Source organism: Dermacentor andersoni, chromosome 10 (assembly GCF_023375885.2).
Source record: "Dermacentor andersoni chromosome 10, qqDerAnde1_hic_scaffold, whole genome shotgun sequence".
NCBI lineage: Eukaryota > Metazoa > Arthropoda > Arachnida > Ixodida > Ixodidae > Dermacentor > Dermacentor andersoni.
The window spans coordinates 26,778,359-26,850,447 of record NC_092823.1 but is presented as its reverse complement, the minus strand read 5'-3'; the positions used below and the strand labels follow the sequence as shown (position 1 = coordinate 26,850,447).

The 72,089-nt window shown below is 46.2% G+C and overlaps 2 long non-coding RNA genes across 2 annotated transcripts; both read left to right on the top strand.

Annotated features, from left to right (window-relative positions):
* Positions 1-35,775: 35,775 nt before the first annotated feature.
* Positions 35,776-56,423, top strand: LOC129381995 (uncharacterized). The gene is made up of 3 exons (XR_008610078.1): positions 35,776-35,876; positions 36,258-38,229; positions 56,333-56,423. It is a non-coding gene; the product is annotated as an uncharacterized lncRNA (long non-coding RNA).
* A 2,881-nt stretch (positions 56,424-59,304) lies between these two features.
* Positions 59,305-60,213, top strand: LOC129381983 (uncharacterized). Its single transcript, XR_008610065.1, has 2 exons — positions 59,305-59,416; positions 59,822-60,213. It is a non-coding gene; the product is annotated as an uncharacterized lncRNA (long non-coding RNA).
* The last annotated feature ends 11,876 nt before the right edge of the window (positions 60,214-72,089 follow it).

Here is a 72,089-nt window from a genome sequence, read left to right as displayed (position 1 = left end):
CGAAGATCAAGTCGGTGGCGCCACCCACGATGGGACCGGGAGATGAAGTTCCGCCGCAATGTCGTGGGCCCTCTGGACAGCCTGGAGTTGCATGTGGAGATTGCTGCTCTTGAGCGATTCCTGCCATTGTTCTTTCGTGATGGGTGGAGAGGCGTTAAGGGCTGGGCACAGCCAGAGCATGTGTTCAAAAGAGCATGAGTCACGACCACATTTGGGGCACGACAGTGAAAGGGCAGGATCTGTCCTGTTAAGAGACCGAGGAGAGGGATACGAACGGGTTTGCAGAAGTCTGAGTGTGCTAGCCTGAGGTTTGTTGAATTTAGGGTGAGGGGGTGGAAATGTCCTCCTGCCCAGTCGATAATGGGAAACAATTTCATGGAAAGTACAAAATGGATCTTTGTGGATGTTGACCTCGTTACGAGCCTGGCTACCCGCGACAGCGCGGTACGTGGAATCACGTGCTCTCCATGGTGGGCCTGCTCGTTAGGATTACATCCAAGCGGGTTACCTGAGCTATCTAGATGGGCTGGGAACCACGAGATGTGGTATCCTTCGCTGCTCGCCCTAGTCTTTTGAAGTGCTTTAAGCAAAATACTGTTCGCCTGTTCAGATACGAGAGCGGACGAGAAGGATCTAACCGCCGTGCGCGAGTCCGAGAAGATGATAGCGGGAACTTCTGAGCTGTGAAAAGCCAGAGCGATTGCCGCTTCCTCCTCCACATGCGCAAACTTCGTATAAACAGAGGCTGCATTTACCAGGTTGCCTGCCGCGTCTAACACCGAGACAGCGAACTTATCCCCACTGTCATATCTGGCAGCATCGACAAAGAGGGCATCGAGTTTCTTCTGATTTATCTTTTTAAGGATGGACTTGGCTCTCGCCAATCTCCTACCCTCGTTATGCATAGGGTGGATGTTTCGCGGAACGGACTCAACCATGATGCGATTTCTGGTTTCCCGGATCAAGCTAACTTTGGTCGCCGGTTCATGTCTTGGTTGGATTCCCGCTTCTTCTAAGATCTTGATCCCTGGCTTAGTGGATGAAAGTCTCATTATTTGACCCGCTGTGTGAGCTTCTATTAGCTCATCGATGGTGTTATGGAGTCCTAGCTCCAGCAGCTTCTCAGTGCTTGTGGACTGCGAAAGGCCGAGCACGCGCTTGAGGCCGGTTCTGATTAGGAAGTCGAGCTTGGCCTTTTCCGCTTTACCCCAATTAAGGTACGGTGGGATGTAGATAACATGACTCAGGAAGAATGCTTGATAGGCTCAGAGCAAATTGTCCTCTTTGAGACCGCCTCTTCGATTTGAGACGCGGGCTACAAGTCTTAGGACATTACTAGCCTGTCCAGTGAGCCTGTTGAGGGCCGTCGAGTTACAGCCCTTGGCATTAATGAGGAGACCTAGAATTTTCACCGCGTCCATCCTCGGTATAGGATGCCCATTTTTAGCTCGAATTTCTGTCAGAAGAGTTTCCAGAGGTGCAAGGTTTCTGACCCCTGTCTGCACTGGCGGTATAACAATAGCTCTGATTTAGCGGGGGAGAGTTCAAGGCCCGTGTTTGAAAGAAAGTCTTCAGTAGCCTCCAACGCGCTCTGTAACAAGTGTTCGAGCATGGCTAGCGATCCGCCCGGTGCCCAGATCGTGATACCATCTGCATAAATGACGTGACCAACGTTTGGGATTGCAGCGAGGCGAGTGGAGAGCTTGTGCATGGCTATATTAAATAAGAGTGGGTACAGGACCGACCCCTGCGGGGTGCCGCAGGTGCCTAGTTCGTAGGGTCCTCCTGTGACCATGCCTAATCGGAGGTGTGCCTTGCGATCCGCGAGGAAAGATCTGGTGTTATCATGAAACCGCTGGCCCAGGATGAGAAACGAAATCTCGGTCAGTATGTGTTTATGCGTGACCCTGTCGAAGGCCTTGGAGAGGTCCAGTGCGAGGATCCCTCTCACGTCGCGAGTAGGGTTATCAAAGATTGCTTTCTTAAGCAAAAGCATAGCGTCCTGTGTGGACAACGCCTGTCTAAAGCCAATTAGGTTGCGTCTAAAGAGCTCCTTGTTTTCAATATGTTCGGTTATCCTGTTATGTATCGCGTGCTCCGCAACCTTGGCGATGCATGATGTAAGGGAAATAGGCCGCAGATTATTTATATGGGGGGATTTTCCTGGTTTGGGTATGAGCACCACTTTTGCGGTACGCCATTCTATCGGGATCTGTCCACTTTTTCATACCTCATTTATTTTGGCCGTGACTATCTCGATTGCCCTATCATCTAAGTTCCTGAGAAGCTTGTTCGTGATTCCATCAGGTCCCGGGGCTGACCTGCCGTTTAGATTGAAGAGAACGTGTCTGATCTCTGACACGGTGAAAGGTTCGTCTAGATCAGGTGCCGAGAATCCCATGTAGTTCACACGCTCTACCGGGCGATCCGCGTCTTTAGCGAGGGGCAGATAAGTATGAGCTAAGCTGTTGGCTAATTCGATGTCGGTGAGACCGATTGCAATTTGCTTCTTAATGAGCCTATCCGTTGCAAGGTTAAGGGTGTCCTTAGACTGTTTATCGTTGAGAAGACTTTTCAATAAGCTCCATTTGCTACCTCTTCGCATACGCCCGTCCGTTTCGGTACACGTCGCATACCATTGCTGCCGGGTGAGTTGGGCCGAATAGGTTTCAATCTCCTTGTTAAGAAGCGCGATTTTGGATCTTAGTCTACGATTAAGCTTTTGGGTCTTCCACCTTGCTGAGAGGGCGTGTTTGGCCTCCAGAAGGTGAGTGAGTCTCGAGTCCATTTTAGGAACTTCAAGATCCGTAATGATTTCTTTGGTTGCTCCTTTAACTGCGAAGTTCAGATTCTCTAGCAGATCTGCATACGTCTCGTCTGGCGGGACTGTGTCATTTCTGATTTTTCGAAAGAGGTCCCAGTCCCCATACTCATATCTCGCGGGTGGTCTGGGTTGGACACGCAACAGAATTTCAAGTATGTAATGGTCACTGCCTAGCCCCTCCTGGAGGTTGTCCCACGTGCCTTCGATACCTCGGAGGAAGGTGAGATCGGGGGTCGTATCTCGACTGACCGAATTACCGGATCTGGTAAGCCTTGGGTCTGTGACGAGTATTAAGCCGAGCTCTGCAGCGTTGAAGGCTAAGTTCGTTCCTTTTGCACTTTTGTATCCTTTTGCACTTTTGTAACCATACCCCCATTCCGTATTGGGTGCGTTAAAGTCACCCGCGACAACGAGAGGCGCGCTTCTCGCCGCCCTAGACGTGGTGCCTAATAATGTTTTGAAGTCTCTTTTCCTGTCCGATGGTGCGCTGTACACGCTGAGAATGAAAATGTTAGAATTGATTGTTCTGTTGGGTACGATTTCTATTAACTGGGCTTCGAGGCCCGCTTTGTACGCGCGGACCTCGTGCTCAACAAACGAGATGTTCTTTCTGATTAGGGTAGCGATACCTCTGCCCTTTTCACTCCTGTATGCTATGGTGCGGTATCCTGAGAGTGAAATTTCTGCTGTACGTAGCGTTTCTTGTAACAATATAACTTGCGGCTCGTCCGCAATAGATCTGATAAGCTGTCCCAATGGGGCCTTGCGCCTCTGGAAACTTGCGCAGTTCCACTGCCAAATTTTCAGGTTGTTGCTATTTGTGTTCGCCATTTTGTCTACTGAGAATGATAAATTAGCTCTTTAGCCCTACTTTCGGGGTTCGGGTTCGCCTGATTCTGCACTGTCGACACCGTAAGCCTGCCTTTGGCTTGGACCTTGGGCCTCTCTAGTTGAGTTAATCTCGTCTCCATCCCGGAGAGCGTTTCCATCATGCGTCCTAGGGTCTTTTCTATGGCAGCTAGCTTGCCTCTGTTGTTTATTTTGGCCGGAGGATCGGCGGCGGTAGCTGTGGCTTCGCTCGGCTCGGCCATCTCATCCTCCTCTTCTGTCTCGCTCACCGGTTGTGGGTTGGGAACTTTACGCTTGGATTTGCCAGCAAGCGGGCCGAGAGCTTTAATTTTATCCTCGTCGCGGTTCGAGATTTGCCCTCTAATGCTATTTAAGGCCTCCTTAAGTTCTGCAAGTTCGCGCCTCAGCAGTTGATTTTCCACCTCAAGTGATTGGATTCGGGGATCATTCACTTGCTCTGACTGTGCCTCACCACTTGCTCCTTTGGCCCGCTTGGCGGGCTGGGAGCGAGACCGGGACCGGGATCTCGATCTGGATGCGCTGGAATTCCCGCCTTTCCCTGAGCCGGTTCGCCTCCTGGAGCGAGAGCGCCCCCTCGATTGTGAGCGGGCTCGCAGGGTGGAGCCACCATGTGCTGCCGCAGGTGTCGCCAAGCTCTGTGCGTAGGAGATCATGATGTCTTCGCCGCTGTCCATCTCTATTCTTCGCTCCATTTGTCGTCACCTTCGACGCCGACGCCTAACGATATATGGGATCTGGTAGCGTTGTTTGCATGTCCTATCCCCGGTGATATGGGGGCCGCCGCATGCTTCACATTTGGGTGTGCATTGGTGTTCCTTCTCTTGCGACTCTGAAGACTTCATTTTCCCACAGCCACGGCACTTGTTCTTTTCCTCTTCGCTACTGGGGCACACGTCGGCTCTGTGACCCACGTGACCACACGCGTAGCATACATCCACCTGCCGTTTGTACAGAAAGCATGGAACGAGGGCGGCTCCACACATGACCGTGTTGGGCACTCGCATGCCTTCAAAGAGTATAACAACTACTTGCGTGTTCTTAATTCTTCTGACTTCTAATGCCGTAGGGTTTCTTGGGTTCAGAATCATCCTCCTAAGGGCTGCTTCGTCAAATGAAGGGTCGATGTTTCTTATTACACCTTTGCACGTGTCATCAGGGGCAGAAATGTAGGCTGACACCTCAAAGGCGCCGAGTTTAGTATGTATCTTGCTGACTTTTGCATATGCCCTGGCGTTTTGATCGGCAGGGGTAGAGATAACCAAAATGTTCTGCATCTTGTTTGGGTAAACGGTGTCCTGGCAGTCTGCTGTTCCGTCAGGGCCGCCCCCATGGCTAGGGCTTGGGCGAGGAGTATGATATCCGTTTTGGAAACGTCGAGGCCTCCCTTGGGGCGCACGATGATCTTGATTTGGTCCTTCGGTAATTTAGGTAGCCTCGAGGCTGCCGTTACCTGCTTCATGAACCTTTTGGCCGGGGAGTTGGCCGTGCGGCTGCCAGCCGGCATATTCTTGGTGACACGTTGCCCGCTATATGACGGCGCACTCGTTGGTTGTTTTCGCTTGCTGCCGAGGGCGGTGGTCCATCCCGCTTCGTCGAGCTCCTCCGGGGCGATTTCCATCCCCTCGACAACTATGGTCCCTGGCATGGTTTCTGTTGCTCAGTAGTTCGTTTGGAACGCCGGTCGTCCGCGCTGGCAACCGGGTTAGGCCTACGCCTTCTCGCGTTGCCGCGCCGTAAGTAGGCGTAGCCCGTTAGGGTTGGCGCTCTCGCGGCGTGGTCGGATATTCAAAATGTCATAAAATGGTGAAAAGTCCACCCACCGATAAGAGTCTACTATCTGCGCATTCCTCGGAACTTGCCGCTTCATAAAAGCTACAGTTTCCGTGGGTCGGCTTCGCAAAACAGCAGAAAACCTTGAAAAACGGGAGCCGATGTGGGAACGTCCGCACTACTCCGCGCCTTCTTCTTCCTTCTCCTTGGACCACAATCTGCCAATTTTTGTCAATAAACATAAAGATACTGCTGGTTTTAGTCGAAAACAACGGCGAACATACTTTGTGCACATGTATTCCGCATTTCTTCATATGTCGTTTATGAAAACTTCGGTGTTATTCTGTACTTGATTTGATGCTGTACTTGATTGCTGTACTTGATTTGATTTGATGACTACTTCTGTATTGCTATTGCCATTTCGTTCTGTCTGCTGCTGCCATGTAATGGTTTCCTGGGCCTTTGTCAAGCTGTTGGTACAGCTTTTAGCCCAGGTGACCATCCAGATACTTGCTGGAGAATAAAATATGATTTGATTTGATTGATTTGATTTGATTTGCTCTAAAATTGTAGAAGCCTGTAAACAAAGGCTAGAAATGCCGCTAAGAAATATTCTCATTGAATACGTGGCTGAAAGGGCTTCACCACGTTATACTGCAACGTAAAAATTTTTATGACACACAAATAAATCCTTTTTCACCGGTATGTACGAGTGGCCACTGCTAGAGCGATTGGCTGGAAGCCATGATCTATTCCTTTGGGAACGCGGTAGCCTCCAGCTATTCTGACAAAAATTAAGTTTCGGTAGTAGTCCTACTTCTTTTTGAAAGCGTGGACGTCACTTTGACGCGGTGAAATTTAGAGGTTTGATGAGGTTACGTGACACACAGGCGAAGTGGGCGCAGCCTGAAAGTTGGCCAAGAGCGGTGGAGTATGGCGGAAGCGGCATAGAATCGGAAATAATTATTTTTATTGTGTTCTTTGTAATAACATAACCAATGTGTAACGTCATATGAGATACGGAGTTCTCGCTGTTTTGGTGACGTGGTGTCACACACCGGCGAAGTGGGATTGGGACAGAAAATATTTGAGCAATCATGGAGCGCTTAGTGCAGAAATGCAATAGAAACAGTTTGGTCAAGGTTTCCGTTATGGTGCCGTTGGTATGTAACACTGGATATGTGCCGCTTGTCAATCAACCTGTTTGGTACAAACTGGGGTCACAAGTATTGTGCCACTTCGTATATTCCGCTCCGGAAACGCTCTATTTCATGCCAACTTTTGCAACTAAGTGTGTGCTGCTTGGCATGTACCGCTCTTCAATGAACCTCTACCGTACCAACTTAGATCACTTTGCACCTTTACTGGGCATTTGCCGCTCTTCAATGATGGCACACTGTTTTCAGTGGGAAGCTCGAGAGAAGAACTCGGCAGCATACGCGCTTCATACATGCCGCGTTTGGGTGGTAGTGATACGCCGTGTCGCTGAGTTGTTTCAATGCAAATAGCATTAACGCCGACGGCCATTTTGATGTAGATTCTGTAGGTATTTTTATTGGAATATTGACACGGAGTGTCATTTGTATTTTGTAGCTGAAGAAGAGATGGAAAATGTACGCCACACAAATAAACATTTTATTGCGTTAGCATTCTTAGGCTACTTGACGCACTTTCCGGGACTGACTGACTATCTATCTATCTATCTATCTATCTATCTATCTATCTATCTATCTATCTATCTATCTATCTATCTATCTATCTATCTATCTATCTATCTATCTATCTATCTATCTATCTATCTATCTATCTATCTATCTGTCTGTCTGTCTGTATCATTTTTTTTTTCATTTGTTTACCCTAAAAGCTCAGCTTGGGCATTGCATGGTGGTGGAGAATAACAACTGATATACAAAGGTATAAGATAACGTGTATGTAAGTCGAATATCCTTGTATGAAGTGGTACATGACCCGCCGTGGTTGCTCAGTGGCTATGGTGTTAGGCTGCTGAGCACGAGGTCGCGGGATCGAATCCTGGCCACGGCGGCCGCATTTCGATGGGGGCGAAATGCGAAAACACCCGTGTACTTAGATTTAGGCGCACGTTAAAGAACCCCAGGTGGTCGAAATTTCCGGAGTCCTCCACTACGGCGTGCCTCATAATCAGAAAGTGGTTTTGGCACGTAACACCCCATCATTTAATTTTTTTAAGTGGTACATGCTATGCAACCTCTACATCTATTCTCGTTGGACAACACCATAAGCCAATAATTCTTACAATATGCAAACAATAATCTTAAATCCTCTGACATCTGAAGAAATGTTAATGTTTCTAATTTCCGAATACTTCATTAAGTGTTTGAATATAATATGGTCAGTTATTTTGGTTATATTATTTCGGAGGATTCCATTCCGAAATGGCTAAGTGCAGACCTGAAAACTGCAATATTATAGTACGTACGAATGGTTGTTCGACCTTAAATTCGCGATCAATTCGTAGGCATTTCCTTTTATCTGGTAATATGTGTGCCTGTGGGAAGATGTTTTGGTGATGGAAGAAAGTTAACCGAGATATCTTTCTTCTAGTCTGCAATGGGGGGGGGGGGGGGGGAATAAGTCCTAGGTTATGTTTTATTTTCGTGATGCTTGAACGTTACGAATAGTTACATGTAATAAATCGCACTGCCTTCTTCTGAAAAGATTCTAATCTTGTAAAGAGGTGCCACAAAAAGGTTCCATATATCTTTGTATCTTACCTATTTCCCGCTTACACGGGTCACTGAGTAGTCCGCCGTGGAAGGGTCAGCAAATCGGGCTGGTTTTCTCCGAGACAGAAGGCTGCAGATTATGCCGAAGCTGATGAAGAAGAGGTAGACGCTACTCCTCGCCATCTTGGCTGCAGTTATGGCGGTGCTATTCGCTTTACTTGTAAATATTTGTCAATACACGTTTTTTATGCAACCCTTCAGCTTGTGGCGCTGGGTAAATTGCGTACTAATTACGTACCGAAGCGCGTACGGTACTTGCGTACTTCGCGTGCTTTACAAGCTCGGCACGTATTCATCACGTACCGAGCACAGAGCCGGTCGCCGCGTTGTTCCCTCCGCGATGGTTACCGAAGCACACGCCGAGCTGGAACCTACCGCGCAGCAGCCGTCACCGTCTTATGTGACGTTGTCGCTTCCAAAGAACCAGGCATCTTCTGTGGCACAGATGACGTCGAAATCGATCAATTCAATCTCATGGTGTGAGCGTGTCAGGAAACAGAACAGGTGGGTCAATACGCCTTTACTGGTGAATATGGTGTTTTACCTGAAAGGAACCACGCGCGTCTGGTACGAGACAATTGAGCACAACGCGACCAGCTAGGACCTGTGCAAAACAAAACAGAATGATTTGTCCGGACAACTTAGGGTGATCAACTAACGAAACTGTGATGTCACACCGACGTGCCGGGATTAAGCGTCGAGTCTAAATGTCGAAGCACAAGAAAGTTCGGCGTTCATTTCATCTGATAGTACTAAAACACTATCCGCCAAAATAGAAAAATCACGAATTTAAAGAAGGCATAAGTGATTTACTCTTTCTTATTATTATTTCTGGAAATTAAGGCCACGCCACGTTCTCAATGGATGTAAAAGACTTGATTCGTTTCATTGAACGTATAAGCAAGTGTTAGGCTTTACGTGTTTTAGGCTTTGCGCGCGGACGTGGCCGGGGCGGCCACGTCCCACACGCTAGCAAAAGGGTTTGAGGACGTAAATGGTAGAACATCCGTGCGTAGGCTGGGTCTCAAAGATGGAATCCTCCGCCGCTGTTTCTTGATACTGTTGGTCTGTCTCAGCTTTTCATGATTTCTGATGATAGTCGTTGCGTTTGGCCAAGCACGACACTTCAATGACCGATATGTATTTGCGGAGTCCCTCTTGTTACCATTTACAGCTTGGAAGGCAAGGATCATGTTTTCCTTCTGTTTATTAAAGAAAGACATGTGAACTGGTGCGAAACAAAACGCACCTTTAAACATTAGCACTGACTTTGTCAATTCGCTTTCGTGGTGACATGTTTTGTCGCACAAAACAACAAAACACATCCTTGCACTTTATCTAGGCTAGGAACCACAGCTATCAAAGCTTGTTTCCAACTAGCATCAAACACGTCGTGTTAAACGCGACGTGTTAGCAACGCTGAACAGGGAAACCTGCGTTAGAATATAGTCGGCGTAAGTAACCAGTTGTCTCTAAATATTCAAACAAGTTTGTAAATGGCACTTGCGGGGCATCTGCCAGTAATGGGGCAGGGTTTAGAGGTATATGTAAATTATGCAGGTCTTCCGTCTCTATGTTTTCATGTCTGAATATATCATAAAGATGTGTATCACTGTAAAAGGTTCATGACATTTCTCACAAGTTAGATGGTTTTTTCTTTCGAAGGATAAAATTCTGTTTCAGATGTGTGTGTCTAGTCGGAAGTCGACACAATACCACTTCGTAGAACCTCTGCTAGTGACTGCATGACTTCCACTCGCCAATTACGGGTTTAGTAAGACGTAGCTTGTTGCTTATGAATCGGCCCATTCGTGTTGCCACATTGACCTCAAGGCCTTATAAATCGCATTGATAGTAGCTTTATATGGAAGTGTTGTGTTTGTTTTGTCTTTGTACGCTGCCATTGATGCGCTTCTATACACTGCTTCATTACCCGTTATCGCAAGATGACTTGGTACCCAGCAAAACATGATTGATCTGCCGTATTCGTTTGACGTTACCGCGTTTGAAATATCCCTAACAGGGGTTCAAATTCGGATTTCATATGTAGATCCTTCAGTGTACGGTGTCTGATGACTGTGTCTTCGTGTTTGTAAGCCATGGTCTTTTGAACTAGAGTCCATATTGCGTAGACCTTGGCTGTGCAGGCACAGGCATGCTGTGGCAATCGAATGCTTGTTTCCCAGTTTTTTTTGTCATAACCCCCCCACCCACGTATTCTCTTCATTTAGAGCCATCAGTGTAACTTTTTATGTAATTTTGATATTTGTCCTCAACAGCTCTGAATTCTTTTATGATGTGTTCAAGTGGGGTATCGTTTTTCTTTAGAGGTAACAATGTCCCGTCACGTAACAAGTAGAAATTCCAACCATGGGGCTAATCGTTGCGGCCTTTTAGCAACCTGAAGGAGCTCAATGGGAATGTCATGATCACGACAGTATCATCATATCGTAGAAGAAGAGGTGTAGTCATATCCTGTTAATTTGTATAGTGTAATCGTAAGCTGCACTGTGTGACGATTTTGTAGCATGTGTGTTGTGGCGGGGACTAGATTCTGAGTATGCAGGAAAAGTTAGTAGCGCTCTGCGCTGCTGTTAAGGAGGCTCATAGCCGTCAACGTACTAACTGCGGACAGCTGATGTTGTGTAAGCGCCACTTGCCATTCGTAGTCCAAGCTTATAAACTAGATCAAGTCCTCGGATCTAAGACCGTCTGGCTGAACCATATATGATGCTACAATATTCTAATATGGTTCGTACTCAGTGCTCAGTGGTACGTAATATGCGCAGCGTGGTAGATGTATAGCAAGCATTTACGGTTAGAGCCCCATCGCTTCCGGGACGAGCCTTTGAGGATGTTACGTACATTGTTCGCTTTAATTTCAAGACTATCAATGTGTGCGATAAAGTTCAATTTTTTATCAGACAGAACACCCAGAAACATGTGTCCTTGTTTTACCGGTGGTGTGGTTTCTGTAGCTTAAGGATGGTATCTGGTTGTAGGCCCCATTTTTGTGAAAAGACAAGACTGATAGTTTTTGTTTAGTTGAGAAGCGAAAAAGTTTTCAGATGCTCATAGCAAGAGATTGTTGAATGCAATTTGAATTTGTCCTTTGCTGGTTGCCAAATTCGGTGCATGACGCGAGATCTGTAGACCATCCGTCTATAATGAGTGCGTTACAGAGGATGGAGTTACATTATTGAGTGAGTTCATTTTCACCACAAACAGTATTGTGCTTAATAGGCATCCCTGTGACATACCATTTTCCTCAATGAATACGCGTGAGAGCACCGTACGTAAATGCACTCGAAATGTTCGGTCGGACATGAAATCGGCCAGATATTTTAGCAGTCTACAGCGGATACCTAAATTGGCTAAGTCTCTTAAAATACCAAACCTCAATGTTGCAGCATAAGGCCTTTCTAGATCGAAGAAGACTGCGAGGCAGTATTGGTGGTGTGGAGGGACCTCACGTATCTCGTGTTCTAGCTAGACTAGATCGTCTATTATAATGCAACCTTTCTTGTACCCGCACTGATGGTTATCGAGTAGGTTCTTAGTTTGAAGGACTTATGTCAATCTTATCTTTGTAATAGCTTCATAAGACTTCCCAGGACAGCTTGTGAGTGCTATAGCCCTGTAGATGGTTGCTGTTGTTAAGTGCTTTCTAGCTTTGAAAAAGGGAAAATAACGGCTTTCTTCTACACACTCGGCATTTTCCCCATTTCCGAAATTTGCTGAAGAGACGGAGCAACGTCTCAACTGATTTAGGGGATAGGTGAGTGAGTATTGTGTAGTGAACACTGTGCGGTCCGGGTGCTGTTCTTTTAGCAGTAGTGAGTTCTTTCTAGAATTTTAGGAGTGTTAAGGGAGCATTATGCGATCTCTTGGGACTTCCTCTTGTCGGAAGCTTCAGTTTTTCGCTGATCGCTTATGATTTGGAAGTGTAGCAGAATAGCTTACTGAGCCTGATACGTCATGGAAATGCTGCCCTAATATGTCTGCTTGTTCTCAATTTGTTTGCATGCCTCTGTTGAGAGTATGGGGATTGTGTAAAAAAGCGCAGTCGCCTCTAAACCTACAAAACTGATCCAACATTATTTTGGACGTCGTCGAGCTTTTTATGGACGATACATAGTTCTTTTAAGATTATCTTTCGGCTTCTCTGCGTGTGCACCTGGCTTTCGCATTTGTTTGTTTTTTTGAAGAGGCGTGGTTGTCTTGTGTTGTGTATCGTGGAAGGATACCCCATGCTTTGTTTTGTAGTTTTTTTTTTTAGTCTTTGCGCATTTGTTCGCCCACGAGGAAGTCTATTTTCTTAAGAAGCCTGATGATTGCGGGATACTCTGTTCTGCAGCAGCAAGTATAGAGACCGCAACAATTTCATTCCGTTCATCTATCATTAGATCAGCTGATATGTCATCCAGACAGGCCTTTTCGCTGAAGAGAGGCCAGTCTTCTAGATTGAGTTTCCAACGGGGTTGTCTGCATGGTATTGACTGGAAAGTTTTTTCTGATGACAGCTGGCGTATGGTCACATCCATAGGGATTATCGAGAACACTCCATTGAAAATTGATAAAGAGATGTGGAGAGCAAAGCGCCAGATCTAGACAGCTCATAGCTCCTGTACTTGGAGAGCAGTAGGTTCCAGCACCAGTGTTGAAAAGGCGTACGTCATTTGTCAGGATAAACCGTTCAAGGGCGTGTCCCCTGATATGTGAGTTAAAATCACCGGTATTAAAAAGGTTCAAGTGGCTGGTTTAAAATTAACTTTATATCATCACCATCATCATCATCATAATCATCATCAGCCTATTTTATGAAGGACGAAAGCTCTCCCTGCGATCTCCATTTAGCCCTGTCTTGTGCTAATCGATTTCAACTAGCGCCCGCGAATTTCCCAATTTCATCGCTCCACCTAGTTTTCTGCCATCCTTGACTGCGTTTCCCTTATCTAGGTATCCATTCTGTAACCCTAATAGTCCAATGGTTGTCTAAACTGCGCATTAAATGACTTGCCCAGCTCCATTTCTTTCAACTAATGTAAATTAGAATATCGTCTATGCGCGTACGCTCTCTCATCCAAATCGCTCTCTTTCTGTCTCTTCACGCTATGCCTAGCATTCTTTGTTCCATCGCTCTTTGCACAGTCCTTAGCTTGTTCTCAAGCTTCTTTGTTAGTCACCAAGTCTCTGCCCCATATGTCAGCATCGGTAAAATGCACTGATTGTACACCTTCCTTTTCAATGATAATGGCAAGCTTCCAGTCAAGAGCTGACAATGTCTGCCGTATGCGATTCAACCCATTTTTATTCTTTGATGAATTTCCTTCTGATGATCAGGCTTTGCTGTGATTAATTGACCTACATAAACGTACGCCCTCGCCGACCCTAGAGGTTGACTGGCGATCCTGAATTCTTGCTCTCTTGCCCGGCTATTTATCATTATCTCTGTCTTCGGCATAATAGACTTAAACCCACTCTTAAGTTCTCTCTGTTAAGGTCCGCCATGATTTGTTGCAACTAGTCTGCAGTGTTGCTGGATATAACAATGTCATCGGCAAATTTAAGGTTGCTCAGATATCCGCCGTCGATCGTTCCTCGTAAGCCTTCCCAGTTTAATAGCTGGAATACTTCTTAAAAGTACACACGTTGGAGAGATTGTGTCTCCTTGTCTGATTCCTTTATTTATAGGTATCTTTCTACTCATCTTGCGTAGAATTAAAGTGGCTGTCGAATCTCTGTAGATGAATTCCAAAGTATTTATGTAAGCGGTCTGTACTCCTTGATTACGTAATGCATCTACGACTGCTGGTATCTCTACTAAATGAAATGCATTTTCGTAATCTATGAAAGCCATATAGAGAGGTTTATTTTACTCTGCGGATTTCTAGATTACCTGAATAATGGCATGGATGTGATCCATTATAGAGTATTGCTTCCTGAAGCCAGCCTGTTCCCACCGTTGGCTAAAGTCCATTATTGCCCTTATTCTATTCAAGATTATTTTGGTAAATATTTTATATAATACTGGGAGTAAGCTGATGGGCCTATACTTCAACGTCACTCTTTTTGTGGATTAGTATAATGTTTGCATTATTCCAGTTTTCTGGGACCCTTGCCGTCGACAGACACTTCGTATAGAGAACTAGAAGTTTTCTATGCATTATGTCTCCTCCATCTTTGATTAAATCTACTGTTATTCCATCTTCTCTTGCCGATTTTCCCCATTTCATGTCTTGGAAGGCCCTTCTGACATCATCGCTAGTTATAGGAGGAGTGTCTGCAACCGGTTCATTACTGCTTTGAATGGACGTATCGTGGCGGCTCTGGGTACTGTACAGGTCAGTATAGAATTCTGCCGCTGCTTTAGTATACCTTCAACATTGCCTACGATATTACCCTGCTTATTTTTCAGTGTATACATCTTTGTCATATGCCAAGTTTCGTTAACACTGATGTCAGGCTGCGTCCATTTTTGCTGATTCTTTCGTCGTTCCCACGTTATTGTTTCGAATATCACTTATTTTCACCTTGTCGATCAGTTTTGACAGTTCTACGTATTCTATCTTATCTCTTTACTGGGACACTTTCATTTTTTTGTCGTTTCTTTGTTAGCTCATTTGTTACTTGGGAGAGCTTGCCTACTGGTTGCCTTGGTGCCTTGCCTCCCACTCCAGTTGCTGCCTCTGAAGCCAGCCTCGTTACGGTTTCATTCATTACCTCTATGTCATAATGAACATCTCTCTGTTATAAGGCTACATGTTTGTTTGCAAGTACCAGCCTAAATTGGTCTGTTGGTACCCTCTCTGCCTCTAGGTTGGCTTGTTTCTTCTTGACCAATTTTGCTCTTTCTCTCTTCAAATTGAGGTGAATCCTAGCCCTCACTACTCTATGATCACTGCGCTTTACCCTACCTATCACTTCTACATCCTGTACTATGGTGACATTGGCAGAAAGTATGAAATGCGTTTTATACCTTCTTTCACCATTACAGTTTTCCAGGTCCACTTTCGGTTGCTACGCTTCCTGAAAAAGTTATTTATCAAAGAAGTCATATCTCTTACAGTAAAATGCGAATGCGGTGGAATGTACATTCAGCAAATACTTATGTTTTTTATGCCGAAACGGTGTCAGCATCGGCTTCTATGTGATGGTTAATGGCAACTTCTCTAGCTACGATACCGCTGCAGAACAATGGCTATACCACCCAAAAGCCGGTTCACCTGAGTACGGTCGCACCATGCCATAGTGAATTCTTTTTTAATTTTTTTTGCTTTGCGCCAGGTTTTTTTCCCTGTAAGCACATGGCCACAGGACAGTAGTCACTTAACATGTCTTTGATGTCACCTAAGTAGCGTAAGGGGCCTCCAGAATTCCAGTGGATAAAAGAAGCCATCTTAAACTAGAAGGTAAAAAAATGGCACTAAGAGTGAATGAGAATAAGAAAGCTGTTAGGTGATACAGATCTAAAGAAGGCTTGTACAAAGGAGCCGTAACCTTTACGTTATCGCTTTCTTATTTAGACTGGTTATTGGCACTTTGTCCCTCTTTCCGCACTCGAGAGAGCACTTGTCTTTGGGTGTCTATGACACCAGGGTTTTTACGTCAACCGCCATCGTTCAGTCTGAGACGCTGGAGGACCGAGAGTTTGGTGCCTAGACACACGTCTCGGGCCTTGAGGTTCGGTTGATTTTAGGGCCCTGCGGGACAGGTATCAGCAGGCCCTTCGAAGACGATGGAGCAGCACTGGCTCCTTCCAACATGGGGGAGGGAACGGTCACTGCAGGACCACTGTGTGTGGGCTCGAAGGACTCCTGCGGCCTCTGTGTAGCGCTGCCCTGAGCTGCGTCAAATCGGCATAACTTCTTCTCGAAAGGTATGACAATCACATTCTTGCTTCTATGAACGAATTTTTTTCTCTCACACTTAGAGCAAATGCTTAACGTTTCTTCTTTCCAGCAGGGGCAAGACCATGAGATAGCTGGGTGGTCTCCTTTGCAATTAACACAATGTCGAGAGAGAGAGAGAGAGAGAAAATTTAATGATACGAAATGCCGAGAGGGCGGCCTGAGGTATATTCCACTAGCCAGCTATTCGGCATTGGGGGAAGGGGAAGAGGGAAAGAAAGAGGGAAGAAAGAGCAGCATGATGGGTGACGATGACGATAGAAGGAAGATGGAGAACATATGGCAAGCAATTTGGCACGCTCAAAGTCTGCAATCCAAGCCCGTAATTTTTAAAAAGTTCAGTAATGCCTGGATGGCCCTGAAACTCGATTGACCATCTGGCCAAGGGCCTAAAATAACGTCCTCCGACAACGGTGCGCTGTCGAGACGCGTAAGGTCGTTGTCTAACCTTTCACGCTCTTCCACGATGAAGTTAGTGCAGTCACAAAGCACATCACCTATAGTCTCAGTCACATTGCACACCTCACAGTGTGGAGACTCGGTGCGTCGCATGAGGTGCACGTATCCGCGCGTAAACGCTACCCCCAGCCTTAGTCTGTGCAGAAGACTGGCACAGCTTCGTTGAATTTTCGGTGGTAGCCTAAAATTCATGGTAGCGTCTAATCTCTGGAGTCGTCTGTGGCGATTATCCGGATTGTCCCAGTGCGTTGCTGTCAATTTTCGGATGACACTGGAGAGGCGACAGTTGGCGTCCGCTCTTGAAAAAAGGAATTGAAAGCAGTGACTCGCTCTTCGAGTGCTTTCTTCGCTTCGGCGTCGGCCAGTTCGTTGCCCTGTATACCACAGTGACTGGGAATCCACTGAAATGTGATGTGGTGGCCGTTTTCTTGCGCTAAAGTGTAGAGCTCGGCAGTTTGAAGAGCCAACACTCTGTAAGCGCTTTCTTTCAGCACCACACTAAGTAGTTGAAGAGCCAATTTTGCGTCACTGAGGACTGTCCATATTTGAGGAGGCTGTCGCGCAATATATTGAATGGCCTCTCTTATTGCCACTAGTTCCGTAGATGTTGTAGTCGTCTTGTTATGCAGACGAAACCGTCGAATGACTTGATGCGCAGGCACGACGAAAGCCGCACCAGATGCATACGATGAGACCGATCCGTCTGTATACACGCTCACCGAGGAGTCATATTCTTTCGACATGTATTCAAGTGGTTAATGTCTGAGGCCGACGGTAGGTATTCGCGATTTTTTAGAAATTCCGGTATTCCGGTACCGGTATTTTGGACATTACCCATGGGGGCATATTAGGAAGGTCAGCCGGGGCAAAGTATGCTGGTATGGCAGATCCTTGGAATTTAACGGCTCTTGAAGAAGTGGAGTCCGGCCGTATATCGGGTAGTGTCGATAAGGGGTGGCGTCCATGACGGCAAAGCAGTCGCAGGCTATACCGAATGTATCCGACGTAGAGAGCCTGGTACAGCCGGAGTTGCGAATGCTCAGATGGACCCCACTTCATACCGGCCAGAAAGCGAAAAACTTCAGCAAGCCCAGTCACTTTTTTCTTGAACATTGCCACATGTTTCGACCATGAAACACTGCAGTTAATGACAACGCCGAGGCATTTGTGGTGGGTGACATATGGGATGGCATTTCCATTAATCATAATTGGATACCAACACATAAGCTTCCGTGTGAACGCCATCGCGGCGCACTTGTCTGGGGCCAGTTGCAGTCCTTGGCACTGCAGGTACTGAGACGTTAAAGAAACAGCTCGCTGCTATCTGGCACGAATTTGCAGTCGCGTGACTGCGGATGCCCATATGCATATGTCGTCTGCGTAGGTACTGATGCGTACTGTATCAGGAATTATTTCCGCAAGGCCAATAAGGGCAACATTGAAAAGAGTCAGGCTGAGAACTCCTCCTTGAGGCACTCCACGGACCACAGCGTGTCTTGTCGTTTCCCCATCATTCATGGACATGAAGACTGTACGACCATCTAGGTAATTTTCAATCCACATGTAGAGACGGCCGCCGATGCCTAAATTACTGAGGGCATCAAGAGTGCCTTCGTGCAGTACATTGTCATAGGCTCCTTTTATGTCTAAGAAAACTTCTCCTACAAGTCGGTGTCGCTTTTTTCGTGTTCGATCGTGGACACGAGATCAATGACCCCATCTATTGCAGACCAGCGACGTCCAAATCCGGTCATCATTTCAGGATAAAGCTCATCCTTTTCCATGAATTATTCTAATCTAGTGAGCACCATCCGTTCCATCACCTTACCGACACAGATAGCTAAAGCTACTAGCCGGTAAGATGACATTTCGTAAGGCGATTTTCCTGGCTTTAGGAGGGCCACCAAAGGGCTGGTTTTCCACTGCTTCTGGACTGTACTGGATGACCACGTGGCGTTATAGTATGGCAGCAGGACTTTCCGACCTTCCATCCCAAGGTGGCACAGAGCAGTATATGAAATACCGTCAGGTCCAGAGGCAGAAGATCGTCTGGACGCAGCAAGTGCAGCTTCCAATTCCGGCATCGTGAAAGGAAGGTCAAGACGATCATCTTTAGGAGGTAGCACGGGTCGATCCAATGTTGGACATGTTGAAACATCGGTACGGGTGACACTCTTACAGAAGTCTTCGGCAACCTTCACTTCCGTCAGACATTGGTGAAGTGCTAGAGCGCGGAAAGGATGTTTTTGCTGAGAAGAAGCACGAAGGCTTCGTACTATCTGCCAGATCCTAGAAAGTGGCTTTCGAGGATCCATAGACGAACAGAAGGTCCTCCACCGTTGTTTTCCCATTTTTTGAAGGTGACGCCGTATTTTTCGTTGAGCTCGTCGACATAAGACAAGGTCTAATGACGATTGAGTTCGCCTAACCTTCCTTTCTGCTCTACGACGGATCGCTCGGAGTCGTTCATATTCAATATCAATCGCCGTTCTGGATGTAGGTGCACTGATGAACTTAGTTGTCTTCTGCACTGATGATACAATAATGTCTTCTATATCAGGTGGTGAAGTGATGTCTCCGCAGTACTCTTCGATAGATGTAGAGAATGCGGACCAATCAGTGCAGCGTACAGCAGATGCAGTTGATTGCGCAAACCACTTCATCTGCACATATGTGGGTATATGATCGCTCCCATGCGTTTCTATGTCCAAGCACCAGTTGAGTAAGAACAGGAAGCTGTGAGATACAATAGTGAGGTCTAAGCAACTTCCGTAGGTAGTGCCGCGGATGTAAGTTGGAGATCCATCGTTGATGACAGCCAGACCTTCAGTGTCTATGAAGTCCAGATCATTGGAGCTGCATTTAACCCAGGTTGTCTGTTCTCGACATGCATGTGAAGTATGGTAAAACCTTTGAAATTTAAAACGTTGTCCGGGGTTCGGTATATATGGTCTGACATTTACTTTTACGTAACCTGCATGCAGCGAGGTAGGCATTACCCTTGTGCAAAAGGTGAATATAGCATGTTTGTCGGAATTTTTTTCTAATTTAAGCGGATGACATATCTTGTACTTTGGTCGCGTTTTGTTCTTGGAATCCCTCTGCTGTTCCTCATCGCTCAAGCCAAGAAAGCCTTCCTCAGGTATCACACCCCTGCTGGTATTGAATGTACCGTGCGGTGAAATTTTCGCTGTGGCGTGACCAATACTTTGACTTTTTCATTTACTTCTAGAAGGAGGTCCCCGCTAGACATTTTGGAGGCTTTGTAAGTCGGTCCAGGTTTGTCCTTCAGGCCACCATGAACGAGAGAGTTTCTTACTGGTATGTTGTCTTCGCTGTTTACTACATAGTACTTGAGAAATAATGGGTCCTTTCTTCAAAAGGAGAACTGGAACGATGCTTTGGTGCGGCATCTTTTCACAAGCCGGTCAAGGACAACGGAAGTTGGGGCTGCCATAAGAAGTTTGAAGTTTGAAGTTTGAAGTTTATTTCCTTTCTTCATTACAGAAAGAGGAAACAAGAGCTAAAGGCCATTTGGCCTGACAGGGGCTCTTGCTCCTAAGTGCGTTCGGCTTACATTATGATCCCATGTATTAAAAAGCAAATATAACAAGAAACAAGCAAGTACGATGTAGAAAATACAAATAAACAAGATAATGTGTACATTACACAATGACTATGTGAAAAAACATTTATACTTCAATTTTTGTTTGTGCAATCACATTACCGCGCAGATTAAGGAATACATATATAGTGCATAAAAACAATTTAGTGCGAGAACAATTTATGTGTAAATAATTTGATATTGTATGAGTAGGTTTTTTATACATTGCTTAAAATTAGGCGCACAGAAATAAATTTTTTGCTCAACAATGTTTAGTAGCCTTGGTATTTGATAGTTTATATCCTGACGTCCATAGTTAGTACGCGTGAATGGTATTTTCTTGATTTAATAACGTAATGGGTATCGAAGAGAAGTGGGTATGCTGACAACATGGAGCCTGTGTTTTTTTATATGTAAGAGTAATCTATAATAAAATACTTGATTTGCTCGGATCAATAAATGTTTGACGAAGAGATTGTGTGGGGGTAAGTCACGCGGCCTACCACGGTAGTTTTCAAAAATTCTGACTACTCGTTTTTGCAAGCTTAATAACTTATCATAGTTTTCTGTTGTAGTTGTTCCCCAGATCAAGACACAATAAGTTAGCTTCGAGTAAAAAAGGCCGTAGTATATTGCTTTCTTTAGCCATAAAGGTATTAGAGCACCTATTTTATATATACAGCCTACTACTTTGCTAAGATCATTGCAAAGCTTATTGACATGATTGTCTCAGGAGAGGTTTTCTTGGAACCATACTCCCAAAAACTTTTGCGTTGTTACTTGTTCTAGCCTCTTTGCTTGAAATAGAACGGTTATATTAGCAGGCAATGGCTTGTTTATTGGTCTAAATATTATATATTTGGTTTTGTTGACATTCAATTGTAGTTTGTTGATGTACAGCCATTCAGATAATAAATTTAAATAATCATTTATTTCTTTTTGTATGCATTGCAAGGAAGAATTTGCAAAGAAAAGATTAGTATCGTCTGCGTACATGATGATATTAGGTGAGGAAGAAATGTTAGGAAGGTCATTGATATATAGATTAAATAATATAGGACCAAGTATGGATTCCTGTGGCACGCCAGTCTGTATTTTGAGAAGTGAGGAAGTGGCCTGATTATATGAAACAAACTGGTAACGATCCGTTAAGTAACTTCTCATTGACTCTAATGCTGTACCACGTATACCGTAGTCATAAAGTTTGCACAGAAGTATACCATGATTTACGCTGTCAAAAGCCTTACGCAGGTCCAGAAATAAGCCTACCGTGTATAAACGGTTTTCCATATTTTGCAGTATTTGATGTTTTATATTTAGGAGCGCATCCTCACATGATTTATTTTTTTTTGGAATCCGTACTGCGCCGTACTAATAATAGAATATTTCCTTAAGAAACCTTCTAGTCGAGTGTTGAGAACAGTTTCAAAAGGTGTTGAAAAAAGAGGTAGTATAGATATGGGTCGGAAGTTGTTTACACTATGATCAGCACCGCCTTTATGAACCGGGCAGACTCTGGCTAATTTAAGTCTGCTAGGAAAAATTCCGGACTCAAACATTTTATTAATAATATGAGCTAATACATTAGAGATGATGTTAGACACATACATTATAGGAGATGCCATGATACCGTCGAAACCTGCAGCACTGTTTGACCCAAAGTTTTTGATCTTGCTTTCTACTTCGGTTGGTGTCACCAGAAATAGCATTAAAGAATTTTGCAGAGACGGTCTCATAGTATGCCCTATCTCTTCTGTATCTGCTGCAGAAATGTTGCTGCAGCATTGAACAAAGCGAGTGTTTAGGATGGAGACGGCTTCTTCACCTGAAAGGGTGCCGTTAACCGCAGCTATTTGTAGCTCTTGAGGGGTAGCCTTTCCTCCAGATATTTTCTTAATTTCCAGCCAAACTTTTCTTGGATTCGTCTATATGCGCGAGAACACCTTCTCATAATATTTTTCTTTTGCCTTTTTTAATTCTGAATTTACTCGGTTATGGTACTCCTTAAATTTGGCTAATTCATTAATGTCTCCAGTTCAAAGGAATGTATAGTACATTTTCTTTTTGTTTTTGATTTTTGTAAAAAGCACTACATCTATCCACGGCTTTCTAATTTTTGCGGGTCGTTTAGTAGCACTATGTTGTGGAAAGGCTATGTCGTAGTAAATGATTAGTTTATCGAAAAATGAATTGTATGCCTTATTTGGGTCACTTTCAGTTAGTTCAGATTCCCAGTTTTTTTCCCGAATAAGAGAGCGAAAATAGGCTAGCGTCGTTGTATCTATGAGACGGTAGGAATATACAGGCGCATTATGCTTGTATTTCTGCGAACAAGGCAGAAAGCAAAAAATAGGAAGATGATCGCTTATATCAGAGGACATGACACCAGCAGTCACAGTGGAATCATGTACATTAGTGATACAGACATCTAATAAGGTTTGGCTATGTGCTGTAACTCGTGTTGGCAAGGTTATAATATTCGAGCATGCGTAAGAGTAAAGCAGGTGATTATATTCTCGTGTTATTGTATTTTCAGCCATCATATCTATGTTCGTATCACCTAGTATGGCAAACATTTTGCCGGTGCTACTGAGATAAGCTAGCAGTTTATTCACAAAGGAAAAGAAATCTTTTTTGTTCCCACAGGGTGGTCTGTAGACTACTGAAAATGTTCCTGCTTGAAGACGAATAGTGAGGCATTCAACGTTGCGATTAATTAGGGAGAAATCTGCAATTTTCTCCGAGTTTAGATCATTTCGTACATATGCTGCTAGACCACCACCTCTTGCGTAGGTACGGTTTAGTATGTGATGCCTGTAGTTTTCGAACTGTATGGGGTAGTCCTTATCAGATACCCACGTTTCAGTAAAAGTTGTATGTTCGGCAACCGCGCCGACCGCCCACCAGGGAGCTCAACGAGGGGACGCGGCAGAGTTTGCATATAAATCTGCACGACGCTAGTCGTAAGTGGCTACTATAACCAAATATGGAGTAACCAAGGTACACACAGGGTTAAAGGGACACTAAAGGTTAATATTAGGTCAACGTGGACTGTTGAAATACCATCCCAGAAACCTCGAAACGCTTGTTTAACTTTAACTTCACTTCATAGTAACCTTTAATGTCCCTTTAACCCTTGCCGCCAGGGCAAAAAGAAGTAAATCGAAGGGAAAACAAGACATGAGAGGTGGCAAGCGAGAGAGAAAGGTGAAGGTTGAAGGGCGAGAGCGACAGGAAAAGTCAACTGCCGATTTCCCCCGGGCGGGTCAGTCCGGGGGTGGCGTCTACGCGAAGCCGAGAGCAAAGGGGCGGGTCGCCTCCGCCGAGGGCCCTTAAAGGTCCGATACACTCAGCGTCGGCACAACCCCCAGAATCTCCTTTTCCACGGACACCGCTAAGCCACGCCCGGTTAGACACGGGAGGGTCCAACACTCGTGTGCTCGGGTATGTGGTGTCGCAACAAACAAAACGCCTACTGACGCATAAGCCCCTGCGCGGGCTACCGCGCCATGTGTTGTTGTCGAAGCCACGAATAGCATGGTGAAACAACGCTGTAGATGGTCGTCCACTTCGCCATAGGCATCCGAGGGCCACGCCATGGCGCAGAATCAGTAAATCTTTGGTAGCGAAGCAAGCATAACCATGAGGCATTGCGTCGCGAGCGCTCCTTCTGTGCCTACTAAAACAGCTGTGGAGTAATAAAGAAACAAATTTATAGTAAGCTACCGTATTGTACTGATGCGGAACATACACAATAATTGATGCGTAATAACATTGGTTCGTTCACCGCATTTGACTTGCATATTCTTTCAACTTGATTTCAGATTTGCTAATACGTCAGCTGAAGTGGGAATTCTACCAGGATGCCTATCTACAGGTAACACATAATTAAGCTACACGTTTACATGTTCACTCAAACACGACATTGAACCGTTGGAAATACCTAAATGGTGGTTCACAATATTTTATGAACATTTGTTTGTAAATAGTAACATACCTATTCTGATGACTTGGTGCGACACTGTCTAGTTTACGTTTTAACTGTATGACATGTATATACAATTCTTGAACTGCACTTTTCTTCACTGTCGCTACAACATCGCAATATATTGTTAGCCGTTTTTGTGATTCCTACAGTAAAGAGAAATAATTAGGCTCTAGAAAAAGATCAAGAAAAATCACTTACATAATGCTGGTAATAGTCACTTAATGCAATATTTTGGTGATATTTCTGGCGAACTTTTATAAAGCTCTCATTATCTCTAGCAACAACAAACGCTAGCAAGCCTTCGTAATCCTCTCAACATTACCATCGGTAGCATTATAATTCGTAGTCCTTCTAGACAGTAGATGATATTGAAAAAAAAACCTAACTATCGACGGTATGTAGTCAGTTTAGAGATAGTTTTGCATCACACAGTGATGTAAAGCTTTCTGTAGATGTATGTTGAGGAAGTCAATCTTTTGTTGTATAAAGTAAACAAGGCGTTTTCAATTAGGAAACAATAATATCGATTGCGGCATATGCTAGCAATAAATTGCCCAAAGCATACGCAGTGGTCTAGTTACCTAATACCTAGCCTTATTAGCAGCTTTGGCATAAAATAGCGTTGTCGAGCAAGAGCAAAGCGCAGGAATCGGCGCTTGTCGTGCTGGCGATTATACTGGTAGGATGCCTCGAAGCAAAAGATGGCGTTAAACCCAGTATAAGTGCCCCGTCATTATAATATTGGTGCAACGTCATCCTTAAACCCTCGAAAATTATATTTTTTATGACATTCTGCATAACTAAATCACGTGCGAGACATATGTAGAACATAATCTTTTCAACACAGTAAAGAACTGCGGCAAGGAAAAAAAAACGCGGTTATGTTTAAGGCAGAAATGTTGAAGTACACAAGTATACATTCTAAATTATGAAGATGCGAGGTGCTCTTATTTAGGTTACACAATATATTTAGGTAGCTCGTGAAAAGAGAATAAGAGAGAACCGATGAGAAGAGTACTGAAGAAAAAATGCAACGTGGAGTGATAGGAGGCATTCCGTAGTATCGTGCGATCAGAAAACTGGCTTGTATAAAAGGCGATCGACTCATGAAGATAGGCATAAATTATTACACACACACACACACACACACACACACACACACACACACACACACACACACACACACACACACACACACACACACACACACACACACACACACACACACACACACACACACACACACACACACACACACACACACACACACACACACACACACGCACGCACACACACACACATATTGTAGCGAAGAGAGACGCTAGAGGGTTCAGCGCTACTTGCTCTAAACGGTAGTGGGTCGAGCGCTCCTGCTCAGCAACGGTTCTCGAGCTTGGAAGCTGTGACTGCCCTGCCCGTCGACGTTGCGCTGCTCCGAGCTCTGCCTAATAAACACCGTTAGAATTGGTGGAGTGAGCGGGGTACCCTCAGACGATCATCCTGGAACTCCGGTCTCGTACCCTACCATCTACCATGCCCCAAGACGCCTCCCAGCAAACGCCTCCTCCTGCACCCACTGCGTGTCCCGGGGTGCCTCGTCATCGCGACCCTCCTATCTACACTGGAGCGGACGACACTGACGTGGACGAATGGCTCACGGCGTACGACAGGGTAGGCGACCATAACAAGTGGGACGAAGCGGCCAAACTGAACCATGTTCTGTTCTACCTCGCTGGAGTTGGCAGCCTGTGGTATAACAACCATCAAGCAGAGTTCCAGACCTGGTCGGAATTTAAGACTTCCCTTGCCGATGTATTTGGTCGCCCTGCTGTTCGCAAGCTGCGTGCCGAGCAACGTTTGCGAGAACGAGCTCAACAGCCAGGCGAAACATTCACCATCTATATCGAAGATGTCCTGGACCAATGGAGGAAAGTCGATTCGACCATGGCCGAGTCTGATCGAATCCGAAACATCCTGAAGGGCATAGAAGACGACGCCTTTAACATGTTGCTGGCCAAAAGTCCACGCTCTGTGGCTGAAATTGTCACACTGTGTCAGAGCTATGAAGAACTCCGCAGGCAGCGGTCACTGACCCGTCGATCTCTATTGCGTGGCGAACACCTCGCTAGTTTGGCTGCCATGTCCAACCAGGCAGCGTTGCTCGCAGAAATGAAGGCGTTCGTCCGCGAGGAAGTTGCCCGGCAACTCTCGTTGATGGATTTTGCACAGCCGCAGTCGGTACACGCGCCTACGCCAAGTTTTGCGCCTCCGCTTCACCGTGTCATAGCGCAAGAACTGCACTAGGTTTTGCCTGAGCACCACCAGCGTGTTCCTGCGGCTGCGCCTCACAGCTACGCCGAAGTCATGGCCAGGCCCCAACAGATCCCGACAGCTGTGCCACTCAGCTACGCGAGAGTCGTCACCCAGCCCCAACAACTCCCTCAACGGGGACCTCTCACGTACGCCGAAGTCCTCGCTATGCCCAGACAACAGCCTGCTATGCAATCAATTCACCAGCCGCCACGTCCAACGCGTCCTTCCACATGGATGGGACCTGCCACAACGACTCGGTGGCGTACAGCGGACAATCGACCGATATGTTTTGCGTGCGGCTACGCAGGCTACGTCGCACGCTACTGTAGTCGCGTGCAGTCGCCTAGCGCTACACCATATGGGCCAAGTTCTATGGCAGGTTCACCGCGCCCTTATTACTACGACGAACCTCGGGCTGCGTCACCACCATTCCGCCGGTCCGCCAACATCCGCCGCTCAACTTCTCCACGCCGACGCTCCCCATCACCGATGCGGCCTCGGCCCGAAGCTCGGGATGAGGAAAACTAATCGTCGCAGTCTATGAGGCAAGGACTGCGACCCCATCGAAACGCGGAAGTCCTCAACGTAGCCCAACCAACGCGATAGACGTGTTAGTTCACGGTGTGCGCACATATGCCCTCGTGGATACCGGAGCCGCTGTATCAGTTATGGACGCAAAGCTTTGTCGCTTCCTTCGAAAGGTTACGACGCCCATTGCTGGACTCGCCCTCCGAACAGCAGGCGCACAGCGTATTCACCCGATTGTGGCGTGCACCGCTCGTGTTCTCATCGAGGACGTTGTATCCGCCGTCGAATTTATTGTGATTTCCTCGTGCTCCCACGAAGTTGTTCTGGGGTGGGACTTTCTCGCCCGCCACGATGCCGTCAATCATTGCGCACAGGCCGAACTAGAACTGTCGCTGATCTCAGATATGACGCTTGCCGATAATGCTTCTTTTGCGAACAAACTACTCGTCAGGCACAACACAAACGTTCCTGCCAACTCGTCAGTGATTGTATCAATGCAGTGCAGCAGCCTCTCTGACGCCATCGCACTACCTTCTCCGTCGGGCCACTTTTATACTCGAAACGTCAAACAGGGCTCCACAGCTATTTTTGTCTGTAACCCCTTCCCATACCCTGCGATGCTGCTTCAAGGCGAATGTCTTGGCCACGTGGAAGTGATCGACGCCGTACGAATTACGGATGTTCCCGAAGACACGTCCTGCGCCAGTTACAACACGCTCGGTTCTCTCTCTACGTCGGACCCTTTGCCCACAGGTGTGTTCGATTCATCTATTGCCGATGGCCTCACCCCACCTCAGCGTTCGCAGCTTCTGCGCGTCTTAGAAGAATTTCGTTCTTTTTTTGACGTCGGGCAACCTTCCCTTGGCCGGGCATCTGCTGTCACGCACCATATTGACACTGGCTCCCAACCGCCATTGCGGCAACGACCATATCGCGTTTCTGCCACAGAACGTCGTGTGATTAATGAGCTAGTGGACGATATGCTTCGCCGCGAAGTGATCCGACCCTCGAACAGTCCATGGGCATCTCCTGTCGTCCTTGTTACGAAAAAAAGACGGCTCGGTACGGTTCTGTGTAGACTATCAGCGCCTGAACAAGATCACTCGCAAAGATGTATACCCGCTGCCGCGAATCGATGACGCCATCGATAGCCTACACGGAGCAGAATTCTTTTCATCTCTAGGTTTACGCTCCGGCTATTGGCAAGTACCCATGGCTGACGTCGATAGGCCGAAGACAGCCTTTTTCACACCCGACGGCTTATACGAATTTAACGTCATGCCGTTTGGACTTTGTAATGCGCCAGCAGCCTTTGAACGCATGATGGACACAGTTCTCCGCGGTTTGAAGTGGCACACGTGCTTATGTTATCTCGACGACGTTGTTGTTTTTGCCTCTGACTTCGCCACGCACCTTCAACGCCTACGGCGTGTTTTGACGTGCTTAGCAAACGCTGGCCTCCAACTGAACCTAAAGATGTGCCGATTTGCAGCGCGGCAGCTCACGATACTAGGTTACGTCGTCTCGAAGGATGGAATCCTCCCCGATCCAGACAAACGTCGTGCTGTAGCTGAATTTCCTAAACCGACGTCCGTCAAAGAACTGCGCAGTTTTGTAGGTTTGTGTTCCTACTTCAGGCGCTTCATTCGCAATTTCGCCGCCATCATATCGCCCCTGACGAAGCTCCTTGGCAGCAACGGACCTCTCCATTCGTGGTCGTCCGAGTGCGACGAGGCGTTCACTAAGCTCCATCGTTTGCTGACGTCTCCTCCCATTTTGCGCCACTACGACCCAACGGCACCTATTGAGGTACACACAGATGCCAGCGGTGTTGGCCTCGGCGCTGTCCTAGCGCAGCGCAAAGTAGGGTTTTCTGAATATGTTGTGGCATATGCAAGCCGTATGCTTACTAAAGCCGAGACCAATTACACCGTCACGGAAAAAGAATGCCTGGCAATTATCTGGGCTCTTACCAAGTTCCGGCCCTATTTGTATGGTCTACAATTTGATGTCGTCACGGACCACCATGCACTATGCTGGCTGTCGTCATTGAAGGATCCCTCAGGCCGTCTCGCCCGCTGGGCGCTTCGCCTACAGGATTACGATATCCGCGTACTGTACCGCAACGGACGCCAGCACGCTGATGCTGACGCCCTCTCACGTTCTCCCTTGCCAGTCGACAATCCCTGCTGCGCAATATCCCAGCTTGACGTTTCTTCCGTCGACATTGGGACCATCGCTTCTGAGCAGCGCAAGGACCCCTGGATTGCCTCCATCATAGACTGCCTTGCTGATCCGTCATCGCAGCCAACCACTCGTGCATTGCGCCGTCAAGCTCGCCATTTCGCCATTCGAGACGACCTGCTTCACCGACGCAATTACACCTCTGACGGCCGCCAGTGGTTATTAGTTGTACCTCGAAGCCTGCGTTCTGAAATCTGCGCATCGTTCCACTCTGATCCACAGTGTCCTCACTCGGGACTTTTCAAAACCTACCAGCGCCTCCGACGACGCTACTACTGGCGGGGAATGTACAACTACATTCAAAAGTTCGTTCGCGCATGCCCCGACTGCCAGCGCCGAAAATCTTCACCCCACCACTCGCCAGCTGGTCTGCAGCCTCTACCCTGCCCTACCCGGCCGTTCGGGCGCGTTGGCATCGATTTGTATGGGCCACTTCCCCTGACGTCGTCTGGTAACCGCTGGGCCAATGTGGCAGTAGATCACCTTACACGATACGCTGAAACCGCCGCTCTCCCAGCAGCTGCAGCGCGCGATGTTGCATCATTCCTGCTACGCCGATTCATCCTGCGGCATGGTCCACCTCAAGAACTGCTCAGCGATCGCGGACGCGTCTTCCTCTCGGAAGTAGTTGAAGCGATTCTCAAAGAGTGCCACGTTGTTCATCGTACGACTACGGCGTACCACCCTCAAACGAATGGCCTCACAGAACGCTTCAACCGTACGCTCGGCGACATGCTTTCAATGTACGTTGCCTCCGACCACACGAACTGGGATGCCGTTGTGCCATTCGTCACCTACGCGTATAATACCGCTACGCAGAGCCCCACTGGATTTTCACCCTATTTCTTGCTGTATGGTCGACACCCTTCGCACACCATTGACACCATTCTGCCGTACCGGCCGGATGCATCCGAGTGCGTGCCTATTTCTGCCACGGTCAGAGATGCAGAAGAGTGCCGCGACCTCGCACGGGCCTTTACTTCCGCCGATCAAGAGCGCCAGAGGAGCACTCGCGGTGACGCCACTGCCACGGTCACGTTCGATCCGGGAGCGCTCGTGTGGCTCTCAGTTCCTTTAACTGCCCCTGGCCTCTCATCAAAACTGGTCCCTAAGTATGAAGGCCCTTATCGTGTTCTCGAACGCGCATCTCCTGTGAACTATGTCATCGAACCAGTTGAGCCATCTTCAGACATGCGCCGCCGTGGACGAGACATTGTCCATGTCGACCGTTTAAAGCCTTACCACGACCCGCTCATCGTGACGAGCTGTTAGGTCGCCGGACGGCTCCCTTCTCGCTCCCGGGGGGTGATTGTAGCGAAGAGAGACGCTAGAGGGTTCAGCGCTACTGGCTCTAAACGGTAGTGGGTCGAGCGCTCCTGCTCAGCAACGGTTCTCGTGCTTGGAAGCTGTGACTGCCTTGCCCGTCGACGTTGCGCTGCTCCGAGCTCTGCCTAATAAACACCGTTAGAATATATATATATATATATATATATATATATATATATATATATATATATATATATATATATATATATATATATATCCGAAACAGGCCTCGATTTGTAAGTGCTTTGGAAAGGGATCAGCTGATAGGGGAGGTGCTGGTGATCGACATCGAATGTAATTTAGAGGGACCGACGTTGGGTCCACTACAGTCATGTGTGAATCGGCGAGCGAAAGGCCTGAGCTCCGTTTGGACCGATAGCAGGGGCCGAATGCGCTCTTTTGTTATTCTTCTGACCTCACAACACGAGGCACGAGACACAGGCGCGGGAAGGCTCCATATATATAAAAGGCGGCCGAGGGGAATCACAATGGTTGCGAGAACGCCCCCCTCCCCCTCCCCTTTTGAGAGAGTATCGGCGGTGCAACGGTGCTCAAGAAAACAGCCTTTGATGTCCGGAGATCGGGTATATTTGTCGTTTCAGCGGCTGTAAAATCGTCGAAAGCGGATAATGATGACGAGGTCGCAGGTACGCTGGTTTTACTTCGTCTATCACCACGACTTCTTCACATCCGTTGATTACGATGATATGAGCTTTCTGTCCGCTTGAGCACCTTGAAACGGTTGTCACGGGTAGGTGCAAGAGATCATCGGATGCCGTCACGCCGTACGAAAAGGGGACTCGCTGTAGCCATGTCTTTGCTGTCAAAATGTCTCAGTTTCACTCGAAAGGCGCAGCATCGGTTATTAATATTTAGCTTTAGTTTATTGTTCATTCAAGACGTATAGTTGTTTGTTATTAGTATACAGGCGAGCAAACCAGTTGAGAGCTATACAAAGTAATCATAGCAGTTTTATCGGCCGTATACCTATCGACCGTCACGGTCGAAAACTGAACAACACGCGTGTCAAAACAACAACGAACAGCTATGTAAATTGCACTCGGTGTTTCGTACCAGAACGATGGAAAGGAAGTTCATGGAAATATAGGGCAAGGAAAGGCACGTGTAGTTCAAGAACACAGACGCATGTGCTCGTTGACCTGGTCTCATGGTGTCACGCGCCCAAGCAAACGTGAACACGTCACACTCGGTCAGCGTGGACACTAGCTGGAAAACGCTGGGCGCTGGTTTGAGCAAGTGTAGCAACAGCAGCGACTGCAACGGCGACGGCGACGCAGACGACAAAAATTCCCCTGCAATATGTATGTAAATGGTATCGTAATAAAACAATACTTGATCATGCAACCCTACTAGGTTGAGGACGCAAGCGTGCAAACGGGAAGCGGAGCTACTGTGCATGACTGGCTGTGTCAGCCGTGGCAACAGTAGCTTGTTGGAAAAACTCACCGGGCGATAGCGACGTTGCTAGACTTGTGACGCAGTTAACGAAAAACAGCGCGGTCGTCGCGGTGCAGTTAATTTAAATTAATGACTCATCAGGAAGATGTTTGGGACGCTTTCTATGAGCCCCAAATTATGTTAACTTATTTCGGTAGTTTGTGGGTATGCTAGTCGCACAGGGAGCTGTGACGCAGTTTCGCGTGTACTGAATCTTACTACGACACGTTTGGCGCTTTCTCTGACCCCCAACATTGTTGTAACGAAGTTCGTTACTTTTTGGGGTACTCAAGCGCAGTGGCGTGGCGCTGTGACGCGGTTAGTGAAAAACAGCGCTGCCGTGGTGCGCCGTTAACTTTCGCGCTTTAATGCACTGACGCCCAACGTTGTTGAAAATTATTTTCTGTACTTAATTTGTTACTTATGAGGCACGCTCGCCGTGCCTGTCGCGACGCAGCGAAAAGCAGCTCGGCCATGGTGACAGTTTGGCGCGTACTGAATCTTACTGCGACAAGTTTGTGACAACTTTTATGGCCTCGCAACAATTTAAGCCTTCTTTCGGTACTCACGCTTGTCGAAAACGCGACGAGCAATTGCCAAGAATGATAACACGGAAGTGTGTTGCTTGCGCCTGCAGAACGGGCAAAACATAACGCCAAGGAGCTGAAACGTAAGGAACTTGTAACTCGAAAATTCTGTCTTCTGTATGAGTGAAGACAGCCTTTGCACCCACGAATTTGTCTGGAGTGCGAGTAGAAGGAGTTCTGCCAGCGTTCAGCATATTCTGGTAACCCTACCAGACCACAAGGGCGGCCTGTGTTCTGGCCACCTTTGTGTACGTAGCGTACGATCGCGTTGGTTGTAGCCAAGTTCTAGAAACGTGCAGTAGCCCGTGTATTCGTGCTTTTAAGGTGCGAGAAATAAGACCCGGGAAGAGGGGAATGCTCGTAATTCGGATGTTTTCATGGTATGTACGGTATTGTTTGGGATGAGTCGTGAGCCGGGTATTTCCTGCGCCGTGTATGTAAAAGCAAACTGCTTTTCGTTTGTAATGCCGCCCTTTGACCACTTTCGCATGGTTCGCCTCTACACGAATTATTCGTATATGTTAATACCAAAAGGACACTTGCTTGTAATTTAATTTGTTCAGCTGCCGTCCTCCGGTGGATCTTCGTACGAGAACTACTGCTGCTTATCTGGTGCCATAAGTATGGATGAATGCACAAAAAGCCCTCAACGAGCATTTATATAGAAGTGCGACTTTTGTAATTTACATGCTCATAATCACCGATATACACCACAGTATAACTTTCTACGCCACGTTTCTAAGGTAACACCGCATTCACTAGAGGCGCTTTTGTCGCGTTTTGAACCATCGAACTCGTGGCTGAGTGGTAGCGTCTCTGTCTCACGCTCCGGAGACCCTGGTTCGATTCCCACCCAGCCCATCTTGCAAGTTGTTTTTTATTGATAAATTGCTTCCAGGATTTAAAATTGCCTTCCGGGGCCTTTGGTGACAACATGATGCATGTCGTGGTGGCGCAGTGGCAGCTCAAGGCTGGAATGTGTCTGGATGGCTGGGAAGTCTGTCAGAATTGAGGTAACGCAGATGATCATAACCGGGATACGCTTCTAGTGGCTGAAGTCACAGGTGCGAGGATGCCTTGTATAGCCATCCTACTCATCGTATCCACGATTCGAGTTCCGAGGTCAACACTAAGGGCGAAGTGGGTCAGAAAATTAGCACCCTATATCACCACGCGTACGTCTGCAACAATGAACACCCAAAAAACCGCACTGACGTGTGCTGGTAGTGAATTTGTTGTGATACCAGCAATACTAGCCGCGACGAGGACCTGAACGGGGAGCTGGATCGAAAAAGGAATCTGGGAAGGCAATGGTGGTCACGCTGATGACGTTCGGGCGATGACTGTAGCGCAGTAATGATCTCTACAATTTCGTCAATCATGTAAGGCGAGACTGCCGATCTGCGAGGTACGACAGCAGGACGGTCATTGCTGCCACATTACATCTTGCTGAATAATTACGGATGCGGTCTCCCACCTCCACGTGACTGTCGAAGGGCATTTTTCTGGTGTGGTAGCCAAGGTGGCCACCAGATTCTGCGGCAGGTACTGAATGAACAGGTCACACAGCAGCGAGTTGTTTGCGTGAGGCCTACAGTAACTGAGCAGCTGCCGCATACGGCGTAAAAGCTCCGAAGCTGTCCCACCTCCTCTTCCGTGAAAAGCTGCTGCAGGCGCCTGCGCACAGACACTGACTAGAGTTGCAGCACCGTCGTTTTGAAGTGGTCATGGGGAGCGCTGTCATGGGGTACACCCACAACGTATTGGGACTCCTCAACCATCTCTGTAGGGAGTGCCGAGACAACGTGAAGATACCTCGCACTGCGAAATAATGCGCCGAAGGTTGAAGATGGCGTCCAGCTGAGTAAACCAGGCTGCAGGATTTTGGGACCAAAGGGATGGCGGGGGAACCTGCACTGTGGCTAGGCCCTCCACGCTGGTAGTCGGTCTCTCATCGGTGTCAGCGTCCTTCTCATTGTGCTCGCCGTACAATCGCGTCACAGGGACTGAGAATAAATCCATTACAACAATGTGTGAGCCAGCGAGCGAAAGGCCTGCGAACCGTTCAGACCGCTGGCAGGATCCGAAGAAGCTCTTTTTCTTCTTCTGACCTCGCAGCTTGCAGCACGCGACACACGTGTTGGAGTGCGCCATATGTATATAAAAGGAGGCCGAGGAGGTTGACGTTGGCTGCTACATAAACTTGATGGCATCCCAAAGCGCGCTCTGCTAAATGTGACACCTCATGCACCCTCCAACTTGTTGCTTCTCAGCAAAGGCTCCAGCTGATATACTGATACCCTATAACACCGTTCACTATTCGCGATAAGGTGAAAACATAAGGCCGACGTGGGATTCATGTACAGATCGATATCTACCTCGCCACATACAGAAGTGAAAAATACCAATTAGGTGGGCTAGGCGAATATTTCACTACCTCATCACTTCTAAGACAGTAGAGCCTAAGATAAGAGCTATTCGACGAACCTAGAGCAGACGTATCTAAAAAGATAAAGCAGCATCGATCTTTGGTGGCGGATCAAATAATTCCAAGCATTGCTTCGCTACTTCATCTTGCCCTCAGAACATAAGCGAAGCAGTCGCACGCCAAAAAATTTGTAGACGCCAAAATACAGCTTCCGAGTAAATACGCTGAGTGTGTGAACGAATGCGAATTTTGTTTGTGTAATCTTTGCACCCCACCTTAGACTTCAGTGCGGCAGTGAAATACGTACCCTCAGTATTTCAAGCGTGACCCAAGGATTAGTTCCTTAAAAAAGCTTTGATTGCAAGCTTCGTGCCGGCTTCTCGCTAGATAAACAAAAGAAATAATTGTATGTTTCACTTTAGAGGTTTCTTTTGATCAAGACAAGCGTTTAAGGAAACTCGACGCATATGCGAATTTTTATAAAGGGTAAACCAACCTCTATATACTTTTGTAATTGTTGCCTCTCGAGCTCTCCAACGGATTTTTAAAGTCAGATGTACATTCAAGCAGCATTTACATGATACTATTACTTATACTTTATGCCAATAAACCTCTCACCAGTCCATATATCCCGCGGGGGAAGTTTTCATATAGAAGAAAAGAAGACGGCCTCTCCTCCTCTATACGTATGTGTGAAAGAAATAAGATCGGTTTCTGCTGGGCCATATGCACAAAGAATTTGTACACGTAATGCGCTCGGCTTCCAGCATTTTCCGACACTGACAGTGGATCGTCACGCCAGGTAAATGATGGTGCTCCTCTACATAATCTTACAAACTTGATGTCCAGAACATTGCTGTTTAACATTTTTGCGTTAACATCTTGCTGGTAAAAGAAGTAAGACATCTTACTCATGCATTGTGCAGGTTGTTACGCTTTACTTTCTTAACCTCTGCAGCAGCTACACGAGAGTTAATTAAATGCATGACTTCTGTGTAAAATGGAACGCCTGATCTGGTGTAGAAGTGATCACCTTTCAAAAAAATATTTTGGCACTGAATTCCTTTTTTAGCATTACATAAATGACTTTATTTAATTATGAAACTTTAACGATTTTACTGCATCTGGCGAAAAAACCACCTAACTTCTCGGGAATGCACTAATGATCTGTCTTTTTATGCAGCTCTTGGCCACAGCTGTGATGTCGAAAAAGACCACCATGCGGGCAGTTACACTGGTTGTGATGGTGCTCATCCGGGAAGGATGCTCCGATGAAGAAAATTGCGTGGAATCTACGTGTGATCTTGGCTGCAATCGCGATGGAGCGTTATCCGGCACTTGTATCACTGGAACATGTCGATGCCGGTTTTTTACTGAGTGGCAAAAGGAAATACCAGCAGCTCCCGGCATGGATTAATCAATCTCCGCAGAAAATAGTTCTGCTTTGTTCCTCTGTGCAGTCAGAATGATATAAAGCCGTTGTTCATGAGATGTATAGCGCAACATTGTATGAATACATAAGTCTGCAGATCGAGCGCACATGTTGGAATCAATGTAAAGGGAAGCTTCTTGATCGTGTAATTATATACTTTACAACTGATGGCTATGTTACAACTTCGCTTATTGTCATCCTATGTAACGGGTGTTCTTTTGTAATGATTATGTTTATCCGCTAGAAACGCCACAATTATATTCTGATGCAGTTTTTAATGCGGTTACCTTTCTTAGACTGCTTCACGCACTTTCCTGGGGGTAACTGTGTCTATTTAGCTACTGCCTACTAATCTATGTCTCGAATGTTTTCTCACCAACTGGGCCACTGAATAGATCATGGTGGAATGGGCAGCGCATCTGACTGGTGTGGTGTGAAAACCGGGTTTAGAACCAATCATCGTACTAACTTGGGTCACTGGGTATGTGACACTCTGTATCTGATATGCCGCTCTTCAAGCAACGTCTTTGACACTGACGGGCTTCTGGAGAGGCGGTAGTGCACAATTGGCATGTAAATTGCGCGGAGGTTTCTCGGAATCTTAGGTAGTTTCCCAGCATTGGTCATGATGATGACGTGTGTTTCCTCCCATACTACAAAAAGCTCGCCTGTTTGCCATATCTTGTTAATATTATATTGTTAATAACGTTAACCTTACCTTGTATGGTTGAACCACTGCTGCTTAGCTGCCTAGTCCATAGACCATAGAGGGACACGTGTTTGCCTGAGGCGTTGTTACGCGTCACTGTTCAAATTATCTGAGAGGGTTCAGCATTAGCATTGCTTCACGTGGCACATCGCATCATGGCGGCAGCGTTCTGAACCTCATTTTGGTGCGTAGAGAACACGATTCTTTTCCGCGCGGCACTTCATTCGGGCCTAGAGGTCCTCGACACTGAGTGGACGTGTTGGAGCAATTTTGCTCGCGCCTGCTTACGTGCTCCTTGTGCATACATAGTGAGCATGCTGTTCAGACGCCAGCTTCGAGTGCTCTCTTCTCGCTATGGACCATTGTATTGTTTACGATATCACAACCCAGTACGCGACCTCCGCAGCCGAACACCTGCATTTTTGTCGCATAGGAAAGCAAGCACAGCACATGCCATAAACATAAACTATGAAGCGCTACCGCGGAGGCCCCAACCGGGATGCGCGGATGCGAGCGTCAGCTAGTGGTGTTGCAATAAACCCAGCAGCGCGCGCGATCAAGAACTAAAGCCCCTTAAACTTTGTAAAGTACTGCCACGCTTTGAAGAATGCCGCCTCCTGCTCCAGCGCTCTGGCCGAAGCCGACGCCGCGTCGCTATTGGCCTAATGGCATCACGTGGCCCCTTGAGCCGGCTTCGTTTGTTTACAGTCGCGCTTCAGTGCCATCTTTGCTCGAGAAGCGGCGCTTGTTGGCGGCATTCCTTCCGTTCCTATTCTGTGTTGTTTTGATCTTGCGAACGCCTTGAAGGATGTTTTGTGGCAAGTGCGACGTCGCTTCACGTAATTTTCTGTTACCATGACCTGCTGCGCGTTCGGATGCCAATATAGTTTTAGCAAAGGCAAGAATATGTTCACGATACCGTCCGGTAAGCGCAACGGGTTAAGAAGAAAGACATGGCTTCACCAAATCGGGAGGGAGAACTTCCGACCAACTTCCTCCGCGCGACTATGTGATGTAAGTTGTGGCTCTCTCAGAATATTGTATGGGCCAGGCTTGCGTATTGTTGTGCGAGCAATAACGTAGTAGATATTGCACAGTTCACTGTGCATGTTGTCATTTGTACGCACGCTTTAACATGATTTTTATGCAACATCTGCTTTGCTTATATGCGCACTACGTGGTCGTGTTAGGCATATTTGGTGCGCTTAATCGTTTTGAACGCCAAGCGGCGTGAGTTCGCGGGCACGCGAGGTTGCGTGCGATAACGTGATAACGAAATTTTTAAGATTCAGTGCAGTCCTTTCGATAAAATTTCAGTCTCGATCATGAAAGCGCCTCAGGAGAGCAACTCTCTGCCTTTTGTGGTTATTTACTAGCCTTCTTTAAATAGACTAGCGTTGTTTGCCACATTTGTTCGTGTTCCTCGTTGGCGGTCGCCCGGTGGTTTTGCGATACAGAGGCACCGATGAAAAGCGTGCGTGCTCTCCCGAAACCGTGTTACGCGGTGCGTTCGTCGTCGAGCGACCGCATCATAGGTAATTGAGACGTATGTGCTAATTCACGTGAACTTTAAAGTGTGCGAAGCTTAAGATGCGGCGGTGGAGCACTCGAAAAGAAAACGTGCGGTCGCCCGCCCGTTCGCTGGCTGGATTAGTCGTCGTTCGTGCTTAGTCGTTTGCTCGTTCGTTCGCGCGCTCGTTAGTCGTTTGCTCGCTCGTTTAGTTCGCGCGCTCATATAGTCGTTCGCTTGCTCGTCTATGCCACTATTAGTTTCTACAGTCACTATGCCTAATTGAGACGCGCTTGCTGTAGGACTCTTAGGCTGGTGCGTTTATTTACGCAATGAGACAATAAATGGTGCACACGGACTTGTGACTGCAAAGGCAAATCTGTAATGCATCTGTGCTGAAAATAAACTGTTAACTTGCAACTCGAATGCCGTTTCATATCATTTTAACCTATGGATAAAACATCATTTCACTTGTCGCAATTTCGGCCGCGTCATGGCGGGGGGATTTTTCGCGCAATCATGACTTCACTAATAAAGTCATGTCCCGCAAATGTTACTTCGAAGGGAGTGCAACCGTCCTCAATGCATGCACCTCAGTGCAACTCGGTTCGCGACACGTACGTCACTTAGTAAACGGACGAACCAACGCACGATGAAGTGTTACTCGTGATAAGTCATTAACCTGAAAAAATTACTGAAGGCCACCGTGGTCTTGTTTGAGATTTAGCCAAGCATTGTTATCGCGCTCCCGCTTCGCGCACGAATGCTAAAAACTCATTTTATTTTCTTGTGTACGCACAGTCCCGACTCGATGATCGGCACGCGGTATTTCTGTCGGCGTTGAGAGACGAGAAACATAATAGCACCAGCGCCCACCTCTGAGGCTTTGCGCGCGCTTAGATTGGCAAGCACGCACGTTGGTGGCACTGTAGCTTGTAATACACTTTCGAACCTCCAGAGCAGTGATCTCCGTCAGCCTTTGTACGTCATAGCTGATACGCGCCGCGAATTCACATGGTAAGGGCGGCGCGGATTCTTTAGGCTGAGGGCTTGCTTGAAGCCAAGAGGTTGTCATTCGATAGTAAACGTGTTCGTTACAAGCATTCGCAACAAGATCTTGCGACACGCCCTTGACAAATGCTGCGTACCTAATTGTAGGGCACGCGATACATTCGCAGTCGCACCGCACAGCGTTAACACTCCTTTAGGTACTTTTTTAAGAAATAGTTATCAAAAAATGAAACAAAAGCTGCCGTTACCGAATTTGTATAAGCATCCGAATAGATATTCTATGCTGTACACGAAGTTACGCGGAGCTGGAAAGCTAACGTGAACGCCTAAAGAGCACTGCCTTGCTATGCGTGCATTCACTCTGCGAAAGGTCGTCTGCTGCGCTCGAGCATCGTAGGCGGCGCCATGGTCGAGGAGGGACCGTGAAAGAGAGGAGAAACGAGGAGGAGTGAAGGCGGAGGAGGAGAGTGGCACTACTTTACGAAGTTTCAGGGGTTTTATCAAGAACAGGCGGCGAGCGCAACCTGGTGATGTTGCAAGAAACCCCGGCATAACCATCGAAGCAGGTGCACCCGGAAAGTCGGGAGAAGAGACAAAAAAATCTTCGCTGCAATAAGCATTGTGCCGACATCAACGTTACTCCCGGCGGTATGGATGTCTGTGTCGGCATGTTCATCAAAATTGGCCAACGTAAGGTAACTGTGAAAATGCCGTCGTAGCTCAGAGAAGGCATCTTCTTGATCTTTCTGCCACAGGAAACGGAAATATTCTTTTGTAAGTCGTGTGAACGGTTCCGCAATGTTAGAGAAGTCATGCCCGAAGTGTCCGTAGTAGTTACACAGTCCTACGAGACATCTGATAGGTTTTTTTGTCCCTGGCTTTGGAGACTTCTCCACTGCGGTGATCTTCCCGGGATCGGGCGGACGCCTTCAGCACTGACAAAGAGTCCGAAAAAACGCAGCTCGCGAAAGTCAAAGTGGCATTTTTCTGGTGTTATGGTCGAGGCCGTCGTGCGAATTGCATCAATAACTGCTTTCAGTTGTTGCACGTGCTGCTCGAATGGAGAGGAGACGACCACCACATCATCAAGGTAGGCGAGGCACGACTGTCATTTCAGTCCGGAGAGAAGAGTGTCCATCATGCGCTGGAACGTCGCGGGTGCGAAACACAGACCGAATGGAAACATCTTAGATTCGTTTACATCATCGGGTGTCACAAATCCCGTTTTCTCGCGGTCTCGCTCATCCACTTCTATCCACCAGTACCCGCTTTTAAAAATAAAAGAAGAGAAGTGAGCATCGCGTAGTTTATCCAAGGTGTCATCGATGCTTGGGAGTAGATAAACATCCCACTTCGTGAAAAGGACGGAGCTTTCTGTAATCGACGCGAAATTGTAGAGTATTATCCTTCTTTTTCCACAGAACTACCGCTGATCTCCACGGGATATGGGATGGCTGTATTGAGTCGTCCTTGAACATTTCTTATACTTGACTTCTTATTGCTTCCTTTCCTCTTGGAACCGTTCGGTACTGGTGTTGGCGCACTACTCTTTCGGGTTGTTCAACGACGATGCGTTGTTTCGCGATGGGAGTACAACGAACTTTCGATGAAGTACAAAAGCACTAAGCGAACTCGTTGACCAAGCTCACAATCTCATATCTTTGTGGCGATGACAGCTCTCGGTTAATACCGATATATTCCAGAACACCGCCAAATATAATAGCAGCTGGTTATGCTGTATCGAGAGCTGACACATGCGTAACTTGTGCACAGTCTTGACGAGACGCTGCAGCTGTTCCCTTCGCTACGTGTTGGGCCTGGCTGCCAAAGTTTGTCAATCCGTTACGCAAGTGAACTGGGCCCCTTGCCGCACATACTTGCTTTTCCAGTTGCAGCCCGATATTTACATCTACAAGTCCCTCATGGTCAGGAAATACGTCGCTCCTTATAACGACAGTCACCCTGCACCGTGCCGTCAGCTTCACGTCTACATCCGCAATACGGAGAGACGAAATATGTGGGTGTTGCGTATCAGAAAATCCAACAGAATTTTCCGTAGAAAACAACACGTGGGATTCTTCCATACGAATGATTGCACCATTCACTTGCTAAAAGTCCATGCCCAGAATCAGAACACGGGAACATGGGAGAACGATAATGCTGCTGGCGTACATAAAGCCTCTAATTCCGATTCTTGCTGCGCACATTCCTACGTGGTCGACTACGTGTCCCCCGGCTTTACGTATCTGAGACGCGGTCCAACGACTTAATGTCTTTTTCAACTTCCTGGCGAATACGCTACTAAAGTCTGAATAATCCGCACCAGTGTCAATCAACGCAGTCACTTCGAAGTCGTCGATGATGACAGGCTACTCCGAAGTAACGTCGGCATCACTGCCCTTGTTCGTCGCTGCCTCACTGCGTCGTCTTATCAGGTCAGCGATGGCGAGCCTTCAGTTTTCTGGGTGTCAGTGGCTTTGCATTAACAGGTAGCTGGTTTTGGTTTTACTGTCGCGGACTTTGTGAGGGAAGCCTCGGGGAAATGGAACATAGACTCGGCGACCGATAGCGCATAGGCGCTGCTGATCGAGGTTCACGTTGCCGGGGGTTGGGAATACTTTGGAGCATAGATAAACGTGCTTTGATTTCATAAGGACTCTCACTGTTTCCAGAGTAAGGTGCGTTCACACAGAAGCTACACAGTCCCGCTCGGCAATAATGACATTCCTCATACAGGTGGCCACCGTGTCCACTAGTATTAGCACAGGGGACGCCGGTCTGCTGTACGCCATACATCGCTTTCACATAGTCTTTCTTCCGGCAGGGCCGGCTTACAGCGAGGAATCTGGTCCATAGCGGTACTTCGTCGAGGTTCGGTGCGTCCTAGGTCCTGCCGTAAAACTTGGACACGATATCCGCGGATGACGATATGGGTGTGCGCGGTGTCGTACCTGAGCCTCTGGTTCACCTTGCCACACTTCTTCGCGTACGACATCAGCAAGTGAGAGCAACGCTGGAGAGCTTTGGGCCAGCTGCATGATTTGAAGTTCTTCCCTTGCGACAGACCTCACCATTTTACGTAGGACGTTGATGTTGTTAGGGAGGGCACCTGACCCAAAGTCAAATGATGCGGCGCTTACATCCCTGTAGTATTGCCTTCCGCGCAGCTGCAATGTCGTCTTCATCGTCATGGCTTCTAATAAAAAATCGGCTACATTGCGGGGCGGATTACGAACACCGGCAAAGAGCACATATTTCACACCGCGCATTAGGTGCCGCAATTTGTTTTCCTCGGCCATGTTGGGGTCGGTTTGTCGGATCATGTGGGACATGTCTTTAATGTACATACATGGCGAGACTTTCATTGTTTTGTTGTTTCATTATAATATTATGGTTGGCAGTTTTAGTTGTGGTGGCCTCAGGTGGCGGCCCGAACTCAACTAACTTATTCTGGGCGAACCTGTGCCCAGACATTGGCCATACCATGCCGAATACGCTGCTTTTCGTCCGAACCTCCACTCATCACCGAGATTGGCGAAGTAAAAAGCCAGCTTCTAAAGACACAAAAAACCATTTCTGATCTGAATGAAAGAATGACAAAACCCGTATAACCCTCAAAAGACATTGACTCCATCCAAACTAACGTCACCCAGACAGCCTGCTTAGCCTCTGCACTTGAAACACGTTTAGACGACGCCGAAAATCGATGTCGACGGAATAATCTAATGTTTTATTGCCTTGAATACGCTAATAAGACTGAAAGATATACCTACGCTCAAGACGTAATCATTCGTCACTGCCAGGATCGCCTTAACATAACAATCGACCCCAAAGAAATCGAACGTGCACATCGTCTCGGACGCCATTCTGATAACCGTCCCCGCCCAATAATGGCTAAATTCATCTTCTACAAAACTAAAGACCCTATTCATTCTAATGCCCGGACACTAAAGAAGACATCTTATATTACCTGTGAAGACGTCTCTCGTCATCTCCAATGCGCGCAGTCATATTGTAGCATTCGCAAAATCCAAAGGTGTTAAATTTTCAGTTCACTACGAGACACTACACATCGGTACGAAACGCTTCGTGTACGATGACTCATCTGAGACGGTTAGGGAAATATCATAGCGGTTGTCCTTCGCAAAATTAGCCAGTAGCCGGTCCGGTCCCATAGTATGCAATCCTCTTTCTTTCTCTGTAACCTTCACTAATATTTCCAATTTTATGACGAAACGAGAAGGACTGTCAATCATAGTCCCGTCATCTAAGAACAGTTTGCTGATACTAATCGAAAGCTAGCTTACTAACGATATCGCTGATTCTGAAATTCTTGCTGACTTGCCGAATTTTTCCATTTATCGAAACGATGGCACACGTTCATGAGGGGGTGGCGTATTGATCGCTGCTCGACCAGAATTATCATGTTCACCCATCAATATCATATCCGACTTGGAGATACTGTAGCTTCTGTGTAGTACTTCGCCATACTCCGTTGTTATCGGCGTATGTTATAGGCCTCCGAATGCTAACCCAATATATTCCCATGAGCCTAGCAACATGCTAAACGAACTGACGAAATCATTTCTGAACGCGCATGTTCTTCTCTCCGGTGATTTTAACTACCCAAGTTTAGATTGGCATACCCAAGCTCACTTACAGCTAATCAGCACAGAATAAAAAAAATTTCTCGATGTTTGTTTGAACTTTAACCTCAATAAACTAATAATCAGCCCAAAACGCGTCGTAGGCAATTCCAGCAACATTTTAGACCTAATACTGAGCACTCATCCAGACAGCTTATCATCCATTACGTATATAAGAGCCCATTATCGACCATATTGTTATTCAAGCAGATTTTTTCTTCCCCGCCGAGTGCCATGAAACACGAAAGAAAATAATCAATTTGTATGTTAACGGTCATTACGACGCCATAATTGACAAATTGAGCAACGTTTTCCATCCCTTCGAAGCCAGTTTTAACCAGAGATCGGTTAACGACAACAGGGTTATATTGAAGAATAAAATACAGGACCTAACACAAGGATTCATCCCCAGAATAACGTTTCCTGAAAATCATTCTGAACCTTGGTTTTCCAAGACAGTAAAAAACAAACTCGAAAGCAAAAAGGAGCAGTTTGGTCGCGCTGCTAAACTAAAAGGAAGCCTCGAGGCGTGGGAAAAATACTACTATGCCAAAAAAGAATACTTCAGTGCGGTCACCGACGCAAAATACGCTATCTTGAATAGCAACCTGCCGCGCATGCTATGCGATAACCCAAAGAAATTTTGGCGCATTATCAACCCTGCACCAACGCCCTCAATCGCTTTCGCTAATTCATTGGGTCAACCAGTCTCCGACATAGACTGTGCTAACATCTTCAACAGCGCATTTTCAACAGTTTTCACGCAAGAGCACAACCCGCCTTCATGGATACCACCTACTAATACCTCGTCACCGATGGATGCGATAACCTTTGCTTCAAGCGGCATCTCGTCCTTAATTGAGAAAATTAAACTTTCCTTGTCAGCCGTCATCGACCAAATCAGCTCAAAACTACTAAATATACGAAGTGCAATGCTGCAATGTATTTGAAATTCTTATTTTCACAGTGACTTTCCACAGGTGTCATTCCTAAAGACTGGCTAACGGGGAAGGTCGTTCAGCTTTACAAATCAGGTAATAAACATCGTCCTTTTAGCTACTCTCCCAGATCTCTTCAGGAGCGTCCCTTGGAAAATCATGGAACATATCGTATACTCTCACATTATGAACTTAGACGCTAAGAATTTCTTACATCCATCCCAGCGCGCGCCTTGCAAGGGGTATTCATGCGAAACAGAACTAGCCATGTTTCTCAATGATTTACATGCTGACTTGGATACTAACTTTCACATTGACGGTATTTTTCTGGGTTACGCTAGAGCATTTGGCAAATTTCCACATCAACGGTTAATACAACTCTCTCGGTTAAGCATACATTCTAACGTACTAATGTGGATAAAAACGTTCTAAACTAATCGCTCTCAATCTGTCCTCCAACTTCTTCCTGTAACATCAGGTATCCCACAAGGCTTTGTTCTCGCCCCTCTTTTGTTTCTTACATATATAAACGACCTCCCGCTACATGTATCTTGCCAAATTGCAATGTTTGCTGAGGACTGCGTCATATACAGCCGAGTTACTCACACTATGGATCAAGAAGCCCTCGAACGCACATCCTAAGCACATTCAACAATGGAGTGAAGTTTGGTTCATGATCCTTAACCTTGTCAAACGCAAGCTTCTTTCCATTACCCATTGACACCAGATTTATGCCTTTCAATACACAATCGCTAACGAGTACGTACAATCCGTATCATCTTTCAAATATTTAGGCATCATATTATGTAGTGATCTAACGTGGAATGAACATAATACTAACGTGATTTCATCAGCCAACAAAACACTGGGATTTCTTAAACGTCATCTTCACCTCGCACGCCCCCATTACGTGGAATTGCTTGCTTACAAATTGCTCATTCGACCTAAACTACAATATGCATCCGTCATATGAAACCCGCATCATGTTAACCTCATAAATGATCTAGAAGCAGTCCAAAATCGTGCTGCAAGATTCATGCATTCTTATTATTCGTATGACGCCAGTGTTTCAGCTCTGCAAACTAAATCTGCCTTATCGCCTCTCTCAGTTCACCATCGCATAGCCACCCCATTGCTGTACCACAAGTTCTATTGCTCATCACTCAATCCTGCACCTTACATCATGCCAGCGTCATACATTTCTCACCGCACCAACCACAACCTTCAAGTTTTTTCGTTCACGTGCCCGAACTGCTGCTTTTTCAGCTTCCTTCTTCCTCCGTGCAGCTAAAAATTGGCACGGTCTTCATCAACATATCCTCGATATCACATGCGCATCATCATTCGTTGAAAATTTAAATAACTTTCTTTTGTATATAAACACATGGGTCATTGTTATTCATGGTTATTTAGGTGATTCCAGCCATTATATAATACCCCATCATGGGTTTTATGAGGAAATAAATTGAAATAAAATGAAATGATACTGTGCCCATCAACTCAGCGGACTGAACATCGCTTCTCCGAACGTCATTCTACTCTTCATCACCTCCTGTCACGTGCCAGTCATCCGCCGGTCTGCCACCACGTGGTGTGGGCACGTGTGGCCCTGCGTCTTTTTGCGATGTCTTGCTTGACACTTGTGGTGTGGCGGGTCCTAGGGATACTGCTGGGATGTAGCAGGCGTTTTTCATTTTCGTAATCCTGGCGGCAATATATGTGTACATTGTAATGAAGATAAAAAGACACACTTACGCTTGCGCGGTCGGACTGCGGGCGCGGGGAGAGGGAGACGATGATGCAGCGATAGTAAAACACGTGATCGCAAGAAAGACCTCTTGTGTGCTTCTCTCTTTTACAATGGCGGTGCGAACCAAAAGATAGCCAAAGGCATCCGAATCTTAGGGGTACCCTGAAACAATCATCAATATTTTTTTACAAATGCACTGAGTCGTTAGGGTACGTCATTCTCATCATTTATTGCCGCATCTAAGTGCTCCGCGTAAAGTGTATATTTTATTATCAGATTTTAAAAAAGTACGTCCCTACCGATCGCAGCATGCCACTCGGCTGAGTTTTCAGCTGCCCCTGACAACGTGACTCGAGGTGACGATATGACGCTAGTAGGGCAAGTTATACTGGTTGCTGCCCAAGGCGTGTCATCAATTGTTTTTTCAACTTTATGGCGAATGAATGTAGTTCGTAATCGTTTGAATGGTAGTTAAATTGTTTCTATAAAAATAAAGTAAATGAAAGAGAATGCATAATGACAATTTTTCACTACACTGAAGACTCCCAGCACACAGCAAGTGGCCTATGACATAAAACTATTCCAAGTTGTTTTTATTCCTATCTACTGACATCAAATTTACGTAATCGCCGACGCACGCATCCTGCAAGTGACTTGCTGCGTTGCCTGGGCAGCCCGATCAAACGCTCTCCTCGTTTATAAGAGGACAAACTTGTTTGCCTTCAAAACGAGCAACATTTCCTACATTGAGCGGTTTTTCTTATCTAACTGACTGACAATAAGTCAGGAGCACGCTCAAGTGCACAGGGTTTCAATGGGGCCGAGCTAGGGCATTGAAAACAGATAACCGGATGAAGAAGTATGTACCGGTAGGATCGCGGTCAGCGATCGCATGCGGTCAGCGATCGGTAGCAGCCATCTTTTATTCCTTCCGGAACGAATTCATTTGTGAAATACGGATTATTGGTAGGCGTGGCCGCAAAGCTACCTAGTTCACGGAAATATACGGTGCTTCAGATAAAGTGCTGAATTGTAACGCTAGCGTTAAGGGCCCCGGCTCACAGAAAATTCAATGTCGGCGTCCGGCGTCGGCGGACCGCGTTAAAAAAAAATTAAATTATGGGGTTTTACGTGCCAAAACCACTTTCTGATTATGAGGCACGCCGTAGTGGAGGACTCCGGAAATTTCGACCACCTGGGGTTCTTTAACGTGCACCTAAATCTAAGTACACGGGTGTTTTCGCATTTCGCCCCCATCGAAATGCGGCCGCCGTGGCCGGGATTCGATCCCGCGACCTCGTGCTCAGCAGCCCAACACCATAGCCATTGAGCAACCACGGCGAGTGGCGGACCGCGTGAGCAAAGATTGCTGTACATATTTAGGCATATGCATATGCCACGCCTTGCTATATGACACGCGGCATGTGCAGCTTATATTGCCATACCATTATATCACTAACTTTGTTGATACCTTGTCTCAAAATGCAATTTTGACAAAGTTATTCCTCGGAATTCTGCGAATAGCAGCTTACAAACAAATGTCATGAAACAAAACACCGACAAAGCATGCTTTTTGTGTAAAATATTCTGAGACTTCAATGTGCGAAACCATACCAGAAACCTGAATTTGATGTAATTTTTTTTTGGCGCGGCTGTGCACTATGTGCGGGTTCGACCTACGCAAGAGGCCGCGTTCGTACTGGAAAGCTCGTCTTAGGTTACATTAGCTGCACTACATAACGATTACTTAAGCTTCTGTTGATGGGAAGTGTGAGACGCAGTCAGGGCTCTTTGACTGCTATCGTGTTCCATTCTTAAAGGCGAAGGTTAAGCGTCCTCCGAATTTTGCGTGCGTTTATGCACCGTACTGCCGAAATTGTAAATGTACTCCTAGCGGCCACTGCTAACACAAGATCCCATGACAGCGCTCCGCAAAACGCCACCACTGGTGCCCCTTGAAGTCAAGATGGACGGCTCACCATAGCAGACGACTCCCCGAGCATTTTGCCAATTGCTTTGATTGCGCTTGCTTTGCAATAGTTCATAAGGCGCCAATGGTAGGGCAGTCTGCGGAGCCGTGTCTCGGACTCCGTGTTCCAACTAGCAGTGGCCGCGCCTGCACATGCACTGCTTAAGTTTTCATAGCGGCACGTAGCTGTCGGTCGGCATGGCGAATTTCAGTGAAGGATTATATGTACCCATCCTGCTCATGTGTATGCCTCACAATGGTGTCTGGAAATTAGCGTTGCGGAAGGTACATTGGTATATGTGCTTACCGGCGTAGTTCACTGCTTCTCCGCGTCAAGGCAGCTGGGGTGGCGCTGCGATCACAGGCATGTCGCAAAGCGTGGGTCGTCTGCTATTCATCCTGTTCTTACTCCGTGCCAGTAATATTTAAAATGACTTGTTTTCACACTAAAGCGTGAAAGAAAATGGTTAACTTACGTTGAGAGAGTGAATAAAAGTGTGATCTTTCTTGTTTGAATGAGCCATGTTCAAAAGTGATCATTCATATGATATCGTATGTTAGCACGTCGAAGGGTACGGTACGCTGCACTCGCACTGACTGCAGTTCTACGAGTTCCCGCAATATTTTTAAACGTTTGAGAACCTAGGAGAATACTACCCAGTGATGTTTCTGAATAGAGAGCTGCTCAGGCTTCAAGGCACAGGGAAAGTGTTCTTGCAGAGAAGAAAACAATCTGGAGAGGCATTACGTGGTGTTCGGCTAGAAATATGCAAGCCATGTGCAAAAATATTGGTGCTTTTGACGCCGTGAGGCCCAGAACATTCAAAAAAAAAATGTGAGCTTACACATCACCATCCTGAAAAAACGCCTTAAGCACATATGTGCGAGTATAGCTTTTCAAGGAGCATTTGATTGAGAGTCTTGATACGCAGGAACATTCTGCTGATTCCTAGGGTGTATCAGCAGAGAAAGTGGAACATTGATCCTTCAATGCGACCCGACGCTCCGGCTCATATATCGAAGAAAATTCCCGCAAGAAGGACGAGCAAGAGTCTGACGGGACCCCGGCAGCTGATGTAATACTGAATGGACAGTGAGCCTAACTTCAAGCATCAAGCATCGCCAACAGCATCAAGCCAAGATGATAAAAGGCGCGGCGCGCTCGAACTGCTCTTCAGTGGGCTCGGCAAAGCAACTGCTATGGGCTTCGCTCTAACTCATCGCCTTTTTGCCGTGCAGGTAACGAATTGCTTTTCTTTATACGCCCCCCGTACTCGCTATCTTGCGCTCTTAGCGATGCCGAGCCCACGCTTTTGTTTATCCATTGCATATGACTGTGCCGAGGTTGCTCTATCGCTGTTAGTTCTGTCGAGCTATGTCGAACTAAACCTACTCTTCGTTCCGCACCCAATCAAACAATTGGTAATGAAGCAGTTGGCGAAATAATGACCGCGCTTGAAGAACTGAAGTCAGGACAGTCATCGTTACTTAATGAAATAAAACATATCCACGCCAAGTTGTCGCAAAATGACGAAGCGTTTGAAGAAATTCGGAACCGCCTCCTAAAAATTGAGCAGGATTGTTCATCCGCTCCCGCACTGAAAGAATAGTTAGATGACGTTGAAGCTGTCGCAAACGAAAACGCAGATAAGCTTTCCAAATTTTTCTCAAAAATGGATGCCTACGAAGATAATGCCCGCAGATCAAACCTTCTATTTTATGCCATAACCGACAACCCGGATGAAACTTGGAATAAAGCCGAGGGTTTGGGGAGTGAACTCTGCAAAACGAAGCTCAACGTTGATTTGCAGCCAGTTGACATTGAACGCGCTCACCGGATTGGCTCTTTTGATGTAAACAAAACAAGACCTATCATTGCCAAGTTCGCGCACTTCAAAGTTAAAGAGCGCATTCTGGCAAACTCGGGTAAACTGAAATACACTGATTTCAGCGTATCACCAGACTATTCACCAAACACGCGGCTCGCACGCAAGAAACTTGTTGCAATTGCAAAACCTCAAGGCAAACATTATAAGCTTCGTCACAACAGGTTAATAATGGACAGCTCCATTTATGTATATGATCATTCTACGGACAAAGTAATCCAACGACCATCATAGGCAAAAAAATGATCCTGGCGGACAACAAAGAAAATGCCTTCTTTCGATTTTATATACCAACATTAGAAGCTTTCTGCCAAAGCTCGACTCGGTTTCTAACCTTATTTCCACCAGATAGCAACGTTCTTATTTTAACTGAAACTTGGTTAAACACAACCATTGAGAACACCGAAATTCGTATTGCCTTAACCGACTTCGGTATATTCCGTTGCGATCGTGATGTGAGGCGAGGAGGAGGAGTGTTAATAGCCACTAACCGCGACCTTCATTGGTTCAAGATTGATATCTGCTCTCCATTGGAAACACTGTTTGTGTGCACTACAAATTCTCACCCACCCTTAATATTCGGATCTTGCTACCGTCCTCCTGATGCCGATTAAAGCTTTGTTGCATGCTTCCATGAGGCACTTTGCACTCTGGCATATTCTTTTCCTAGCGCGCCAATCATTCTGTTCGGCGATTTCAACTTTCCAACAATAGTATCGTCTGACATAGCACAAACATTATCGAAGCGCAACGCAGAAAGTGAATTTCTTGACACGTGTCTTACGTTTGGCTTATCTCAGCTCATCTTCACTCCAACAAGGCATATAAATCAATCGTCCAGCTTGCTCGACCTCTTATATTCCACGCATCCTCACAACTTTTCTGAGAACATTTTTGCCCGGGGTTAGTGATCATGCTGTAATTCACGCTACTTATCAATTTCATATAGCATATCCCCCCAAAATAAGAAAGATCATAACGCTCTAAGACAGAGGGGATTAAGTCGCGTTCAATGAAAAGTTAACTCAGTTCAGCTACTCCTTTCTTGAAACGTTCACTTGTCGTTCCGTTGAAGAAAACTGGTTAATGTTTAAACCCAAATTCCAAGAACTAACGAAAGCCCATATTCCTACCATCACTGTAACGGAACGGCCCTCATCCCCTTGGTTTAATAACATATTAAAACGCCTGAACAATAAAAAAAAAGCTTTATCGTATCGCCAAGCAATCTAACATGTCACGCGCATGGGAAATGTACCGCTGCATTGACAAAATGTTTCAGTCACAAGCTAACAAAACTAAGCGATCATTCTTTTCAACCTCACTTCCTGATATGCTACGTAATAACCCTCGCAAATTCTGGAAGGTTGTCTATTCATGCCCAAAGAAATCGATAAAAATACTTGACCAAAATGGCGTCCCTATCCCTGATACTGAACTTGCAACAACACTTAATCAACATTCTGTTCGGTTTTTACAAAAGAATCTGAAGGCAATCTTCCTTATTTCCCTAACCCTCAATATCCTCTCATGCCAGCCATCACGTTTGAACCTCATGGCATTTGCAGACTAATAGAATCCTTGAAGCTAACTTCATCGGCTGGCATTGACGAAATTCACGCAAAAGTTTTTAAGAATACAAAAGATGTCACTAGTGTCATCTTATCACATATTTTTCAACAGTCAGTCTTGTCTGGAGTAGTGCTGCAGGACTGGAAGACAGGTAAGATCATTCCAGTCCCCTAAAAAGCTTCTTCAACGTCCTGTCTTGACTACCGGCCAATTTCCATTACCAGCGTTTGTTCCAAACTGATGAAGTATGTCATATTTTCCCACATCATGAGATTTCTAATTTCTAACAACTTTTTTCATCATAGTCAGCACGGATTTCTTAAGAATTTATCTTGCGATACTCAACTTGCACTCTTTATAAATGACATCAGTTCCCAATTAGACCTTAATGTACCAGTAGACTCATTGTTTTTAGACTTCGAGAAAGCTTTTGATAAGGTACCCCACAACCGCTTGAAACTTTCAGTCCTGCATCTCAATCCCCTAATTTATAATTGGTTGCGCAGCTTTCTGACCGGCCGGCAACAGTTCGTTTTTGCAAATAACTGTTCGTCCCCTCCGTCTCCTGTGCTTTCTGGGGTTCCTCAAGGTTCTGTTCTTGGCCCCCTCCTCTTTTTAATCTACATTTAATGACCTTCCTAATGACATATATTTTAACATACGCCTACTTGCGGACGACTGTGTTATTTACCGACCCATTAACAATAGCTCAGATATCCCTGTCCTGCAGCGTGACTTACAAACAGTTGAAAAATGATCTAAGACATGGTTAATATCATTAAATGTAAATAAAACCTCATTAATCTCTTTCAATCGTCGGCATTCTTATGTAGGACCGGCATATCTCTTAGGTAATTCAATAATATCATCTGTGACCTGTTATAAATACTTGGGGCTTATCTGAACGCAAGATCATTCATGGTCCTCTCACATCGCTAAAATAACTAACGAGGCTAACCGCACCTTAGGCTTTCTCCGGCGACATCTGAAATTTGCCCATCCTCCGGTAAAAACTCTTGCCTACAAATCTGTGGTAAGGCCCAAACTTGAATACGCATGCTCAATTTGGGACCCTCATCATACTAATCTTTCTAACATGCTTGAATCTGTCCAAAACCACGCAGCTACATTTATCTTCCATGACTTTTCTTCATATACAAGTGTCACAGCACTAAAATCTAATGCGAATATTCCTAGACTAGAAGCGAGACGTCAAGTGTTCAGGCTCATTCTATATCACAAATTTTATAATGCCCCGATTGGTAACAGCGTTATATCGCCCGCTCACCGCCATTCATCCCGGACCCATCATTCAAAGTCAGTGTACCCCCCGCATGCGTGCACATTATCCCATCCTCATTCGTTTTTTACACGTACAGCGAGAGACTGGAATGGTCTGCCTGAAGAAGCGGCGGACCACTCCAGTGCGACTGCGTTCAGGACTGCCATCGAACGCATTTTCCTTTGAAGCAGCCCACACCCTCACGAACGCACCATGAACGCATTGCGATCTCCCATTAGCCCTGTCTTGCGCTAACCGATTCCAGCAAGCGCCCGCGAATTTCGTAATTGCATCGCTCAACCTAGTATTCTGCCGTGCACGACTGCGTTTCCCTTTCTTGGTATCCATTCTGTAACCCTTACGGTCCAACGGTTGTCTAACCTGCGAATTACATGACCTGCCCAGCTCCATTTTTTTTTCTCCTAATGTCAATCAGAATGTCGGCTATACCCGTTTGCTCTCTGATCCAAACCGCTCTCTTTCTGTCTCTTAACGTTATGCCTTATCCTTAACTTGTATTAAGCTTCTTTGTCAGTCTCCAATTCTCTACCTCATATGTCAGCATTGGTAAAATGCCCTCACTGTACACCTTCCTTTTCAATGATAATGGCAAGCTTCCAGTCAGGAGCTGGCAATGTCTGACGTATGTGATACAACCCATTTTTATTCTTCTGTGAATTTGCTTCGCATGATCAGGGTTCCCAGTGATTAGTTGACCTAGGTACACGTACTCCTTCGTAGACTCTAGAGGCCGACTGGCGATCGTGAATTCTTGTTCTCTTGCCCGGCTATTCATCGTTACTTTTGTCTTCGGCATATTAATCATCAACCCTACGCTTACGCTCTCTCAGTTAGTCCTCTATCATTTGTTGCAACTCGCCTGCAGTGTTGCTGAATATAACAATTTCTTCGGCAAATCGAAGGTTGCTGAGATATTCTGCGTCGATCCTTACTCCTAAGCGTTCCCAGTTTGATAGCTTGAATACTTCATCCAAGAATGCAGTGAATAACATTTGAGGGATCGTGTCTCCTTGTTTGACTCCTTTCTTTATAGGTATCATCCTACTTGTCTAGGATTAAGGTGGCTGTGGAATCTTCGTTCACATTTTCCAAGGTACTTATGTAAGTGGTCTGTACTCCTTGATTGCGTAATGTCTCTTTGACTGGTGGTATCTCTACTGAATCAAATGCCTTTTCTAAACCTCTGAAAGCCATATACAGAGATTTGTTGTACACTGCGGATTATTCGATTACCTGATTAATGCCATGAATGTCCAGTATTGCCCTTATTGCCCTTATGCAATGCTGGACTAAAGTCCAGTATTGCCCCTATTCTATTCGAGATTATTTTGGTGAATATCTTATAGCATAGCAGAGCTGCGCATAACATTACCGGTGCCGATCGCACCGCTAATCGCCGAACGCTATCACGTGGTGTAAAATGACGTCAAATGTGCAACTCCGCCGCTGCAAATGCAACTTTACGGGCGCGACGCCGACTCGTCGTTTTCGTCAGTGCCATCGACATTGCAATCAACCTACCGTCGAGCGTGCGTTGCATTCATCGGCTGCAGGTCGCAGGTAGGGTATTCGACGATATTAAGTCAAGGACCTTGGTGAAGTGATACGAAACACACCATATTGACACTTGTATACCAGTATGACGGGGTGCAGCGCACCAAACTGCAGAAACCGCACAGAAGGTGGCAAAGCATTTTACGCGGTGCCATGCAGAGGCACAGACGTGCGGCAGCGACTGGTATGGCTACTCCGTATGGGCTGAAGAGACTGCCTCCGAAAGGGAAGGATATGTGAAATGCGTTCACCTTGTTTACATAGGTGGATTCGCCTTGTTTACACTAAAACAAAATTTATTGCGAGTAACAGCTGTTAACGCTGAGGTGCGTACGCTTGGCATATAAGATTGCTTGCTTGTACTATGTTCGGCATATACGTGCAGTGCGATACATACGCGGGACAAAGAATGAACGACATGTCTGTGTCGCACTGTACATACACGCCAAGACTGTTAACTTACCAACTCGTCCAATTCGCTGTGTTGTACGACTGCATCGTTCTGACTATGCGGGTCTAGAACAGTGTGTTCAAAACAGAGTAATTACTAGCTGGTACAATTTACCCGCTGCAGTCTGGTTTTTCTCCCCTCTGTTTATTTTAATTTTGGTCGCCGTTATAATTTTTCATCTAACCTTGATTGATGTGCTAGTGTTTATTGTTTTGTGGTACGCGAAAACCTCGCGCGCTAGCGCTAATGAGACAGCTGGGGTATCTTCAGCATTTACCGGCTGCAATAATTTCTTACTTGTTTGATCTGCCTTAGTCAACATGAGGAATGTCTAGCTCTTCATTTATCTTTAATAAGCGCTGTTTTATAGTAAATTGACCTGAGTAGCACGAAGAGATTAAGCAAAATGTGTTGTCATATTACAGTTTGCAATGTTTGAATAATTCATTTGCAAGTTTGCCATCTTGTTGCGATTAGTGCAATAACATTAACCTGTTACTACTCTTAATAGCTCGTTGCCTTTCCAGTTGATTTGAATCCTGCCCCCCAAGGCTCCAAGAACCAGTACTCTTGCCCTGCTGCCTGCAGCCATTGGTTATCCATTCCCTTGTACGAAATAAATTTGACCTAGAAGCTCGCGCATCTTGTATCCTTTTCCACTTGCACATTTGCTGCTACAAAGAAGATGCTAAGTCTGCTGTATGAATGAATCGTAAAAGTAAGCCTCGCATGAAATGTGCGCATTTGAATATTTCCAGTGTTTTTAAATCAACGTGTCTGCACCGCATATATAGAAAACGTGCAGCTGCTGTGAACGACGGTTAGTGATAAATGACGCTCCGTTAACGGTCACTGACATAACTGCAGGTACGATAGTTCTCTTGTCGACAATCATTATTCGGCTGGTTCCGGCAGCCAACATGCGCTCACATAATTGTCCAACTTACGTGTGTGAAATTTTCTGTGAACAACCTTTAAAGCATTTTTGCACTCCGGCCTAGGCGCGAAAACGTGATATGCATGGTGAAAAACATCGCACCGGTTTTTGTTGCAAGGTACTGCGCGTTCGCACGCCAACTTTTGCGCTGTTCCAACGACGAGCTTAGTCAGGATTTTTTTCGGAAGATCGAGGGAGGTCCTACCGCCTATTTGTACGTTCGTGCGCGTGTTTGTGTATGCGCGTTTATATATCTACATACCAACTAAAAATTCCATGGGGTTGGAACCCTACCCCCTTCCTATGGTTCGAGCGTAGCCTGTATTAAAAAGCACCATCTTGCTCAGCGTACGCGAACGATTGCGACATGTAGCTCGCGACCAGCAGACAAGAAAGCAAATGGGACACCGCGAGGCATTTGCCTCCTGCGCGCGCGAGGAGTGGCTTCACTTTAACGCCGGAACATAATGGCGGACCTATGCGCAACTCTGATCCCTGCCGGAGCATATGCAAGGACACTGGCGAGGTGTTCTCGGCAGCGCCACCTGATGGCGCAGCGTGTCCACAAACACGCGGTTGAGGAGCCCAATTGCCGCATTGCGCGTTTATGGGTGTTCGCACGCCCCGCGCAGTCACGCATTTAAGAGGCCATGCGCAGGCTTCGAAGTGGCTCCATTAGATGGCGCTTAGTCTTCTTAGGCTGGTGCGAAAGAGGGTCTCCGCTGCAGTATACGCCTCATACATAACTCGCTTCGGCAGCGGCAAAACATTTGCTCCACAAGAGCAGACATTTGGGCAAGTTGGTACAGATAGAAGATGGAAATGAACAGCGCAACATTAACGCAGACCGTAGGAAAGCAGTACACACATAGGCGCTGAAGTCACAACGAAGTTTTTATTGAAAACCAACAGCGGTTAGCCATCATACCGTATTTGCATCGCATGTCGCACGGTTTCAAGAGTGTCCGCGCCCGATATGACCTCGGTGTAGTGTTTTTTTCACCGCTCAAATTAGCTGGCGAGTAGCTAGCGAGTACCCCCGTGCCCGAGCCAAGATTGAACATGCACTCAGCAAAGGAGGCAGCCATGTCAGGCGCAAGGCACAGTCAGTATATTGTATAACAGGCATTGTATATGAGCTCGTCTTATCGTGTGGACGCTGCTACATAGGTTAATAAGAAAGGTGTATAAACGGAAGATTAAAGGAACACGAAAACACAAGAAATACTAACGAACCGAATCACCTTATCCTGCACTCCCGTCCATGCAGGTGTATGATGGGGTTTAGTAAGAGTAACAACATCGCGATACATAAAGACAGTCTAACCCGTTTGATCATTGAAGCTTACCAGATTCAGAAAGCACGAGACAGATCGGTCAGCCATCCATCAATCGCATTAACAGAAAAAAAAGATATATTGACAAGTGCCAAACGGGTAGATTACATGTGCACGCGGAACGGCGTGGCACGCGCAGAAAGGAAGATTTTACGCTATTGCGCATAAGCTTTTATTTCTTTATTTGATTCTTACACACTGACAATTTCTCTGCATATATGTTGCTACGTCTTCAATAATAATTCAGTAAAGTACTGCGCTTGTGTGTATCTTCCTTTCTTATGGCGTGCGTTAAAGTTGCACTTTTTATTTCCGTCAAGTTAAACAAACGTTCTGTCGCTATAGACTGGTTCAACAATAAACGAATTAGCATCCACAATCATCGTGAGTTGACTTCTGCCTCTTTCTTTTACAACAAATCTGAGAATAAGGTTACTTCGTCAAACTATATGAAGTTACTGCTTTAACCATCTAACCAGATGTTGCTTAAGAACGGCAAATGTTCACGTTGGTAACACACCAACAATATAAAGTGCGCGGTTATGTCCCTCCTGTCTGCGGGCTTCAGGATTTGAAGCAGACTTCTGCAGAACAAGCAAGATGAGAACGTAGTGACATGAGTAAGTATCCTAAGTTGCTGATTAGCAAATTACAAACTAAGCATTGCTCGTTGATCTTTGTCGACGAACAGAAACGAAGACAGCACCTACAATATACTTCGCAGATACCGACTTCGTGGGCAGCTGGTTCTGGTTTGAGTTTGAACCTTGAGTTTGAAAGGGAAGAACGAATTTTTATCAACATTCCCCCCCCCCTGAAATTCAATATGGCGGTCAAGTGCATACCCTCATAATTCGAAGCGGGAGATAAGCATTTGCCCTGTGAGAGTCCGTTCGGCTGCGGCTTTCGCGCCCGTAACATTCAGTGTGCACACTTCTCTGTGCGCTTTTGCTTTGAACTGCCGCCTTAAGCTTACGAGTGCGAAAGCAAAAAGATTGCTGACGCAATTTCTCATAAAAATATAAATGAAAAATACTATAGCCTTAACATAATGGATACTCCACCTGCTCAAGGCATTTTTTGTGTGTATGAAGAATGGTTTGAAACAGTCATGGAAGCTTACTATTGTTTTGACAATTTACGAACAAAGCCGTCACAGCTTTATTTGTTTCACATAGAAAAACCCTCTCAGGCTAACAAAAACGTATGCTCTCTTTACCGCACTCTCTCTACGAGAACTTTAAGCGCCCTCTGCTTGTCGAATGTGTAAAAGATGCACTCCACAGTGTGGCCTGCTTCGTGCGTTTCCAGGCGCTTTTACCACCTCCGCATGAAAGGTAATCAAGGAGCTCATGTACATAATCCCGTAACGTTCCTTTCCATGGCATCTATTTGCAGTAATTTCAAGTTAACTTGTTGGTAAAAGTTACAAAATGAAGAATGCTTGTATCGCTATGATGCATGGCACAGTGTATTTGGGGCTGCTCTGTTAACTGATACAGGAGCTACAAGAATAATTTTTGAATCAATTGTGCTTCGTGTGTAATATGACGTCCAATCGTTTATCGAAGTCGTGCAATAGCGAAAGCAATAGTGTAGAACCCGACTCATTGCTTCGGCATAATGCGTAGGCTTGCCTTTTTTTTCTTAAAAAAACATTTAATGTTATTTATCGCATCAAAAGCAATAAATGCAAAGAATTTGACAACGGCGCGGTAATTTTATAGCCTCTCTTTTCGCAGCACTTGGCCGTAACCGCGATGTCAACCCAGAACGCCCTGCATCGAGCTGCGCTGGCTGTGCTGATGCTGAGCCTTGCCGGATGTATCAGCGAAAAAGCGTGCATTACCTCAGATTGCTTTATTGTTTGTATACATGATGGATTTAGAGGCGGCCGTTGTATCTTAGGAACATGCCAATGCAAGCAGCCAGCAAACTGGCGACCAGAGTGGTATGAGGACACGACGTCGACTGAAGGCATGCATTAGTTAACTTTCCGATGAAATTTTTCTGTCTAATCACTATCGGTTGTCATAACTATATCAAAGTGCCTTTAATAACAATTACAGTGGGACTCCAACGCTGGAAAATGTGGATGTAGAGAATTTTCAAATAAAACATACCTTGCAGATGACAGGCGAAACAGTCATTTATTAAAGGGCTCCTCATCTGGTATGGGCGATGCAAACAAACAAGCGTGGCTCGTAGATCACGCTTTCGAGATCGTGTCTGCAAATATGAAATTGCGGCATAGCGTGAAAACCATGCCAAATTTCAAACATACGGCAGCATGGCCTTTCTTTTGAGGGGGCCGGGCTTCACAGGCAGACACAATATGCACTCCTTGCAACCCCAACAATCTTACTAATTTACTTGGGCTATCATCCGATGCGGAAGGCGCGACGCTGCCTCTGGAAATGTGCCGTGGAGCAAAAGAGGAAAGGTGTAAAAAAATTATGGGGATCCTGCGCACTCTAGCAATCGATGTAAGCGAAGCTTTCTGTACTGTTTGCTTTGACTGGCGATAATTAGCAGTGCTTTTCACGACGACTATATAACTTTTTCAGCGTTCAGTACGGTACGACAGTGGTGAGTTGATGGCAAATTTTACCTTGCGTGCACCACTGCTCTTGGTTTTCGTAGTACACAGAACATCCAGCCAGATATGTTTGCTTGAGGCGTTGTTGTGCGTCATTGTTCATATCCTCCAAGAAGGTTGGCAATGTCATTTCCTAACAGGGTGTATACCATCTTGGCAAATACGTTAAACTTTCATAAATTGATGAGACTGTACGTACCATAACTACAATAAGATTGTGCGGCATGATGTAGTAGCAGAGTCTGGAATAATCTGGCCCCTTGGGTGAAAGTGCACGAGCGTTTTGGGTGCATGCGTTTCTGTATTTTGCGCTCGTTGAAATGCGGCAGCCGCGATCGAGGTCGAACCTGCGACCTCGTGCAACGATAAAGCCGCAAAGTTACTGCTACAGGCATAAAAGTGTTGATTTCACGTTTCTAGCATTTGCTTTTAGCACTGCTATACTCGGCATCTCCTCTCGACGATTAATGTTTCACAGGTGAGCGTGCAGCCATAAAAGACCCTTCGCTTTGCATCGTCGTTATTCTCAGCACCAGGAAGCTGGCTACTAAATCAGCGTGACCAGAGGTGACTAGACTCGACCCGACATAGACAGTGACACGGAAACCAAGGAGCTTACTTCGAGGTGACAACAGCAGCCGCCCATCGTGTAAGCAATACCCACCTCGAGGACCACTCCAGCTGAACCTGACCTGACAAGCGGACCGTCAGTAATGGTCCACTGCTTGATAAAAGGGGCCAACGTCGAGGACTTCCCTGGGAAAAACTTCGAGATAAAATTGACCAGTTCACAATGCAGTGATATTGTGAAGCCGTTGAAGGAAGTATGTGGTGGCGCGCGTCAAGGTCGTTGTAGAGTGATGAGTAAGGAGCACTAAGGGCTGTCTTGAACTATAAGGCACTAAAGAAGCCGGAATTGTTAAAAGGACCATCACCAGGCCCCATAGCAAATTTTGTTTATACGATGTACGTAGCTACATGTCCTCTAATGAGCGTTCTGCCGCTAACCCATCATTTTAGGTGACAAGCTCCACAGCTAAGCGAGCCACTCTCCCCACTTTCCCCGTTTAGCCTCGGCAAGCGGAATTCCTTGCCTGCTTTCTCTCATACCCGACCTCGAGGATCGCGCGATGCACACGTCACGGACGCCGCCTTCATTTTTTTCTCCTCGCTTATTTATTCTTACTTTTTTTTTCTGTGCGGCGCACTGCTGCTGGAATTGTCGCGCAGCGCCCTATTTGGCGCTCTGTGCAGGACAACTGACTAGCGGTATAAGCCAGTGGCACACGAATACTGAGGCAGACACAAGCCGATCACAGAGTATAATCCCGCGGTAGAACACGGTAGGAAATGACGTCGTTTCGGTGTCTACGGGCGCAATTGCACGACCTGGGAACAAGCAGACAAACCGAAAGTACGTTTCTCTTGCTGCGGTGCGAAGTAAAACAAAACACGCAGACATTCGGGTTATGTGTTTGATTATTTCTCTAAGCTTTATTTCGTCTATTCAAGCAACGCATTACACAAATAACGGATGTTGCTTTGAATAATTCTCGAAGTCACGTGTCACCACGAGCGATGCGACAGTGAAAACGCGTGTACGTAGGCCCACTAGCACGTCTACGTCATCATCCCGCTTGGATCACGGTGACCGCGAGGAGAAGGGAAAACGGCGCTCGGTTTGAAATTTGAGATCTTTCTGAGGCGCGAGTGATGTAATACTTTGCAGACCCGATCGTTATCGCGCAATGTATGCTGTGCGCTTGTCAGCTCAAGATGGCCAGACCTGTTGAGGGGCCCTTTAAATTTGGCCATAGAGTTTAGCCTCCATGTTGCCGAATCAAAGAGAAAGCCGGAGATCAATAAGGCGATGCAATGTCGCGTGACAGGCAGATGAAGTGGGTGCAGCCCGAAAACTTTTGACGAATAGCCGAGGGCTAATGGCGAAATGTCGTCGAATCAGAATTAACCATTTTTCTTTTGTTCAGTGAAATCATCCATAATCAGTGTCTACATGCTATGTCAGATGGGATCTATCGCGGTTTTCGTGATGTCTCGTGACACACATGTGAAGTGAGGGTAGTTGAAAGAAGTTTTTGACCAGTCGCGGTAGGCTGACTGCAGAATTAGAATAGAAAAGGTTGGAATAACTTTGCGTTATAGCGCCCAAGGTAACAGGCCATCGCGCAGAACGGAAAAGGGTTCATTATGGCGGTTCATGAAATGGCGGCGTCGCGAAGGGTTGAGTGAGAAGGAATAGGGTGCGTCTCCGCGAGCAAGATTGCGGCTGAAATGTTCCACCTGGCAGAGACACGTCCGTACGAGGCGGACCAGTCGGGCAGTCATTGAGGTGGAATGCGCACAAAGGGAGAACTTCCCGCGTTTACGGCTTCCCCTTCAGGGACGAGAACGCAAGCTGCGGGCACTCATAGTTAGCAGAAACAAACCGAAATTGGATTATATATTACCTATAGTATAGGGCGTGTATCAGTTACCACTGTAGGAACCTGCTGCAGCGCGTATTGAGAAGCAATTTTCTTCTCCTTTGCATGTAGGCAGAGTGTAGTTTTTGTGTTTTAGGTGTTAAAAGCCACTATATCAATTAGTTTAACAGTAGAAGCAGTCAGCAGAGCGCAGTACGTTTTGCCTTAGAGGCGCTGCTGCTGGCTGGTAGCACCGACCGAATGAGCAACTAAATACGCGATATATGCCCCTTTGACCTTTTACGATTCCAGTGACGAATTCTGTGGTTAAAAAATGAGCCTTCGCTTTCTTTTTCTCTGGCGACTTCTGATTCACGCGCCACGTAGGAGAATGGTTAGCTCGGAAAGGGAGAGTCTGAGGACACGGGACACGCTACGGTGCGAGCCTCCCGAGTTTTTCGAAAACAAATTTCGGCCTTACCGTGTGACAGAATTTACAGTGGTCTGGAAGGCGTTTCGCTATAAGAAGGGTGAATTAAAAGGCAGTACCCACGGTCGGAGCCGTTGCCTCTGGTGTAGAAAAAGCCCCATGTCCACCCTGGTTTTCGTGTCAGTTTTCTGTTGGTATGTTTTTCATACGTCTTTTGTATTATCGCATGGATGTATCTGCTTGTTAGCTGATTTTGGTAATCACTTCTTGGAGTATGTAGGAAATGCCAGTTTTTAGTTTGAGAGGAGGACGCGCGAGAGGGATAAGACAGTGGTAGGGATTTTTTGTCAAGTATGATGTGTCATGGTGGAGCGCAACCTTTTGCTCGATTGCATTGTGGTTGTGGGTCGCGTACTGTTCTGGAGTGAATACTTATCAAATAAGCGAAGAAAAGGTTGCGAGACCGGCTTGCGAGTGCAGCTTCAACGACCCAGGGAGGAAAGGCACCTGAGCGCCATGAGGCCTGCTGAACGACGAGAGGGAAACCACGTGCTGCGAATAAGGGATTCGTCACACAATGGAAGGAAATAAAAACGTTCTCTCCTCCAGTGTCTGCCGGTCCCTACGCGTCGTTAGTTTCTTCCCCCGCCGGAGATGCTCCTACGATTAGCGTTTAGCTTTGTTATACCCGGCATCCCTTCACCACGATTAATGCTTCACCAGCGATCGCTCAGCTATGAAAGGCCTTTCACGCTGCATCTTCGTTTTCTCGCGACCAAGGAGCTGGTGACTAAATCAGCGTCTCCATATAGACTTGACCTGACATAAACTGCGACATGCAAAGAAAGGAGCTCACTTTGGGGTGATGAGAGCCGCCACCCTTTGTGGAAGCAATAAGCACATCGAAGACCACTCTACCTGACTCTAACAAGTAGACCGTCCCTAATGGCCCGCTAATCGATAAAACGGGCGAATTTAGAGTACTTCTGATGAAAGTATTCGACATCAAGTTCCCAGTTTGCCACGTTGTTGCCTCGTATGCGGGTGTGATTGTGCGACATTGGAGGCAGAGTCCGGCGGAAAAATGCCACGTCATGGGTGGGATTTTTCGAACGGTTAGCCCAGAAGAACCGTGCATTTCCCCGAGGAAAGGGAAAATGAAAGTGCTTAAAAAGTGCATCTTGAGTGTTGCGGGGGTGTTCTCCTCCCAGTACGTGTACTCGGGCGAGTGCTCGTACTTATACTCGGATGTGAGCTCGTGCTTTTCCTGCTGCTCGCACTCGTACACGTAAACAATCAACACGTGAATTTGTAAACAGACCCTTTTTCACGTATACCGGACGTCGCTCCAGACCTTTCTATCAACCGCTACCAGGCACATCATCAGCCAAGGAACCGTAATGGACCCTTGGGCGCCGAGTCTCGACAACTGTATGCCCGCGGTGGGATACGCAACCCTGGGTCCGAAGAAAGTGCGGCCCCTTCCATAATATCGCCTAGACGCTACGGTGCTTTAATGTGTCTTTGCGTATTCATGCCCTGCATCAGTTGTCCGCTTGACAAGTTTGCACAATGTTTATTTTTCAGAAATTGCTGATACGTAACGCCGGATGGTACCATTGGTACTGATATGCGTAAATTTATCCATTCTGTCCCTAACCGAGGCCTGTCTCGCAGCAACGTTTCCTTGCCTTCGTACATCCCCTTTTCCCTCTCCTGCTCTCCCCCCATATATGGGAGCTGCGAGCGAAGAGTGGCGATGCTGTTATAAATTTGTTTTATAACAGCATGGGTTTTACCCATTCTTTGCCTCCTCTCCCTACCTTCTTTCTACCATTCTCTCTACCTCCTCTCTGGATGGTTGACCATTAGGCAAGGGCAAGCACTGCAGTTTCTGCACCAATTTTGCAGGGGTCATTGATAATTACAGCCGGCAAGTAAGTTTTATGGTGACGCCCAGGGTGCTCCATAAGGCATTGTGACTAGGCAATGGAAACGTCCAAGCGAATGTCTCGCGTTGCCTTCCTTCTCTGCCACGCTGCTGCCAGGCATATACCCACTCTGAACTACCTCCCGAAGCGGCGTGTAAGACAGCAACAGCAGCAACAGCAGCAGCGGAAAAGTCCAAGGAAGAGGCAAATAATGCGTTGCTTTAAGGTATTATGGAGATGGTGACGCATACGTTCCTGTGTGAGTGCCAGACGCCTTGAAAGAGAGCAGCACAGGAGTGTGCATTGGCAGGCGGAGCTGTTGCAGTGTAATTTGCAATGTCATTTTCTCAGGGACGAGAAACGGCAACCGTCCAGTAAGCAATGTCCAATCGCTTGTAATGCGTTGCAAAACTGGCGCAAAGAGAAAATTGCCAGAACAGATCGCTGCATTTATAAACTTAGGGGTTGGACTCGACATACCAGCCTCTTAATGCCATTTCTATCAATCTCGTTTTGCAAAGGTTCATGCTACAAAGAAATGGTAAGTGATCTAATTCCGATGATTATGTTAGATTTGATTTTGAGGTCAAAAGGATGGATCTTGTAAGCCTGACAGACGTGATAAAAGCCGTCGTTGGAAGAAGGATAAACCAAGGGCATCTAATGGAAGCCTTGGCCAAGCTGTCTACCTCTTCATTCATAAACATGCATTTGTGCTCATGTACCCATATTAAATAATAGAGAAATCTGCAAAATAGAATCTTCCTCTCGGTATGGCTTTCATAGATTACGAAAATGCATTTCAATCAGTATAGATACCAGCAGTCATAAAGGCATTACGTAATCAAAGAGGGCAGGACGCTTACGTAAATATGTAGGAAAATATATACAGAGATTCCACAGCTACCTTAATTCTCCACAAGAAAATCAGGAACATACCTATGAAGAGAGAGGTCTGACAAGGAGACACATTCTCTCCAATGCTATTCCCCGCGTACTGGAAAAACTATTCAAGCTATCAAACTGGAAATTTTAGGAATGAAGATCAACGGCGAATATCTCAGCAAGGTTTGATTTGCAGATAGCGTTGTCCTGTTCAGCATCACTAGGGACGAGTTACAACGAATGTTTGGGGACCTTAACAGAGAGAGTGTAAGAGTGGGGTGGAGGATCAATATCCAGAAGACAAAGATGATTATCAATAGCCTGGCAAGGGAACTGTAGAGGCTTTGTGGCTCAGGATCGCCACTAAGCCTCTACAGTCCATGAAGGAGTAAGTTTACCTAGGTAAATTACTCACACGAGACCCTGATCTTGAGAAGGGTATTTACAGAAGAATAAAATGGGCTGAAGCGTATACGGCAAACATTTTCAGATCCTGACTGGAAGCTTACCATTACCATTGCAATGAAAGGTGTACAATGAATACATTCTGCCGGTGCTATCATATGGGGCAGGAACTTCGAGACTTACGAAGAAGCTCGAAAACAATTTAAGGACCACGCCAATAGCGATGGAACGAAGAATGTTAGGCGTTACGTTAAGCGACAGGAAGAGAGGGGTGTGGATCAGAGGGCAAACGGCGATAGCCGATACTAGAATTGGCATCAGGAGAAAAAAATGGAGCTGAACAAGTCATGTAATCCCTAGGTTAGATAATATGTGAACCATTAGAGTTACAATATGGGCGCCAAGAGAAGGAAAGTGCAGTCGAGGATTGCAGAAGGCTAGGTCGTGGGATGAATTTAAGAAATTCGCAGGCCCTAGTTGGAATGGGTTGCCGCAGGACAGGGGTAATTGCAAATCGCAGGGAGAGGCCTTCGTCCTGCAGTGGGCATAAAATAGGCTGATGATGATGGGTCATGTTATGATTTGGAATAAGTGAGTAAAGTTTTTAATATATCCGACTTGAGGCGTCTGTGATTATTTCGGTGGTTGTGCTGGAAGCTTCTAGGTTAAGCAAAGCTAGGACAGCGGCTAGGAATTCCGCTACAAATATAGAAGTGAACTGTGGAAGCCGAACAGAAAAAGACCAACCAAATGACAATAAAAAATTCCTACTCCGCTATTTTTCTCCCTCTACGAAGCATCTGATGCTATTTTTACGTTTGTGTTGAGCTGATTCAAGTGATCCGGGAAAAAGCACTTAGGAATGTGTGAGGGAAGCTGCTTTGCATTGTTGGGGTCTATGTCATTGTAAGTAATAACCAATGAATTGTAACACTGTAGTTCAGAGCCCCGCGTAAGCAGGCGATATTGAAAGCGGCTAGGTGTCCTGCACATTTCAATATGTTTGGAGAGCGCTTAGACGAGAACAAAACGGGAAGAAATGGCGGGCGGGCCGCCTCGCTGACCCGATAAATCATGAGACACGAGCGCACAGTGACTCGTTCAACTGCTTTCTGGCGCGTCTAGCTGGCACAGGCCTCGAAGAAGTCTTTTCAGACCCAGTCGCTACCAAATGAGGAATGTTATGCCTCCTTTAAGCTACAACAAAGGCGTCTGCGATACATGATCTCTACCAAGTAACAAAGGACCTAATGAAGAAACGAAGCATGCAAGCGTTGTAATCAAGATATCAGACACAATTGAATAAAATGGCAAAATAGATTAACAAGAAATCAGGGATTTTCAAAACGGTCACGCGGGAAAGATTAAGGAAGCAATAAAAAATTGCCGCAGAGTGAAATCAGTCAGGAGAAAACTTGGCATAGGAGAAAGCAAGATCAGGCATGCTTTAGGAAGAGATATTCCGCAATGCATCACATCCATGCCATCAATCAGGTGAACGCAAAATTTGCGGAGCACAGTGCATCTCTCTATATGATTTTCATAGATTCTGAAAAGGCATTTGATTCAGTAGAGATACCAGCAGTCATAGAGGCATTGCGTAATCAAGTACGGCAGGCATAAATGAATATCCAGGGAACTGTTGCGACGTGTACATTCTTATCTTTATCGGCTCACCATTTCACGGCCTAACAAATATCGCACAGCGCAAGACGCGCCTGCATGTATCGGAAGTTTCTCGAACGTTATCGGTGGTTCTATCTGCTCTCTTTTGTGAACGAACCTTGCGTAATTTGATTTCATGTATGCTCGATGGGAATTGTGTAGAACTTCTTGGAAGACACGCGGGCGCGAGCGATTACTCTTGAACCTACGATGACTGATGCATTAAAGCCGACGCGATTGACCCGCTGATCAGATTTCGACGATCGTCGACTTTGTTCGCCGCTATCATTGTGCTTTAAGTTAAGCCTGTTTTTCTCGGCACAGGTTCGCCCAATAAAGGTTACTTTCGTCATCCATAGTAATGCTACTGTGTTCTTTACCGTCACTACTGGGTGACAGCGCCTACAATGATTACATAGCTACCTCGCTTCTACACAAGAAAAGTAGAAATTTTCCAGTCAGGAAAGAGGTCAGGCAAAATTTCTCAAATGTTATTGACCGATTCTTTGCAAGTATTCAAGCTGGGAAAGCTTAGGAGTGACGATCTATGGCGAATACCTCACCAACCTTCAGTTTGCAGAGGACATTGTCCTGTTGAGCAACACTAGGGACGAGCTACAACGAATGATTGAATACATTAACCAATAAAGTGTCAGGGTGGGGTTAAAGATCATCATTCAAAGACAAAGATAATGTTATAACGTTCAAGAGTCTGACAAGGGAACAAGAAGTCGGGATCACCAGTGAGCCTCTAGAGTCTGAAAAGGAGTACGTTGATCTGGGTCAGTTACTCGTTCGGGACCCTGATGATGAGAAGGTAATTTACAGTAAAAATAAAATATGATGGAGTGCATATGGCAGGCAATATCGAATGCTGACTGGGAGCTTATCATGCGCGTTAAAACGAAAAGTGAAAAATCATTGTATTCTATTAATGCTAAGATATGGGCAAGAAACAAAGAAGATACAGAACAATTTAAAGATCACGAAAAGAGCGATGGAAGGGCTAATATTAGGCGTGATGTTAACATAACAGGACGGATAACCAGGCTAGTAGGTGTTGGCTTATCTTTAAATTGACTAGTCTAGTCCAACAAACAACGCAGGTGACAGAGAAACACACGGAGAGCGAACACAGACAGAGGAGCGCTGCCCGTGTTTGCTTCACTGTCGTCCGTGTTATTTCTTTGGCTAAGCAAGTCATTTCAAAAATATGTCATAAGAAGCCAACAAACACTGACACCAAGAACAACGTAGGGGAAATTACTTGTGCTAAGTAAATGAAATAAGGAAACGATAAATTAATGTAAATTAAAGTGCATGAAAAAGCAACTTGGCGCAGGTAAAGAACGATCCCACAACCTTCGCATGCGAAGGTTGTAGGATCACCTTCGCTGCAAGTCGGCTCAGCATTGCACTATCGTCGGGATCGGCCCACGTATCGGGAGTGCTCAACGCCTTCAAGTCCGCCGCGGGTCGGCCCGGCATTGCATCACTTCCGGGATCGGCCCGCGTGGTTGTAGGATCTTTCTAAACACAGATGCCAAACCACGCGGGAAATTATGGAGGCATTCCACATAAAAAGATTAGGAGACACTTGCGTCAGTCATGCTTCGTTGTCTCTGTTAGATTGGGAATTTCAGTACCTTCGCAATACATGTACTCATCTGTAGTAATTTTTGTTCTTTGACTTCTATACCCCCTGATATGTTAAACTGATGCTTTTTACCTTGTCATGTTCTTTTGCTACGGTTTTTGCAATCACCTATATATATATGTTCTTCGTTTCAATAAAAATTTAGTTGAGAGTTAGCGCTCGCCCTGTCTGCTCCTTTCTGTGTCCGTGTTTCACTTCGCGCTAGAAGCCAAAATCATGGTCTACTTCAAATAGACACGCTTAGGTGATTATAATGTCATTGTGCTTTTGCGTAACAACCGTTGTGGCAATTTGCTCAGAGCTTTGCGGTCCGCACATACGCTGAGAGAATTGACATCTGTGCATGTATTTCAGAAACCAAAGCGAGTAATAATTTCTGGGCAAGGATTAGATGATGTGGATTGCATAGCGATTGTCCTTGGCGTAATGGCAGTATGCCTGCTATTAAAGTTGTCATGCCCATAATAACAGCGTCGGTAGATGGAGCCGTACATGGCAATAATACATGGTACACAGCAGCAACAGAGGAAGCGCCGTGGGTAAGGCTTGTGGAAAACGACGACGAAAGACTCAACAACGTCAGCTGAAACATCCACGTCGCAGCGACGCCGCATAGTTTACCATGAGTGAACAAGACTTACTGCCGCGAAGCGGCCTATATAGCAGCCCTGTAAATGCCCAGAGGAAACAATACTGCTGACATTTCGTCGATATCACTGCGCCATTTCGCTTGGTACATCAGTTCTAATAGATATTTTATTTTCAAGGTTCATCAATTCACGTCTTCAAAGCGAGTCATCGAGCCTGTAAAGCAAAAATTCTTTAAAACAGCAGCTGCCTCCTCACCGGTGGCCTAGATATTGATTTACACAATAAATGAATTGTGCATGGAGACTGTAAATTCGAAGGGCATCTGAAGTGCCTCTATTGATGTCGTGTTGGGCCGATAAGTGCTTGAACTTTGTCCTACTAGATGGTAGAAAAAAAAATTCGGCAGGTGTTACAGTCTTTTTTAACACAAGTAATACAAGAAGGCGAAAGCGTGTTTCACATTTCCTAATACACGAAGTTATACAATCGGGGTTGTCATCTCTCGGATTTTTGCTCTCGTCCTACCCTTAGTTGTTCCGCTTCTCGCTTTCGCAATTCCGGATGCGCCTGCCTTCAGCATCGTGCTCGTGCAGACACAGCGACTCGCGGTTCTTCCGCAGAGGCGTAGTTCCACGGCCTTCCTCCCGAGCTGCCGCCGCTACTGCGACTGTGATATCAATGCTGAGAGTGTGTGAGCCCGCTTTTCTGCGCAACAACACCTGAGGCCACAGAAATGACTAAACTTAAATTTCGGCGCACACTTACGTCTGCTTGCGTGTGGGAATGCGAAAGCATCATAACATTTGCACACCTCGCAACGACGTCAGCGTGCTCATTATATGCACTCATGACGTAACGCCACCTCCTCCACACCGTCATGTGCGCCGCCCAAAGACGCACGCACTAAGCAAGACATTTATTGAGCGAGATGGCTGCGGCGTGACGTGTGCAACCGTGCACGAACTAGGCACACCATTAGTAAGCCAGAACCGTGGAGTAGCCGCGCCTTCAGGAAAGCGCGCTCACGTCACACCCGGAGGCACGTGCTCGGTCCCCACCCATACCTAATTGTACCAAATTTAGATGTACCAAACCTAACCTACTTTGTTCACAGCAACCTCTTTGAAAAATTTGACACTAACCCGAATATATTTTGACGTGTTCTTACTCTTTGCGGAGTCGGCCATTTTTTGTTTTGGTCAAGACGCAGTTTCGCCAAGGTCAACCACCAACGTAGACACGTAAGGTTTTAAAATGTGAATGTTATACACTAGGCAAACGAAAAAAAAAATATGCAGCAATACTATTTCAATCAACTATATCTATATAGTAAACTCTTTAACGGCATGGAATAAAGGAAATATTAACATACACCTTTCGCTAAACAGCATCGAATAAACGGTTTAATAAAGCTATGTATTTTA